This window comes from Solanum verrucosum, unplaced genomic scaffold (genome assembly GCF_900185275.1).
Source record: "Solanum verrucosum unplaced genomic scaffold, falcon-dt-bn FXZP01000268.1, whole genome shotgun sequence".
Taxonomy (NCBI): domain Eukaryota; kingdom Viridiplantae; phylum Streptophyta; class Magnoliopsida; order Solanales; family Solanaceae; genus Solanum; species Solanum verrucosum.
Window position 1 is genome coordinate 2,584,848 of NW_026019957.1, and position 72,089 is coordinate 2,656,936.

At 33.0% G+C, this 72,089-nt stretch overlaps 6 protein-coding genes and 5 pseudogenes across 7 annotated transcripts; 6 read left to right on the top strand and 5 right to left on the bottom strand.

Moving 5' to 3' along the window:
- The first annotated feature begins 1,114 nt into the window (after window positions 1–1,114).
- LOC125814682 (uncharacterized) lies at window positions 1,115–4,310 on the top strand. The gene is made up of 3 exons (XM_049494154.1): window positions 1,115–1,321; window positions 1,408–1,830; window positions 4,248–4,310. The coding sequence occupies exons 1-3, from the start codon at window positions 1,115–1,117 to the stop codon at window positions 4,308–4,310; spliced, it is 693 nt and encodes a 230-aa protein (XP_049350111.1).
- Window positions 4,311–9,753: 5,443 nt separating this feature from the next.
- On the top strand, window positions 9,754–11,465 carry LOC125814330 (methanol O-anthraniloyltransferase-like; annotated as a pseudogene). The gene is made up of 2 exons (XR_007442119.1): window positions 9,754–10,281; window positions 10,523–11,465. The product of XR_007442119.1 is annotated as a methanol O-anthraniloyltransferase-like (transcript).
- A 128-nt stretch (window positions 11,466–11,593) lies between these two features.
- LOC125814644 (beta-amylase 8) lies at window positions 11,594–20,288 on the bottom strand. The gene is made up of 10 exons (XM_049494115.1): window positions 19,857–20,288; window positions 17,360–17,584; window positions 16,388–16,468; window positions 15,977–16,180; window positions 15,444–15,638; window positions 14,886–15,050; window positions 13,830–14,090; window positions 12,840–13,046; window positions 12,459–12,678; window positions 11,594–11,768 (listed from the first exon to the last, which is right to left on the bottom strand). The coding sequence occupies exons 1-10, from the start codon at window positions 20,286–20,288 to the stop codon at window positions 11,743–11,745; spliced, it is 2,016 nt and encodes a 671-aa protein (XP_049350072.1). The 3' UTR covers window positions 11,594–11,742.
- Window positions 20,289–23,319: 3,031 nt separating this feature from the next.
- Window positions 23,320–28,769, top strand: LOC125814664 (pectin acetylesterase 8-like). Its single transcript, XM_049494137.1, has 13 exons — window positions 23,320–23,407; window positions 24,777–24,922; window positions 25,417–25,499; window positions 25,626–25,755; window positions 25,855–25,934; window positions 26,373–26,459; window positions 26,851–26,975; window positions 27,349–27,409; window positions 27,564–27,617; window positions 27,704–27,781; window positions 28,164–28,242; window positions 28,355–28,491; window positions 28,636–28,769. Exons 2-13 carry the CDS (start codon window positions 24,784–24,786, stop codon window positions 28,753–28,755), a joined length of 1,173 nt encoding a protein of 390 aa, XP_049350094.1. The 5' UTR covers window positions 23,320–23,407; window positions 24,777–24,783; the 3' UTR covers window positions 28,756–28,769.
- A 4,825-nt stretch (window positions 28,770–33,594) lies between these two features.
- LOC125814663 (pectin acetylesterase 8-like) lies at window positions 33,595–38,321 on the top strand. Its single transcript, XM_049494136.1, has 13 exons — window positions 33,595–33,716; window positions 34,034–34,155; window positions 35,153–35,235; window positions 35,557–35,686; window positions 35,784–35,863; window positions 35,970–36,056; window positions 36,160–36,284; window positions 36,393–36,453; window positions 36,820–36,873; window positions 36,955–37,032; window positions 37,169–37,274; window positions 37,803–37,948; window positions 38,172–38,321. The coding sequence occupies exons 2-13, from the start codon at window positions 34,035–34,037 to the stop codon at window positions 38,277–38,279; spliced, it is 1,179 nt and encodes a 392-aa protein (XP_049350093.1). The 5' UTR covers window positions 33,595–33,716; window position 34,034; the 3' UTR covers window positions 38,280–38,321.
- LOC125814764 (U6 spliceosomal RNA) lies at window positions 35,250–35,345 on the bottom strand (annotated as a pseudogene).
- An 839-nt stretch (window positions 38,322–39,160) lies between the features above and the next one.
- On the bottom strand, window positions 39,161–40,481 carry LOC125814331 (aspartic proteinase CDR1-like; annotated as a pseudogene).
- Window positions 40,482–42,648: 2,167 nt separating this feature from the next.
- LOC125814332 (aspartic proteinase CDR1-like) lies at window positions 42,649–43,970 on the bottom strand (annotated as a pseudogene).
- A 1,586-nt stretch (window positions 43,971–45,556) lies between these two features.
- On the bottom strand, window positions 45,557–46,921 carry LOC125814655 (aspartic proteinase CDR1-like). Its single transcript, XM_049494127.1, has one exon. It carries the CDS (start codon window positions 46,919–46,921, stop codon window positions 45,557–45,559), a length of 1,365 nt encoding a protein of 454 aa, XP_049350084.1.
- Window positions 46,922–55,286: 8,365 nt separating this feature from the next.
- LOC125814657 (aspartic proteinase CDR1-like) lies at window positions 55,287–56,638 on the top strand. The gene is given in 2 exon segments (XM_049494129.1): window positions 55,287–55,605; window positions 55,608–56,638. Coding segments are annotated over 2 exon segments (1,350 nt in total).
- Window positions 56,639–58,560: 1,922 nt separating this feature from the next.
- LOC125814333 (aspartic proteinase CDR1-like) lies at window positions 58,561–61,105 on the top strand (annotated as a pseudogene).
- Window positions 61,106–72,089: the final 10,984 nt, after the last annotated feature.

A 72,089-nucleotide genomic window follows, 5' to 3' on the forward strand; every position in this document is an offset into this window, starting at 1 on the left:
GAAATATTAATGTACTTGTACATGTGATTGTTGTCTATCATGCTATTCAATGGCTTTTCGTGTATGTTGTAACTTGTAAGCAATATCATTCTAATGTATAGTAAGTCGAACAAGAAAGGTTATGTGGAGGATATCCCTTCTAATGTATTATACTATGGCATACCTTTAGTGTGGCATACTCTCACACATTGAATACCTTCTAGTGTATTTGGGGTTATGTTGTCATTTTGTTTTTTGAAAATGATTGTAGTTAAATGGTAGTTTACTGAATATGTGGATACTTTTCAGATTGTTATTTGCATTCATATTTATTTTGTGTCGGTGCATCTTCTATTTGAATGTGTTGTATGTATGCATAGAATCAAGTTACTATGAAGTTATTTGAATGTGTCGGTGCATATTTATTTTGTATGTATGCATAGAATCAGGTTACTATGAAGTTATTAATGTAAAAAAAAGTGCAGTTTCATATTTTAGGATTTCTTAATTACAGGGTATCAAATTTTATGTGTTGGCTCGCCCAATCGAACCCCCGCGCATGCAAGTTTATGTGAACCATAACATAGTTACAGATTTGAAGAGGAAGCTTACACCGACCCAATTCAATCGATTTAAAGATACATGTTTTGGAGCATATACCAAAATGCACGTGTGTGGGGCGCAACCACAAATCTTTAGGTGTTTGATGGTATGTGAATTGGAGGACAGTTCCCCGGATGAACTGTTTTTTCGTATAAATCATACCACACTCCGTTTTGGTATTCAAGAATTTGCCATCATTACTGGGTTGAACTGCTTTGCTGATAAAGACGATTTCTTGTTTGACACAAGCGAGCCAAACAGATTAATCAATCAGTACTTTGAGGGCAAAAGTATTATCAGAAAAGCAGAGTTGATCAGTAAGTATAAAAACAAGGTATGGGGTGATGGGAATGATGACGATGCTATTAAATTTGCAATTTTGTATTTTATCAGTACGTTCATCTATTCCGGTGAGAAGAAGAGCTCATCAATTCCAAGGATACATTTTGATCTAGTTGAGAGCGGCCGGTACAATGAATACCCCTAGGGAAAAGATGTTTTCTCCAAATTGGTCAAAAGCATAACAAAAAAAATGGATGTCAAGAAAAAGTATTATAGAATTGATGGTATGCCTCTTGCCATGCAAGTTTGGATATATGAATGTTGTTCTGCTGTTGATCTGAATATTGCTGAAAAGAAGACCAATCGTATTCCCAGACTGGTCAATTGGAGGACCAGAAACAGCAGAATACATTATGAATTCCTAATGGAAGGAATGTTCGGTGATAACGGCAATCCGGTAATTTAACATATTTTCATTATTCAATTAGTACAGATATTGTTGTCTATCAATATACTTGTTAATTATAATTGTTTTGTGCGCAGTTAAAATACAAAAACATTCAACCTTCACTAAAGGAGATTGCATTTTATCAGCTTCCATCAAAAAGTGATGCAATCCCTGAGAATACCTTTCAAAAAGTTGGCAACAAAGATGATGATTTCACTTCAAAGCCTCCAAGTCATAAGCCACACAATAAAGAAAAAGGTAAACAGAAGGTAACTTGTTCATTGTCCACATCGATCAAAAAGTTCAATATGCATGAAGGTTTGAGTTGTAAGGAGAAAAGTCCACCAGTATTGCATGGTTACCGTAAGGCAAAGAGTACACCCTTTAGTTCTGTTTCAACCCCCGTGGAGAATAATGTACCAGCACAGGAGTTGTATAATCAGCCGGATGATTCTGCTAACACTACACCACCAATGAGTTCGAAACAACCTCAAGATACCAAGGCAGACGAAATTGGTGTGCTGAGACAAGATCTTGCCTCTTTCAAGGATTTTGTAAGGAAGTTGTTCCATTTTTTTTAGTTTACATTGTATTTCGATATATTCTTACACTTTATTTAATAATCAGGTTACTAATGAGTTCAAGGAGTTGCGCTTGTTTATACTGGAAAATTTTAAACAAGTCATGGATGCAGTCAACAAAAGCAATCCTCAATCTGGAGCACCATGTTAGGTTAAGCACAACAATGATAAATTACGAGAATACATTCACATATACAGGTTAACCAATGTTACAAAACTCAATTATTTTTGTATAACATAAACAGGAAGATGGAAGTAAATCTCCAACACATGTACCTGATTGGTCGAACAACAATTCAATGAAAGACGGCAACCAGATCTCAACATTCTTGAATAAATCTCACTTTGATATAAATGAGGTACTACGTGAATTAAATTGTGTTTCTAATTTAGAAGTGGATGGTGAAAAATGTTCAAGAATAGATACATTATCAAAAAATTTAAAGGTTCAAACATAATATTTATTATTGTAATATTCTGTTACATTTCTCAAACAAAAAATATTTATTATTTTAATATTGTTAGGATCAGACATTTCGATTCGTTCTTGAAGAACACGTCAAAGATAATGTCCAGGAGAATTATCAGCCTACCCAGATACACATACAAGACCCTTTGTCGGTACATGAACAGGCTAACGGCAAACAGCCTGTTGGAATGCCATCATTTGAGGTACTGTTTAAATTTTATTGTATTTACAAGGGTGTTTAAAAAATGTATTCAATTATGTATTCAAAAATAAGTAAATACCTTATATAAATTGAATAATTATGGTTTATTCAATGAACTTATAAATTGTATTTACTTATTTCTAGTTTTTGTAGAAATATTTATATACTAGGATATTTACTGATAATAGAATACATTCCAATACCAACAATACATATGATACTTTGTAAGTATACCTACTGGTAATATAATACATTATAATACTATAAATATGTATGTAACTTTAGGTAGAATTCTGATGGTAGGATAGTATCTCTACTGTAAGTATTAATTAGTGTAATATTAATTGTTGTTCTACTCATATAAATTATTTATGCGCGACATTCTGAATTATATATGTTATTTTTGCCATTTCATTTCAGACAGGAGACATTAATGCCTTACAGAACGATGGAATCCAACAACCACAGTCACAATTTGAGTTGCTTGATGATTTGTTACCTAGCCTTGACACAATCAATCCCAAAAAGTGTGTTGTGGTTCATCCAGAGGTTGTGGTTCATCCAGAGGGTGTTGTTTATGATACTACACCCGTGCCAGTTCAAAGGACAAGACGTCCCGATCGATGAAATTCTTCTTCATACTCGACAAATTTTGGATCATCATCTGGTAATTAATAATGTTTCTCCTCCTGTATGTCTTACCTCCCCCCTCCCTCCCTTCTATTTTTTTTAACATACATGATTTTTCATGCAAAATTGATGAGGAAATAAGTCGAGGTTACAATTTGTGTGTCTGTATACATAAAATTTCAGGTAGCTCTTCCAATGTGGTAAAAATTTATGAAAAGAAACATCCTTTTGTTTCTGACTTCATACGAGGGCCATATAATTATGATCTTTTTGACGATTATGCAATGTGGCTTTGTGAAGGGCTCCTTGTTAGGCATATGAATAAGTAAGTATTTTTATTTCATATGACTGTTATCTGTACACATAATATACTTAAATTTTAATTCTATTTGTTATCTAAAGGATGCATGATGAAGATCGGTATAAGAATAAAAAAGCAGAATTGGCGGTTGATATGGATTTGGGTATTCATCTCTTATCAAACAAGAATTGGTTCTACTCTCTGTCTTATGATTAACAACTTCTGAATGATGAGGTAAAAACATGAATATATATGTAAAAGGAGCCCTTCCTGTTTATAAGATGTGTACATATATTTATTGATAATTTTTTTGACAGCATATTGATGTGGTTCTATATTATTTGCGTAAAAAAAGTAAGTACAACATCAATAGTCGCTACAGATACACTACTGTTGACTGTCTGTTCAAGTCAAAAATTGATGAAATTTATGCCACATATGCTAAAGTTGGAAGCGAAATATGTGTTGCAAATGTTGAAAGCGACATACGTGATTACATAAATGGGTATAGGTTGATGGCTTCCATTCCATGGAATACAATCGATAATGTGTTCATACCAGTGAATGTGGAGCAGAAAAATCACTGGGTGTTGGCTGTTTTGTCAATAGTTGAACGACGCATTTATGTATATGACTCATACAGAGCAGCAGGTCATAACTCTTATGTTAGGGATGAAATTCAAAAGCTTGCTCAGCTTCTGCCAATGTATGTGTCAATGGAGATTGCCAATAAAGATGATACACAAGATCAGGACATTGCATACGATGTGACGTATGTGGAGGATATACCTCAACAGGGATCAGGTGACTTGTAAGTATAAAAAAATAGTCTCTTAATTTACTTTTTAAATAAACAATATCCTATTTAATAAGTGTATCTTTCAGGGATTGTGGGATATATTTGCTAGCATTTGCCGAGTACCTAAGTGAGGGTGAGGGTATTCCAGTTCAATACCTTGATTCTAAGTTACACCGCATCAGATACGGCGCACTATTGTGGCAATATGCAGCGAAGAAGATGGAAGAAGGGGCTGTTAGCGAGAATGAGGCACCACCTAAAATGATGAGGCCACCCACAAGAATCGATAATAGTCAACTTGTTAGGATTGATTAGTATCTTGTACTAGTTATCTTTTTGAACTTCTATTTTATGCTTATGGTTAAAACTAATATTTTAGTTTTTTGTCAAACATTATCAACTCTTCTATTTATATATGATCATGTTGATTTACTGTTTTTGTTTGGGTTATTGCATTCAATGTAATGGTAGGAAGAGATCGATGTATGTTTGTGTAAATGTCCAGTCTGCCTGAACACATACATTTGGATATATATCTTTGTTCAGTTTGTGTGTTTTTTTTTATTAACATATTCAATAGTATAAATGTATACTAGGGTCTTTTCATATCAACATACACACAAGTATTACTATATTCATTTATTTTCAATTCTTACTTGAGGACATTTGGATACTTGCATTCTTAAAAGTGATAAACGTTCAGTAAATGTTTTATGTGTATTCACCAACATATTCTCAAGTATTATTACCAGTAGTTTGTGTGTATCAATAAATGTTAATAGTACCAACTTGATAGTTGGATATTTATCGATTGAGAATTTTGTATCATGTTTAATATTGAGATAATATTTAAGGTAATTTATAATTTAAGCAAGCAAATAAAGAAACAAATATTTCAAAAGGCAAATAAGTCATTTATTCGACAAAACAAAAATTAAGTAAAAGAACATTTCAATTGTGGGATGTATCAGTTCCTATGCATTCCGTTTTGCAGTTCGACATGAACGCCTATTATGACCACGCTGTCCACATGTACTACAAGAATTGGTACTCTTCCTTTTGCTAAACTCGCTAAATGACTTCTCCCGTTGCTTCTTTGGCCTTCCTGGAGGTCACTTGTATTTTGGTGGCAACACAACTTCGGTATCAATGTGTTCAGGTATATTCCATTCACTTTTGTCAGGGAGAGGATACACAGGCACTTCATATGTTCTCAATATTGTTTCTGACTTGTAAAAGTCTGAACAATATTCATCTGGAAGCATGTGTTTTTTGTTCAACACCCTCCACGCATGTGCGCACTGTATTCCGTCAACTTGAAACCTGTTGCAACTACAAGTCTTCTTTTCCAAGCATACAATATAACTCTTCCCTTCATCACTTACTGAATAAATGTAATCAGTTGACGGGACAACCTAGAATCAATACGTAATTTTATTTATACACTCCATATGAAAGCCAATACACTTTAAATACTTAAATAAATGAATACATAATCAACTGAATATGACAAATATTATTTTTCTCATAAATTATTAACCTTTATTCAACATACATACCGTCATATGCCCAGATTTTGATTCATTAAGCACAAGCATTTCCTGAAACTTCTTCCCAAGTAGTGTGAAAGTACATGATGCATTTTTTCGATTTGTGCAATTTCATCTAGCAAACATCAAGCGCATTTGTTCAAGAAAGTCAAATATTGGTAATTCTCTTGCTGCTACCAACATCGAATTGATGCACTCTGCAATATTTGACGTCATCACCCAACCACGAGGAACTGGTGCATACAACCTTGCCCACTTCTCATATCCAACCAACTCCAAGTAGTTCTTCACCCTTACATCAAACTGCTCAACTCTTTTCATTAGATTATCAAAATCAGTTTGAGTATACGTTTTTGCCATAGTGTAGAATACTTCACTTAATTGCTCATTTGCTTTTCGAAAATTCTTGCATACATTAGCCCACAAGTGTCATATGCAGGCGTAATGTTGGATATTGTTGTATACAATAGATACAGACTTTATTATGCTATTATGTCGGTCAGATACCACACACATATTCTCTCTTTCACCATAAGCTTCTTTGAATTGTTCAAAGAACCATGTCCAAGAAGCATCATTTTCTGAATCAATAACTCTGTATGCCAAAGGTAATATATTCCCTATTGTAATTTTAAAAAAGGGTGAATACCAAATAAATAAAATTATAATGTATTTATGTATCTAAAATACCTGCTCCATCCAAAGTGCTGGCTGATACGAATGCTCCAGTATATGTTGATTTAAGGTGGCTGGCATCTAAACAACAATCGGCCTACAATGATCAAATCCCTTTATAAAAGCATGCAACGCTATAAACACATACAAAAATTCGTTCTCAGGCGTTTTCTTCATTCGAATATGTGAACCAGGGTATGTCTTATCCAAGGTATACAAGTATCCAGGTAGCTTCCCATAAGACGCAGCTGGTTGCCCCATTATCGATTCTAATGCCTTCTCTTTTGCTCGCCATGCCAACATGTAGTTAATATCAATACCCAAGTCCAATCTAACGTCATCCCTGATATCATTTAGAGTGTACTTCCTCTTGTGATTTATCAATTTAGGTGCGATTATTCCTCCAATCAATCCACTTGTTACACGACAATCTGAATGCACCCCATCCTTTAAAGGACATGTATGTTCAGAGTTAAAAACTCTAATTCTGAACATCTTCGACTTGTTAATACTTGACGCTTTCATCAGCCATGGGCATTCTTTAGATTGACATACAAGAGTATAGTTGCGAATTCAATTTATATTGTTTTATTAGTTCTGCTTTGCATCTGCAAACATAACTCAATACACTTAAAATGAAACAAATTTAACAACAATTTACCTTATAGAGTTTGACCTCTCCACCAAGAATTTAAACCTTTTTTCAATTGAATACTTTTCCATCACATCCTTCAATGTCGACTTATCCATGTATATCTGATCAATCATTATCTCCTTTTGCGATCTGTTCGTAATTATTAAATCATTTCCAACATCAAATGCATCTACTGGTTGATCGCCAAACGTTGGGACAATTGGTAATGTATCATTCGTACCAATTAATTCTTGATTGTATTCAAGTTGCAACACATCACCTTCAATAGAAGTTTCTCCAGAATCAGAATATACTATATCAATATCAAAAATACTTACACATAAGGGATATACTCCAAATTGAGTGTTGATCTTTTTCAACTGAACATATACGCGCACACCCATGTCGTTACGTATTTCCATAGGCATGTCGTTACCTTCGACAGTGTATTTGATTTTGATACACTTTTTTGTAAGATCGACGTTCAATTGTACCGAAATCAAATCAACTAAATCAGAATACGAAGCATATTCCTTCAACACTATCCCGTCAATGCTATATTCTACATAGCAATTCTCTTCGCTCCATTTTCCAGAATGCCGAATCAAAACTGTGATAGTAGCCATGGTTGATCGCCAAACGTTGGGACAATTGGAATTGTTTTTTTGCTTTTGGCGTGAAATGAAAAGGAAAGAAGGAACATATTTTCAATTTTAAACTGATCAGAATCCTATACCTTATAGGTCAGTTACATTTTTTAAAGTGCCAAATTAGTGGGTTTAAGGGCTGGAAAATAGCCTTGTCAGTTACATTAACTGACCTCATTTAGTGGGAGTTAATTTTGAATGTATTTTTGTATTAAAAAAAAATAAAATATTTATGGAATTTAGCTATTTTTTAAGTCAAACTGTAGCTATTTTTTTAAAATATGATACTTATAGCTATTTCAATCTAATAACCCTAAAACTATAGTCATTTATGTAAATTTTACTTTATAATATATGTTATGTTTGATTGGAATTAAATTTTAAAAATAGAAAGACTTTTGAAATATGTAATTTATTATTATTATTATTATTCAATTTTTCTTAGTTAATTTTTCTCTAACATTGTGCTAAGATGGATATCATACGGGGGCGAATCTACGTAGAAGGATGGAATGTCAAGACATTTGAATGTTTCGGTTGAGTTAAAAAGGGATGTTAAAAAGGATGTATAGCCTTTGTAAGATTGACTATGACACATAAATTGAAATTAAAAAGTAAAAATAATATCGGTTAAATTTGAGTTGAATCGAACCAAATTAAATTTTTAAAATTAGTAGAATCGAATCTTAATAAACCTTAGACTATCTTTTTAATGATGAATCCGAATCCGAATGAATATTAATTTTCTATTATTTATTAATTAACATGTTAGTTTCTATATTTTTTATATATTAATCTGAATTTAATTATCAATTTTAATTATCAGAGAATTAAATTACAAAAAATATTAATACCTTTAAATTTAATTGTGCTTGTGTCGAACGTTCTTTTAAAAAATGGTTGGATATTTACAGCAATGGTAACACCTCGTAGTACTAAATTCTTAAAACTCAAGAATACAATTAGAGATTTAAATCATTCTCGAACGCCCCAACTATTATTTTTTTTTAATTATAATTATTATTATTATTATAATTATTATTATTATTATTATTATTATTATTATTATTATTATTATTACATCAGAAGGGGTAGTATTTATTTAAAGGCACATGTTTCTCATCTTTAATTTGATTTAACAACCCACATAGCTGTTTTTTTCTTTGTTTGATTAAAAATAGAAATATTCTATCAAACTAATATGAATTATTACACTTTGACGTTGAAGGGTCATTGATAATTTTTTTCTTTTTTGGACTTATTAATGTAACGTTCACGAAGAAAGAAATTAACGAAAGAAAAACGTTTTCTTAAAAATGGTTGGACATACATATTCCTTACATATTTTCTAATCACCAACAAAATAGTAATCGATGGATCGCCTTTTACTTATCTACTATTTTCGAAATATATTTTTATTCTTAACATTCATTCGTTATTTCTCAAAATCTAACACTATAACATTAATTAATATGAGAATTGTAGTTAAATGCTCATATTAAATATTATTTTTTAAAGAACATGTAAAATTCAAAGTGGATAAGTAAAAGTAAATAGTTAGAGTATATAAGAGAGAGACGTAAAACCTTATCTCTGGTGAGCTAGACGGGGAATGAACGTGTTAATTCCTTTCTAAACAAGAAGTTAACGAAACAACTAATTTCGAAATTTGTAATGTAAAATACGTCATAAATATTTGAAATTGACTATAAATCATAATGAGAAGTAATTAAAAGTTAAAATTATCTATAAATTCGAGTTGAAATTGAGACAAAAACAATTTTAATAGTGCTCGTGTTAAACATTATTTAAAAAAAAAAAACGAATGGCCGGCTGGATAGTCCAACGTTCCGACACCACACATTTTTTGTGTTTGTGATTGAATAATGATCAATTACACATCTCTTACTTGATGTGATTGACACTATAAATTTCAAATGCTTACCAATAATTCATATTTCAAAATAACAACTTATCGATTGTTGCTAGCACTCTAAATTCTATTAAACCTCTCTTTTAACCAAATAGCACATTACACGTATGGCGCACACGACTATGCCAATTTCAATAACACATCACAAGCCAAAATTAGTTGTTCCATCAATTGTAACACCCCATGAGATAAAACATCTTTCTGAAATAGATGATCAAGGGAGTACTCGTTTCCATGTTTCTCTATTAATGTTTTATAAATATAATTCTTTAATGGAAGGTAAAGATCCAGCAAAAATTATCAAAGATGGATTATCTAAAACACTTGTGTTTTATTATCCATTAGCTGGTAGACTCATTGAAGGGCCTAATAAGAAGCTTATGGTGAATTGTAATGGTGAAGGAGTGTTGTTTATTGAAGCTGATGCTAATGTGGAGCTTGACAAATTAGGTGACTCTATTAAACCACCATGTCCATATTTGGATTTACTACTTCATAATGTTCTTGGTTCTGATGGGATTATTGGTTGCCCTCTTTTGCTAATTCAGGTAAATAACATTCTATATAAATCTTCTCTAGATATTCTCTATATTACATAGCAAATATTACTAAACTAGTCCTTCGGAATAACTCAGTTGGGTATACATCCCCTGTGTGGTTTGAAGTCTATTACACAGTGGGGAATTTACCCACTGCACACCACAGAGTGCTCACCCGAAGGGCAGAGATTGTAGCGGTATCCTAAACTAGGATAAATAAATTACTAAACTAGAATATCTCTATGTATAGGTGACTCGATTTACTTGTGGTGGATTTGCTGTTGGATTTAGACTTAATCACACTATGATGGATGCATATGGTATCAAAATGTTTCTAAATGCATTAAGTGAATTAATTCAAGGAGCTTCTACACCTTCTATATTACCTGTATGGCAAAGGCATCTCCTAAGTGCTAGATCATCACCATGTATTACATGTATTCATCATGAGTTTGATGAGCAAATTGAATCAAAAATTGCATGGGAATCATTTGAAGACAAGTTGATACAACAGTCATTCTTTTTTGGAAATGAGGGAAGTCATTAAAAAACAGGTTTCTTCAAATTGTAAAAGTACAAAATTTGAGTTATTAGTGGCGTTTTTATGGAAATGTCGTACCATTGCTCTTGATTTGCCCCTTGAAGAAATTGTTCATTTGACATTACTTATGAATATACGTGGAAAGTCACTCAAATTTGAACTGCCACCTGGATATTATGGGAATGCATTCATTACTCCAGCTGTAATATCAAAAGCAGGATTACTATGTTCAAATCCACTGACATATGCAGTTGAATTGGTTAAGAAATTTAAAGATCATTTAAATGAAGAGTATGTTAAATCAATGACAGATCTAATGGTGATTAAAGGGCGACCAGAAATAACCAAATCTTGGAATTTTATTATCTCAGATAATAGATATGCTGGATTTGATGAATTTGATTTTGGATGGGGAAACCCCATTTTTGGAGGGGTTCCAAAAGCTACATCTTTCATTAGTTTTGGTGTGTCTGTTAAAAATGACAAGGGAGAAAAAGGTGTTTTGATAGCTATAAGTTTGCCTCCTCTAGCCATGAAAAAACTTCAAGATATCTACAAGATGACTTTCACAAATATTGAATAAGTCAACAAAAATTCAAAGATGCAAGGCTTTTTCTACCTTTGCACCTCATCAATGCTGTTTTGGGAGTGATTAAATCAGAATTATGGAGCTTGTACTATATGTTCCATCCTTTTTCCTATTTCAATTTATGTGACCGTGTTTGAAAAAATAAACTTTTTGTTTGTTTCTCTTCAATTTGCAGACAAACATAGCACAAATGGTGACTTAGAGTGTAATTTTATGTATAAATCAACTGAATTCCATTTACAATTTACATAAATTGACACACATATTTGGATAAGTACAAGGAAAAAGTCTTGAAGTAAATAAAAATCCTCTTCATTTCAAGCAAAGATTCTATGATGACTTAAGATTCCACATTGTTGATTTCTCCTGAAAATAGAAACAAGAATGCAAAACAAGTTAGTGAGAGTTACATGGATCTATTAGAGCTCAGAAAACTCAAACATTGTGTATATCAATGTATTTAGTAAGATTCATCACTATAAACTAATAAAACGTTTGCATTGGAGGAATCTTAGTAGCTTAGTTGGTTGGTTATCTGAACTTTCACCTTGTTAGTGAGTTCGAGTCCCCATCTTATAATCCCCTACCCCAAAAAAAGATAGATAGTAATTACCTAAAGAAAAAAACTAAGAAAACATATTGAAGACTGCACAGAGGCATCTAACCAAGAATTTTAACTGCTTTTCTGATCACTGTGAATGAAACAGTTTGATTAAGAAATGACAGTGAAGATATACTGTATTACCTTATTCCATGATCACAAATAAAACGGATTTGGGTTTCGATCTACATATGTTGCTCGTACTCTTCAAAAATGCCGATGGTTGTATGTCAATTCCTCCAAAAAGTAGTGTGTTTTTTAAGGATCCGACACAGGTGCAACGGCATTTTTGGAGAAACAAGCAACTTAGGTTTTGATACTTCTAAGAATCAAATATTCTTCAACATTACTTCAAACATATTCAGTATATTTGCTTCATATAAGTTAACCAAGCCAAAAAAAATGGGGGTGGGGGGGGGGGGGGGGGGGGGGATTGAATATCTAGAAAACAATACCATGCATGCATTTGATGAAGTAGTCCAGTTCCGAGAAACATATTGCACTCTGAACCAACGGCGATGGTTGTTGAAATGCAAAAAAAGAGAAACGGTGACGATCAGGATCATTTCTAGGCTTTGCAGTCTCAACCAGCCTCATAAATCCTTCTCTATCATAACATGGAAATGCATTATGACCAGCAACATTAATCTCCTTATCCCATGCTGAATTCATGATCTGCAGAAACAGAAAAGTGTTTAAGACGCAAGAAAAGAAAAAATGAACCCGTGCTTCACTGCTCTCTGAGTGATATGCCCCAAAGGGTGTATCTACGAATCAAACTTCTTTTATTTGCCTCTTTAAGAGAGTTCTCGGAGGAGTGTTAAGAGGCCAATAACCTGCCAACTCAAGCCTTCTGGATCTGCCAACGCGTCATCAGTTTCTGGAACCTGAAGCCCTGAGCTTACAAACTTTATTGTTACAGAGTGCTTTTTGAGAACTTCAAACACTGGAGAATAGCCATCCTGGTTCGTTGGGTTGTAATATCCAGCTGTGAGCTCTGCAGCATGGCTGCTCGTTCTGTACCACCAATAAATTGCTGGAATCTGCAGAAAAAAGAGAAGTGTAATTCACCAGGAAAAAGTATGCCCCTATCCAAGTTCTTCATTAAGATACTGTCAATCTTTTAGACGAACATTTTCACCTATTCAACTACCTAGAACACCATCAATGTGCACCAGCTAAATCAATTTGAATAGCAACAAATAACTCAAAGGAAATATGTTACAAGTGCAGTCTTTCATTATTTTATCATGCTCATTTTTCCTGAATGCTTTGTAACACTTCCTCTATTATCTTTTATGTCTTCTTTACTTCCGTAAATTTTTTTGGTGTGTTACTTGAGCCAAGGGTCTTTTAGAAACAGCATATCTACCTCCTAGAGGTAGGGCCGTAGGGGTAAGTCCGCGTACACTCTACCCTCCCCAGACCTGACATGTGGGATTACACTGGATAGGTTGCTGTACTCTCCCCCGACCCGAACCAGAAGGTATTATCAATTCCACTTCATGAAGGCAAATCCAATTTATATTTGACCAAAAACATCTTAAATATTTTGAACTACAATAATTTTGCTACTTTTAGTATTATTTTTTAGTTTTCAAATCTCAAATTTTTTAATTCAAAAAGATAGAATTTAGAGATTGCATTTCAAAAACTGGTCAAATTGATCCAAAATAAAGAAAGGCTCTTGAGTTTGGAAGCCAAGAGCATAAACTACCAATTTTGAATTATTGGAGATGAAAAGAATAAAAGTTAAGAAATAGAAAAAAAAAAAGCGAAACAGGAGTCAGAAAGTATGACGAGCTGATTTAGACCCATATGTTTACCTTCACGACAATTTGTATCCCCTCAAATGCAAGAGTTGCCAGGGTGAGAACGCTATCAGCATGATCTATTAAGACCTGTCTATACCAATGGAGGAAAAATCTCCCATAGTAGCTATCATAATCACCTCGCTCACAGAAGAATCCAGTTTCATGTGGCTTAGAATTGTAATAACCAGCATTATCAGGTCCCTTGGCCCAGAAAGAGTGTCCCCTTGATGTTGCAGCTTTTCGAAGATTCTGCAGAGAATATTTATCATAGCACTGAAACAGGAAAAGTTGAAGCCAATTAGAGGGGGAGACAATCAAATCAAATAAAAAGGGTTTTAAATTCATGTTCAGGACACCACTATAATAGTTATCTAGTTTAAATTTTTAAAAGGAAACAAGCTATTAATCTGTATACAAAAATACCAATGTGATACACAATTGAAAAAAGTTATCATCATATTCATAAGATAATTGCCACAGCATATTCAAGCCTTTTGTATTTCCCATCCCAACATTATAGACATGTCTACTTAGTAGTCACTTCTTTCCTTTCAACTTTCCTGTATCTTATTATAACAGCTTTGTTAGTAATGCCCTGTGACTTAGCTCTAGATATTAGGTGCTGATGAGGAATCACAGAAAATCTCTATGTAATGTTTTTTACTGTTTGTTTCGCCTCCTTAAAAAGGCTACGCGTTAGTTAGGTACAGTTCTGTAGGATATTTCTTTGGCTACAAATATTACAATCTAAGATAGATAGAATTGATAGTCCCTCATCACTTATATGCAACAGGTTGACTCAAGATGGATAACTATATCATAGAAACCATTACATCATATGAAATTTCTCCTTACAAACCAAAAAAAATAACTACATAAAAACTATCTACTTAGGTTAAATGAAGAACTAAACAATGTCAGACTACGCATTTTCAGGTACACCAAGGTTATCAAACAGACTCAGGGAACAAGATAAGATTGTTTTCTAAAACTATATTCGGTGAAGACCAAGTAATATGACCAAATCACGTAACTATTCATATATCATAGCCTTCCTATAACAGATACCTGAAACTCACCAATACCAGGATACCTCCATCCCATCCTTTCAGAAAAAGAAGGGTACTTTAGCTCCCCAGAAGCTCCAAGTCCAATTTCAATAGCAGAAATTAGACCATCAGTGAACAAGTCATCAAATTCAGTGCGGAAGCTTCTCATCAAATCAAAGTAAACCTGCAATTTTGGATTTCAAACTAGTGATCAAAATAACTAATATTTAGTTCCAATTTAGACTATTACAGCTTTATTTCTTTTTAGTTTTCACTTTTGTCTCAGCATCAGCGAAGGCAATCAAACGGAGAAAACACTCTTTTATGTAGGAAATGATATATCAATCAGACTTCTATTTTTACAAGAGCTGTCAGACTTCTATTTACAAGAGCCACATTACCTTTCACTTCTAAAACTAATCTTGTGGAAAGTTCCTCGGAAATACAAATTATTCATTATCCAGTTGACAATACAATTTACATGATTGGATGATATGTATTAGAGAGATATTCCCTTCAAAGAATCAGGGAACGTTAGCTTTTCTCATTTGAAAGGAATAAAAGGAAAAATTAATACCTCGATGGCAGTTCTACCTCTTAATACTCGTTCTTTGTCGATGCCCCAGGATAGGCATTCAGTGTTCCTTCTTCCTTGACGATCTGTGAAGAATATATCCTGATTGTCTTTGCCTATCTCCAGAACCCACTGAGGAAGGGATATGAACATGCCACTGGTATCACTTCCTCCATTTTCATGAAATGCCATTACAACCTTTGTGGATAAAAGAAGAAATTACATATCTATTAATGGGAATCCGCTCATAAATAGCCTAAACAAGCTCAAGAAATGTCTTAATGCAAACATAAAATGGGAACATAATCAATTGCCGCTTTCTTCTGGTTGGGTTACTTTCCCCTCAAGGAGTGAGGGGAATAATATTCCAGAATATAGATGTAATGAGGCATCGTAAGAATGAATTGTTTGTAAGACACTGAAATGACTAAAGCAGGAAAGGCCAGGGTTCTTTCCACCAAAGGTTGACTAGTTTAAGACTTGTAAGAAATTTGACGAATCAATGAGTATAATATAAACAAAGAGTGGTTTAAGACCTGCAGTTTCATATTGAAATCACGGATTATTTTGAACAATTCTCTGTAGCCAGACCACTCATATTTTTGAGGTACCCAACTTTCAACGATGCCCCACCAGCAATTTACCACAACACCATCGATTTTTAAGGACTTAAGCTGTTGCAACTCCTGTTTAACACCATCAGGATCCATCAACTGGCAGAAATTGTTGATTACACCACTCTGCCACAAACAAAGCCATGATCTAAGTATGGATAATTAGAATGAAAATGGAATGTGTATAGATGTGATGCCAACTGTTTCCTTATGTTTTATTTTGAATGGTGAATATGGAAAGACAATTAAAAATGAGAGAGAAATCTGAAAGCTTGGCCTCCTCCTTTTACATGTAATGAGGAACAAAAATATATTAAGGAAAAAGCTGCTTACAGAAAGCATTACAAAAACAGGGACGTATTGAGTCTCTGCAAAACTACTTCCATGCTCCCCACAGTGAAGTTCTTGCATGAGCTGCAACAAATAACTTGTTAGATATCCTCCGACGGGAGAACAAATGTATCCAGTATACCAACCTTCAAATAAAAATAGCTTACAAATATACAAGCAACCATGTTGTATCAAGAACAACTTAGTCTGTTCTCTGCTGCTGAGATAAAATCATACTACTAGGGTCTTTGAAGCATGAAGAGTTGAACTCAAAATAAACTTCCAAAATGAATGTGAGATATTGAAAGAAGAAAGTCAACATTAAGATCTTCCATTGTTGTTGGGAAAAAGTCAAAACCACTCAAATAAATATGTCGGAAGTGGAACAAGGAATTACTACGTCAACTATGTCATCTCATACGCAGCGTAAGTAGCATGAACACAGACACAGAGAAAATATTTTTTGAGAATTTGCGGACATGACACAAACAAGAAAAGGCATTACATCTTCATATATGACTTCATATGTAGCTTCAATCTAGCCAAAAAAAAATCAAAAAGAAAACATGAGCTGCAGATCCAACATTAATTTCACAGGTTCCTGCATTATATTTAAGTCAGTCAACATCAGTTATAAATAGAGAGACAGAGAGAGAAAGAGGGTGAAAAGAAAATGCATCTAAAATCCTCCAAAAGACAAAAAGAACATAAAACCTGATACTAAACAACTCAAATATAGTAGCAAGTCTCCGCCTCCCCTCTGATTTGGAAAATGGACAATTTGTATCTTCATAAGTTCTCATTTATGCTAAAACAATTCAATTAGTTGTATTAACAGTGCTACATTGCAGTCTAATGAAAAGATGGGAAACGTTTAAGATGGTGGAATACATCATGATAAATAATAAACCCCAAAGCCATGTTGAACATTACTTTTAACGTACATCATCCGCAGCTTATAAGAACTTGATTTACCTGGCCTGCCTCTAAACATCCTGTAGAATTCATTGGACTGGTACTTGTGAATTTATCAACCTTCGTATCACTTTCTGTGACCACAATAGAATCAAAAGATGCAGGCGATAAACTCTCATTGATCCTTGGAACTGATGGCTGACCGTCCACAGATGCTCTGGTTGAGCAATTTCTAAAGGAACTGCCAGAAACTGGGCTCTCAACAGACATCACCTGATAAGTCCCCTATGAAATTTATTCAGTGGTAGTGATAATTAAGACATCATTTTGTTGGCAGTTTAATGTTTAAACAGAATATCAAGAAGATCAAATGCCAATGAGACAAGATGTTGTCTTTGCAGCAGCAGATGCAGTGAAAACAAAATAACTCCAAGATAAAATATGAATTGGTATGTATTATTTCAAAGCAATGTATTTTCAGAAAACGTCTTTAAAAAGACCATATAAACATAGATTCACGACTTCAGAATCTTCCAAACACATTGACTGATTGAAGGTAACATGCCTAACAATGAAATGTACAATCTCAAGAAAAAAGTGTAATATCTGTTAGTAATAAATGGTAATAACAAACGTGTTTGGTTGTTGTATTTTCATTTTTATTCTGTACATTCTACAAAAGAAAATAATGATCTCCTCAATTATTACATTAAGTTACAGTTAGAGCACCACATACACCAAACTATCTAGGTACATCATTTATACTTTGTACGTTGTTTTTTCTTTGTTTTATTTTGTTTTATTTTTTTGATAGCATATACTTTGTAAGTTTCTTTTCTAATTATTAAAAGAAACTTCAGTTCTCTTTTCATCATCCAGCAAACTACACCATAGATCATTCCTTTGGTCGAGTATAGTTCAAGATGGCAACTGGTCAAAATCATCCAACATTTTCTCTATTAAATTAGATACATTTAACTGTTTACTTTTTTCCAGTAAATTCAATATCTTCTACGGCGTAAATATTAGTAAGCTAGGAAAGACTTCACATTCAATATACTCGAGGGTAAATTCTGCTTAACCCATTAACCTTTTGGGTTTGGTGAACAGTACTTTAAAAGGTTTGGGGAACAGTACTTCCTTCGGATTAGAAAGCACAAAGAATCTCATTAAACTCAGAGTCAAGGAGAAAAATAAAAGTCATTCACCGGAATGCCAGAAGGACAAAATGTAGTGAGATCTCTCACAACTCACAAGACCAAGAAATATGGAAGAACGACCTAAAACTAAACACCTTGTCCGCAATGTTGACAAGCTAAAGTAAAATTTTCAAAATTGCAAAGAGTAACACCTTCGAAAGAAGGGTCAAGGTATAATAAATTTTGAAATTCTAGGAAAAAATCGCACAAAGCGATAAAAGCCAAAGGCATGAATATCAATCTAAATTAATACTATTGCATAATTTTTTTCTGTTTTACGACAACAACCAAATGGGATATGGGGAGGGTGGTGTGTACGCAACCTTCCTCCCACCTTATCCCGAATATATTCGTTCCTAATCATATCTCTCCTACTCTGCCCACATATCAATCTCAACATTCTCATTTCCGCTACTTTTATCTTCTAGACGTGTGAGTTATTGACAAGTCAACACTCCACCTCATACAACATAGTTGATCTAAGAACCACTTTACAAACCATCTCATACAACATAGTTGATCTAAGAACCACTTTATAAAACATACTTTTAAGTCTTCATGAACATTCTTATCACATACGACATCGGATGCAAGCTTCCATTTCATCCACCTCAGTCCAATACGACATGTAACATCATCGTCAATCTTCTCATTTCCTTGTATTTATTGACCCAAGATACTTGAAACTTGAAGATGACTTGTGTATCAAACCTCACTTACACATCTACCTCATGAGTTAAGTCACTAAACTTGCACTTCAATTATTGTCTTAGTCTTGCTCAAACTGAACCCATTAGACTCCAGGGTATGTCTCCAAACCTCTGACCAATCGTCAACACAAAAGACATCAATCTATGATGTTTTTTTATAAGAGCGGTGTCCAGCTATTTTGCTTGTTCCTCGACTATTCCACCAAATACCTATTATCTCCCCCTGCACAAGTTCTGGTAACTCTCTCCCACCAACGCTTAGGCGGATAGCAAGAAATCACCTAACATCTCGTCTCTGCAAAACTTTGAACCCCCCCCCCCCATCTCCCAGAGTTTTACCCACTTTGTTGAAACCTAAGCTACACCACTTGGGTCAAAGGGGTTCTCTATCCCATTGAACAGGTAAAAGGGGTACAATTTATTGGATTAAGTGTAATTCACTCTATGCTTCAATAACTAATATTTTTTTCTATCTCTCAAATTGGTTTCAGAAAGTGCATTGCATATAACACTCAAATTATCAAAGGTAAACTGTAAAGACTCAAACTTTGGCAAAAGAACATCAAGTAAAAATCCATTCAGTAGTAAATGTGAAAGTTGACACATAAATTAGAACGAAGGGAGTAATTTCAGTAAATATGAATTCACCATATTTGAAGCATTAGTCGGAGCAGGAGCAGGAGCAGGAGATTGTCTAAAGGTGGTACCATCAGGCTCAACAGTCCAACCGGCTTGCCGAGCAAGTGCAGCAAGGACATCATTCATATCAGCACGAACAGGAAGTGGAAAATTCCCGTACTGACGAAGTCCAGCAAGCATTCGGCTCGTAATTGCTCGCCGGTGACGTTCTCGTAGCTTCGTTCGTTCCTTCTCCTTCTCTCTCTCTTTTCTGCTCTTATTTATGGTTCCGGCGCCAGCAGCGGCGGCGCTTGTGGCGGCGAAGCCGCGGGGACGGCGAGGTTGGGGATGGGATTGGGGCTGAAGAGGGTGATTCGGGTTTGGATCATCATTCGGGTTGGGAAATTGGGGATCCGGATCTTGGGTATTCGAAATGTGGTGATGGGGATGGGGATTGCTCATTGTTGCATGTCCTCTTCAATTTCCTCTATACTCTTTTATAGTTCCAAATTTTAGGGCTTCTGCGAAAAGTCGAATCGAATTGAATTAATTTAAATTGAACTAAATTAAGTGAAAAATAATTGGTAAAAATCGATCAATATATATATTCGTAATCTAGGTGTTTGTTTGTTTGTTTGAGTGTTTTTAGTTTTGTTTAATTATCATTAAAATATTTTGGTATATCACAACTTAATTATCTATATATATTTTTCATTCTTTTGTTAAAGAGCAAGTGATTCAGTAGCGTTATGTTGTAATATAGTTAACCTTAACGTATTTTTGAAGATATATTTTATAATTGAGAAAATGACAAAATCTGAATAAATCAAGTGGAAAATTGACTTTATTGGTTTAATTTGATTCCAACATTTAAAAAATCTATTTAGTTGATTAGATTTTCTTAATTGAAAAAACCGACTTACATCGAACCATGAAAACATTTAATTTCAATTTTGAATAGGGGCAAAATTGTGTTAAGTTGACTATCATTCTAAAATTATTTAATTCTTGATAAATATGAATTAGCATTTTTCTTATGAACAACTATCAAAATTATGTCATTTTTGGAATGGTCCTAATGCTTTCGTCTGTTAAATTTTTTTAAAATTGAAATTGCTCAAGAGTTTATATTATTGGGAAACTATTTTAAATCTACTTAAAACAAAATAAATATTTTTAACATTTTCTCCTTTCCATATTCAAAAATTATATATATACATATGCATCTTTGCAAGTGAAATTTAATCTTTTAAAATATATTTGAAAGGCCATAATAATAAATCAATAATGATGTAGCAAGTCTTTCACATTGGATTTTGGGAGTATCAACATGGCGTTCGATAGGCAATGAAGTTACCTATAATATTGCAACATAATATGAATAGGGGAGTTTCAATATGAGTATTAGATATTAGGTGAGAAATAAAGAAAATTAGATAAGTATAGTATTATTGGTAAATTCAGATTGAGTACAAAATATGTGTAATTTAAATATATATACAGGGGTCGTTTAATACGCGGATTAAATTATTCTGAGATTATAATTTCTAGACTAATATAACTTATTCCACATAAAATATGGAATAACTTACTAATCCCATGTTAGCAGGAATAAAGAGAATTATCTCAAAGATTAAGTCTGAAATAAACTTTATACTATGAGATAATGTATACGATAAATCAAATGCAATATTTATAGTGTAAATCAAATCAAAGCCTCTACAAAATACTCTTAAAGCATAAGTGCTTCATTTATCGATTATATATGATATACAAAATGTAACATAGATTCAAAACACATGAACTTGATAATACAATTCATGTGAGCATTATCAATCATATATTCATTATAGAAATTCAACTTTGAATCATAAACATGCATCACAACATAATCTTTTATCATATGATGATATGAATAATTTCCTTTAGGAAAATGAGTTCTTTAAAAATAAGAAAAATGATTTTTTTAACCAAAGTAGAGAAAATAAGTTACATAAATAACATTCAAGTTTATTATATTTTTCCGACTCACCCCCCACCCCCCCACAATTCCGTTTTTCAAGAAAATATATTTGCGCCAAACACACAAGCCCCTTGGACTTAGGAGCTTGGTTAGTGGGACTGTGGGGACCTAGAAAAAAGCTGAGTTGAGTTGAACTGGGCTAACATAGATTTTGTGCATGGACAAGGCTAGATACTAGCCGGGATATATAGCGTACAAATAATGCACGTGCCAAGTCTTTAAAACATACACACACAAAAAAAGAGTTAAATTCAAGCCAAAATCTAGTCGTGCAATTGATCCCTAGTATTAAGCTTTCGAAATAAACTAAGGTGTGAGTTAAAAAAGAATTTGTAAAAAGCTTATATGATTTGTGAGTAACCTTATAAGATAACTAATAAGTTGATTCTTATGTTGTACTTCGAAACTAATAACCTATAAGGTCATTTTTAGCTGTCGTAATTACATGTAATATTTTAGATTCTTTATTTTCTATTTAATTAAAGGAGATTTACTTATAAATATTCTTTAAATGACTTTGATGATATAAAAATTTATTTACATGAATGATCAATAAAACGTAAATCTTTTTTAAAAAAAAGCAAAAAAATAAAATGGGAAAGGAAGGGTCACATAAAATAGACATTGAATATATTTTTGGTAATCAAGTTAAAGATGATTTGTTCATATATCTTTTTCCTACAATTATAGGTGGCAAATGCGTATGTGTGGGGTGTGTGGAAAGGGCCAAAGGGGATTGAGATGAATTTGAACGCATCAAATTATGTTGAGTTAATAAATAGACGAGTTAATTGATTCGTCTAAAAATTATTTGGGTTAAAATATTGGTTATAATCTAATCTATTTAATTTTTATTAAATTTTAATTGTTTTGTGCTTTTATAAGTTTTTCGTATTTTATAAGCTTATTATTTTTTATTTATTATGATTATATATAAATAACATATTCAATAAAATAAAATATCTTTTTAATAAGATTTCTCACAGATTAATTTGAGCTAAATATCAGGTCAAATTTTAATGAAATAAAATGAATTGAGCTATTATATGAGGTCTATTATAGGCTTGTATAAGGTATCCTTCATTAAATAGTAATCTTGACTTATAAGGCCAAAATTGGTAGGTAAAACTTAAAAGCAGGTCAGTTTCTGTATTTATATGTGTTATTATCAGGAAAAATGAAATTAAAAAACAAAATTGCAAAAAGTTTTTAGCAAAGCAAAGTATTTCAGTATTGCAGATGCAATAATTAAATTAGTAAATTTTATCACATGCATGTATCTTGGAAGAATAGGCACCCAAATTCATCCCCACCCCCTCCAAATAATATCTATAAATGATTTATTTTTGGTAATATATAGATGGACATTACCATATGTAAATTCAGGTGCATATGATGTAATATGATATACATGACAATGCAAGCATTTTCTATCTGAATTAGAATAAATATGTTTTCGAACCTTCTCTTTAAAATTTTCCCACAGGTTGCCTTTAAGAATCAAGATGACTTAAGTTAATTATTTTGAAACTTGTGGAGAAATTTCTTCAAATTTGTGGTAAGCTTCTTATTCAACATAATTTTTCGTGAAATAATTAAGTTTTTTGTTAGAGAATTTGAGATCTTAAAAATAAGGGATTTAATCTTTTGAAATTGGACAATAGTTAGTAATGTTCTTCCGAATAACTGTGGCATTCTCCTCGACTAATTTTAAAGGATATCTTCAATTTTAGACCTTTAACAAGTATTTGATTATGTGTTTTATAAGCTGCAAGAGACATTAGGAATTTTCCTCTTTTCTTGGTTTTGAAGAACTTTAATTCATTTATATATGTTTTATTTGAGCTTAAGAAACACTAAAGCTTCAAGATTTGCACATAAATTTTAAATTTTTATTTCAATTTATTTTGTTGAGATATTGTGAGTAGCTTGAAGTTTGGTGAAACATCACCTTAAGTAACTTTAAATTAATTTGTTGTTACATTGATTTTGTTGCTACTGATCTATGACTTGCTTTTTTGGTTGAGAAAGTATGTCTTGAAGACACTTCAACAAATTAGTTATTATTAGAGGGTATAAATTATAATTTTATAGTTGGATTATGAATATGTTAAAAATCACATTGTTGTTGTGTGGAGTATTTTTGTAAGATAATTTTGGTGAAATTTGTATATATTCTTAGTGTTTTTTTTTAAAAGCACTTATTTTGAATAATTCTAAAAGGCTAAAAACCACTTATTATGAACCGAAAGACATAGTAAATAATGAACGGTCAGTAAGTGAATGTGTAAATATAGCTAAATTACATTAGAATTTACGCGTTTTTTAGTATGGACATATGAAAAAAGAAATAGATATCGCTAAAATCTAGCTCATGTTTCTCTATTCACCTACGTATCAATATAAAAATGCCTGCAAGTTGCAGAATTTTTTTTAAAAAAAAACACGATAAAATTTATTTCCATCACATTATTCGTGGAATCAAAGGTTTTATTTTAATCACGAGGTAAGAAATCCACATTTATTCTTTTTCAAAAAAACTTTCTCAAATTTAATGTTGCTTTTTGAAGAGAAAAAACAAATTAATGTTGCTATTTCTTCCTTACTATTCTGTTTAATTGATGCAATTTACCTCAATTAAACAAGAGTTTATGTTATATCTCAAATATCAACAGGTAATCCATCTTAAAATAAGATATTTGTAATTTTGAAATATAAAAATATGTTAATTCAGTGCACTAATCATGTATATTACCTAAACATATTAAACAATAGGCTAATGCATGTTGTTTTTAAATATAGAATATATATATATATATATATATATATATATATATATATATATATATATATATATATATATATATAATATTTTTATAGATTTTATGAAGTCTCTGATGATTTATTTTTTGTTTAATTATTTGTAGTAGAAGCATGGAAATTACAAAAATATTGCAAGGATTGTGCCTACTGATTTGTTGTTTGATTATGCTAAATGACAAAGTTGTAATTGGAGAGGATGAAACCATGGTTGATTTAACTATTCTTGAAAGTGCAGTGTCAAAAGGAGCTGGTAAAAATCTTTTCTTGTATATATATATTTTTATTTTTATTTTGAAATATTATAAGAATTTGACTAATATATGATGTTAACTTTCATATACTAAAATAATTTATAAGAATTTTTATACCATCAAGTGATAATGTGTATATATACCTGAGTTGAATTCCTTAGTTATTTTCCTAATAATAATTTATGCAATTATGAATATTAAATTAATAGACGATTGGATGAATTAAAATGAGTTAAACTAATAAATAAGTCATTATCCAACTCTGCCTGGTAAATTGGGTTGAAATGAGTTTAATGATTGATACGAGGTGGCTAAACAATGATCAATATATAATGGCTTAATTTTTATATGGATTGAATCTAACTTGATTAAGATAGACTAAGTTAATAAATAAATGAGTCATTAACCTGTTAAAACTTAAACGAATTTGACGAATCACATATTTATAAATTAATTTTACCACTCTTATTTCCATTTTATTATATGCTTCTAGTTTGCTTGGATGGGACTCCTCCAGCATACTATTATGAGAAGGGACATGGAGAAGGCGCTAATAATTGGATTATCTACTTTAGGGTAAGCTTCATGCAAAATTATTTTTTCGTTTTAATTTATGTGATATTTTATCGAATTTTGATAATCAAATATTTTTTTTTAAAAATAATTAAAATTTTATTTCAAACTTTTATACTTTGGATTTAGGGTGGAGAATGGTGTTATAATGTGATGGATTGTCTTGCTCGTACAACGACAGAAAGAGGTTCTTCAAAATATGCTCCAAAGCAAAGATCATTTTATGGAATACTTAGCAACAATAAGACAATTAATCCAGGTAAAATATATTTAATTAGTACTTAAAATAATAATAAGACAATAATCATGCTTTCATTTAATTATATTAATTTATGTTTTATTTTTTAATTTTTTTAAGATTTCTACAATTGGAATAGAGTTATGGTTATTTATTGTGATGGATCATCCTTCACAGGAGATGTTGAAATAGTTGATCCGGTACACCATCTTTAAACTCAATTATTTGCATATATTAATTTCTTACAAAGTAAATATTAAAAGAATTGGAGTATTTATTTTTATTTTTTTTCAGTTTAGTTGGTCAAAATATTTTTTAATTAAAAATATGAAAAATAAGTTCGATAAGTAGTACTCCCAACTGATAATTATCTCCTCCTATCCCTCAACCCCTTCATTCCCACCCGACTCTCTTTTTATTCCCTCATCCTCCACTTTTTATAGTATTTAACTAGATTATATATATAAAATATTTTTGAGATAGTATTTTTTATTTACTTATCAAATAGTTGAATATAAGTAGAAAAAACATTTATGTTCCAAAAAATAGTTTCTATGGAACATATTTGCTTTTATATATATTTATATTATAATTAATCAACTAAGCATTTTTCTGATATTATGCTAATGTTTTATCAGATTACTAACCTTCATTTTAGAGGTGCAAGGATTTTCCTTGCGTTGATTGAGAATTTCTTGGAGAAAGGAATGAAGAATGCTAAAAATGTATGTCTCTGAAGTATTAATTTTTTAAGTACACATTTAATTAATTGTTTAATTATATTATATTTAATATAATATTTATTTGGTTGTTCTTACTGTCCCTTGTTTTCTGAATGTTATGTAATGTCTTTTGTTATTTGCTATATCGTTATTATTTTTGGATTTTCCTTTTCAAACTGCTCTGATATGTGTTATTTGAGCAGATGATCTTTCGAGAATAACTTCTCTACCTCTAGGAGGTAGAAGTAACGTCTGTGTAAATTGTATTTTCCCCAGATTCTACATTATGTGAAATTATATATTGTTATTATATTATGTCTCAATATTTTGAGTGGACGACTATTTAAATTAATTTCTTGAGCATTTTTCAAGTGTGTTAAGTCTTGTTTGGCAGGCCATTCTTAGTGGTGGTTCAGCTGGAGGACTGCCTGCTTTAATCCATTGTGATCGTTTTAAATCTCTTCTTCCTAACTCAGCTAGAGTTAAGTGTCTTGCTGATGGTAGCTATTTTCTCCACAGGTAAGATTTAACCTAATTAAGAGTCGACGAGAGGGAGTTGCTCAGATCGTAAGCACTCCTCACGTTAATTTTGTTAGATTAAAATAATTAGGTGTTGTATGCAGAAATCTAATAAAGCAAACCTAGAAAGATGATCAAACAACAAATATATATATATATATATATATAACGAGATGAATATTCACTATATAAAAAACAATATAAAATATCAATAGAAATAATAATCCCTTATAATTCATAACCAACAAAGTTTGCTCATTTTTCCGGTCAATGCTATCTGCTATATATGTATAAAATATAATTTTAATCTCATATATATCGTATAATAATTTGAAGAAGCATGAACCCCTTTAATTGTTAATTTGTGTAACAGGAAACACAAGAAGGAAATGACATTCATGGATACTGTTAATGAAGGACTGATCAAATTACATGTACAATTCCTCTTCTTTTAAAATAATAATAATAATAATAATATATATATATATATATATATATATACATACATACTATTCCATATATATATATAATATATCCTCACAATATTCAATATTTGTTTGTTTAATTTATTTTTTTAACCAAATGTAGCATTCAGCCAATATGTTACCATCATCTTGTACTTCAAAGATGAACCCATCCTTGGTAAGAATCGATAGTTGTTTACTTTTTCGATCGAGCTCATCGAAACGTAATGAAACTAATTAATGTTATGTCTAATGAATTTGCAGTGCCTTTTTCCACAATATTTTCAACAAGGAATCAAGACACCATTTTTCATAGTCAACTCAATGTTTGATACATTTCAGGTCAATTCAATTGTCCATTAAGTTCATTAAAAAAAAATTAGAATTTAATTGATATCAAAGTTTCTTAATTTAAAAAAATTTAAATTTTTAATTATATATCTAACAGGTCTGATTATTTGTGTTTGATTTTCACATGAGCAACATCATGACACCTATTAAACTTCCAAACAAATTTTAATAAAACGTACAAATGGAATTTTTTTTCATAAATAGCCGATCGAATTCACAGTTTACTTGTACTAACTGATATGCATAGGTTATACACATATGATATACATCTGCAATTATTTTAGTTTAAGCAGTTGAATAAGCGACTATTTAGATTAATTTTTATTATGTTTCTTGCCTTGAATTAAAATTCTTTATCTTAAAATGTTTCCAGATAAACAAGACTTTTCCTGGTTATTACGAAGATCTTTTTAGTAATACATGCTCAGCTTCTCTCGTTAAAACTTTACAAGGTTAGTAATAACGTCATAATTAGCTATGCCTAATTGTCAAATTTGGATTTAATTAATTATGAATTAAACATGTGAAATTTTGAAATTTAACCTTTTTTTTGTTTTATTTCAGATTTCAAACAAGATTTTTTAAATGCATTACCCAAACAAAGTAATTCTTCATCAAGAGGAATGTTTATTGACTCTTGCTTGATTCATTCCCAAATAACAAGTGGTGTTGGTTGGAATGGATTCTCCGTATATAATAAGGTCAATTTTTTAATTATTTTGAATGAATTTATTTTATTCTATATCAATCTAAAAAGAAAAAATATTATTTAAACCTACAATATAGCATATGATTTTTTTTTTTCGATTCATCTCTGACCTCATTTAAGAATTGTTTTTTTCCAGACAATTGCAAAGGCATTTAGTGATTGGTACTTCGACCGGAGTCATGAACAACTGATAGACAAGCCAGATTTGCCATTAAATTGTTACAAATTTCCCTCTATTACAAGTTTTTGCCCCTAAAATATCTACAAAAATCTCAAATATGTATTATTATTATTTTCTGAAGAAGCAATTGATTTATGCATTTAGTTTTATGAACTTTTGTGTATTTTTAAATCATGCCCAATGTTGGGAACACTTTGTTTGGATGGTTATTACGTATTGTTTCATAAAGTATCGTGTTGTACATTGTATTGTTTTAATGAATATAGTGTTTGGATAGATTATATTGCTCTCTACTACATAATGCTACACATCGATAATTTGAATGATAAATCTATAAGAAAATTAGTGTACGGGATAAAACTATTATAAAAAGGTAGGATAAAAGATGAAATATAATTATTAAATAATAAATAGAGATAAAATAAGTAGAAAATATTAAGATAACGATGCGATCACACCAAATCGGTCGTTACACATCTTTTCATCATTACTTAACGATGAATTTAAATGATATGATACAATAAAATTTAAGTAATAAACTAACAATCAAAACAAACATTATATCTAAATTATACAATACAGTACACTACAACTGATAACAACCGTCCAAAGGAATGAGAAAAGACACCTTTTAGATTGCTATAATTATAGGACCCCTTTTATTTTACTCCTAACCAGATATTTCTATAGTTATAAGAATATTGCAAGTTTAATATCATTAGTTAGAGTAATAATTTTCACAAATAAGGTTAATATGCAATAGCGCAATAAATATTTCTTCATTATTAATTAAAAATTGTATATTTAATTTTAATTTAATTAAATTTCAATAAAAATATTAACCATGAAATTTAAAACATTAAAAAACTAAGTCAAAGAAAAGCTATGCAGTTGGCATTATGACAGCTTCGTTCAACAATAGCTAACGGACTACTTTATTTCGAATCCCATCCGAAAGAAGTGATAAAATAATCCTAAATGGTCGGAGCCTGCTCTTCTTAAAAAGTGAAAAAAGAAAGAAGTAGCAATTAGTGAAATTCAAACATACAAATCAAAGCGTTTGAAACTATTGTGCAACTATAACATGTTTTTGTGTCAAGAATGTCCAAAATACATTTAATTATTATATTTATCATTTTACTTGTATATGCGGAATAATTTTTTGATGAGGGGGTCTAAACAAAAGCGTAGCTCTGCCCATGATTTGGCCAAACTTTTAAAATCAACATATTTTGAAAGTGTTTTTCAGAAATATATCTTTAATGAAAAGTCGTTTGCATTTGTCTTATAAATTTTAAAAACACTCTTGAGCCTCAATTAGTGTTTGATCAAATTTTCTCAAAATAATCCATCCGTTTCTATTTACATGTTGTCCTTACAAAAAATAGATGTTCCTTAAAAATATTTGTCACTTCACAAAATCAATGCATAAATGACATTATTCTTCTTATTTTGCCCTTGAAAGTTATTAGCTTTAAAAGTATAAATTTGACAGACATAGAAAAATTAAGTAATTTATTCATGTTCATTGGTCAAATTAATAAATCAAAATAAATTAATTCATATCATTTATTAAAAACTTGACTTGAAGAAGACATAAAATAAGAGTACAATGATAAACTTTACCTAATTTCTTAAGGAACGTAAAACTTAAAAATAATAACAACTAAATAGAAACGGAGGAAGTAAGCAATAAGTTAAAAAACATAAATTTTGTCATATCCAACTTTTAGCTTATAACTTATTTTTGTACTTTTTTAAAACCTAAAAATAAGTATTTCAAAATAATTTGTCTTTATTAAATATCATAAAACATTAAAATATAAAAATATTTAATATAAATCAATTCAAACATCCTTTAACCAACTTAATTTAAATATCCATCTTATCCCGCGTATCAAATGAAACAATATCTTATATATGTTTTAAAATAATCACCGGCATTCACGTGCATGCCTAAAGAATTTAAAATCCTTTTAAATCATGGATAGGCTTTCCCAGGCTCTAGCTCTCTCTATGGTTGGAAAAAGTGATGCATGGAAAAAAAAAGAGAAAATAAATGTCCAAAATGAAATTAAAAAATTTAGTGGATGTTTGACTATATTTTATTGTAATTTTTTTAAATAATAATTTTTTATTTTTATGAGTAATTTAGAGTGGAAAAAATAAAATTAACTTTTTGTTATTTTTCAAATTTTGAAATTTAACTTTAAATTGAATTTCGAAATTTCATGGCCAAACGTATTTTTTAAAGTTCAACTCTAGGAAAAAGTGATTTTTTCAAAGAGAGAAATATTGAAAATACCCTTGAATTTGACGCGAATTATTAGTTTCATTTTCAAACTATTGACAACCTGAAAAACACCCTTTACTTGATTTATTGAACTTGCATACATCCTTAATCTAGCAACATGAGTAAAATGCACCCTAAATTCTTGTCAAATTTATGAGTATTGTTTTCAATACTTCTCTCGACTTTTTATAAAGAGTCTCACACTCATACAAGAGTTCGAAATCACTTACTATATCATAAGACATATCATGAGTGTATTTAAATTGAATTAGACAAATAAAAATATATTTTTAATTATCAATAGTCAAAAGATAAAAGCTAATATTTCACATCAAAATCAAAACCGTTTTCAATATTTCTCTCAATCTTTTCTCAATCATCAAACGTCTATTATTCCATTTTCAAGGGTCCGTTTATATATAAGTATTATTATTATTATTATATATTTTTTCAAAAAAAAAAAACTCATGACGAAAAAAAAGAAAAGACATCACTCTATCTCTCAATTTTCAAATTTCACTTCAACTGTTTTGTCCATTCATTGAATGAAACGCGTTAGCCGATAAAGTTTCCATCACTCAGCACATGGTTTTTGTCGCTAATTATTAGCAACCAACTTTTTTTTTTTTAAGATAATAATAATATATTTAGTGTATTTCTACGACAAAATTTAAAAGCTATAATATAAATATATATAATTTTATTTTAATGGACCGTTAATTAAAAAAATATATATCAAAGTAACTTAAAAAGAGAAAATACAAAAAATGTAGAGTAACAATAACAATATATTTAATGTATTTCTACATGCAAAAGTTGAAAAAGGATAGTGCTTACATAGATCTTATCCATTTCTTCAAATAAAAAGAATAATTTCAATATCAAATTTATGAAAAACATTTCTAAACTACAGAAATATCAATAACAATAACAATAACAACATAATACGATAATTAGAACACAGAAAATAACAAGTTAAAATAATTTTTTAAGCCACTTCCAAGCCTTTTTTATGTTTAATAAGAAATCTCTATTTATATATATATATAAATATTTTCTTTTCAATTTATAATTGACCAAAATATCTTAATTCCTCGAAACTTAACAACATTAATTTTTCTTAAACAAAAAGTACGTGATTAAATCACCTTCGAAGAAAATGTGTTTAACGAATGAATGTGTGTCGGCAGCTTCCTTTTTTTCTCTCAATATTTTAATTTCTTTCTTTATTCTGACATATTAACAAAAAAAAAGCCTTTATACTATATGAACTTTATTCTTCATAAAAAAAAGAGAGAAAAAAAACAGCTTTAACGTTGGATTTTTCTCTTCTCTTTCTTCAATTTGGATATAACAAAACAAGAAAACTTTTGAAAAGATTCTTATTCTACAATATAACATTAAAAAAATGAGTAAAAAGCATGTTAATTAAGACGGAATCTTTGTTATTATTATTTTTTTGGGTAAGTGAGTTTTTGTGAATTGATTTTTTTTCTTGGTATTAAATTTATATATAGAGTTTGATACATTGGTAGTGTAAATATTTTTTTTGTCAGCGATGAATTTAAGATTATAAAATTTATGAATTTTTACGATAATTTTAAGTTAATGTGCAATAATAAATAAATTCACAATGAAATATTTATAGATACGTAGTTAATGCCTTAATTTTTATAATCTGATGATTTGAACAAAAGTTGTTGATTTTCTGTGGATTTGCACGATATATATTAGATTCGTCATTATTTACGGTATTGTTCAATTATTTAAAGAGTTTCTAGGGATAAATTTTCTTAAAATCATATAGCGTATTTAAAATAATAAGATAATTCTTGTTAAAAATATATATTTTACATATTTTAAACTTAAAACTACAAGATTTAAAGATCTCTCTTACTACTACTTTACTAAAGGAAGTTTTAAAGAAGCTTTCAAAATATATCTTTTGAGAATCTTTAGCGTACAATATTTTTGGATAAGTTTTCATAAGAATTCTTCAAAGCATTGTACAACTTAGTTAGCCGTTATATATTATCAACAAAGATTGTGGTGGAGTAGTTAAATTTATTCATTTTTAATTAGAAATTTTAATTTGAGTCCCTCTAGATAAAGAGTCGCCTTTGTTAAAGAGTGTTTTATCTCGAATATGATTTTTCTGACACAAATTCAAATTTAATCGATCTCCCATATGAATATCAAATCCAATATGAAACCAAAAAAAACCGTTAAATGTTACAAAATTAGGTCAACATGTAAATTAATTATGACATTAAAATTACATTAATAGTGAAAAGAACTCATGAAGTCATTATATATAGATAAAAATACACTCTCATTTTAATTTATTTATCCAATTTTTAATAAAACATCTTTTTAATAATATTTTAATTTTACTTTTAAAATTACTTATTTAAGACACAAAATTAAATGATATTTTGATAACATATTTTTTTCATTTAAAATCGGAAAATTTAAAAATCTTTATAATTTTTTAAATTATATATCAAATTAAAACCTGACAAACAAATTACAACGGAGGGGAAGTATACAACTTTTTCTTTTTTAGTACTATAAATATATGCTTCTACTCTCTAGTCTCATCCACCAGTTGCTTTTGGGACCCCTGTTCTTTTGGTCCAAAAATAATAATATTCACAGCTGGATTTGTTATACTGCAGATTTCAACAGAAATAATTCATTTTCAGATTATTTTTTTTCTTCCTCAAAAGCTTTGCTATTCCAGGTAATTAATCATATATTGAACTAATATTTCAGTTCTGTATTTTAAGTAATTTTGTTTTGTTGGTTCTGAAATAGGTTTGTTTGATTATTCTTTGCATTTTCTGTATCATTTGTTTTAATGGAAGAAAAAGAAGAAAGTAGTAACATTAATGGTAAAAAAAATGAATTTTTTGCTAAATTTGTAATATAGAAAGTATTAAATCTTTCTAAAAACGATATGTTTTTCTTTTCTTGGTTTCACTTAAATTTTTTAGGATTTTTGTGTTTTTTTTGGTTATTTATGTTATTTTGTTTACATGATTTAATTAATATATGCAGGATGGTAAAAGGGGCAATGCAACTATTGCTACGTGCAATATTTACTTTGCTAATTGTTTTAATTAGTGAAGGACATCCAGTTGATATTACTTATCTACAAAGTGCAGTAGCTAAAGGAGCTGGTAAGATTTTTTTTTTTTTCGATTAGAGTCGGAGCTAAGATTTTGAGTTTACGAGTTTTGGATTCTAGAAAAGGTAGCTTAGTGTGTTTTAGATATATTATTATACACAAATACATGGTTAAGGGTAAAGTGAACTCGAACTTGTAAGTTGAATTGTAGCTCCGCCCTGGATCTAATGTAGAAGTCACGGGTTTGGCTGAACCCTTGACTAGTGGCGTAGCCAGGATTTTCAATAAGTGAGTTTAAAATCTGAAAAAATAAACACACGAAGTAGTCGAAGGGGTTCGACATCTACTTTATATACCTAAAAAGTTATTTTAACCATGTATAAATTATATAATTTTTCACCGAAGGGGATTCGGATGAACCCCTAATAGTAAGGTGGCTCCGCCACTGCCCGTGACTTTTGATTCGAACATTATGTATGTTTATGTGAAAAACAAGTATAGATGGAGTTAACATATATAATTTAGAAGTTGTTGTTTCAACTTGGAGTTTATTAGTTTAAATTCTGAATCCACCACTAATTCTGGAAAAGAGTTTAGGAATGTGGACATATTTTGATTTTGATGACAATGAATCAAAGTAATTATCCTTTTTTTTTTTCGGTTGGGGTTGGGATAACACGTAGAGACGGAATTAAGATTTTGAGTTTATGCATTTTGAATTCTAAAAAAATACAGCTTACTAGGTTTTAAATAATTTATTTATACATATTAAGTGAATTTTTTAACACAAGTCAAAGCGAACTTGAACTCATAAGCAGAACTGTAGCTCCGACTCTAGATATAACGTAGAGTTGCGGGTTTGGCGAAACCCTGACTTTTGGTTCGAACTTTATGTATTTTTTTTTTGAAAACAAGTATAGATGGCATATAGATTGAACTTTAGAATTGATGACGTCTAAATCCTGATTTCACCACGGATTCCGCAAAAGAAAGATTCAAGAATGTGAAAATGTGTTGATTTTTTTTATGTCAATGTTGCGTTTTTGCAGTATGTTTGGATGGAAGTCCACCAGCATACCATTTTGATAAAGGATTTGGAGCTGGAGTTAACAATTGGTTTATCCAACTTGAGGTTCGTCTCTTTATAACAATTTGGATCATTTCTCGATTTGTTCGTATCATCTTTGTTAGGGGCCATGTTGATCTTCTCTGTATTATTCCAATCATCTCTGTGGTTCGTAGTCTTATTTCAGTCCAATCGTTAGCCTTTCCCGCCTTCAAATTCTTGAACTAAGATAGTCGAGATATGCATAAGCTGTCCTGGATACCCCATTATCAAAAATGAGGAAAAAAAAACTAGATTGAACTTTTGCTGGTGATTTACGAACAATTATTTTGGACTGCCTACATGAATTTGCATTTGAATTCATCCGATGACTTCGGGAATTTTCAGGGAGGAGCATGGTGCAATAACGCCACGACTTGTCTTGAACGTACAAAAACACGATTGGGATCATCTAAACTAATGGTAAAGACAGTGTCTTTCTCAGGAATTTTGAGCAACAAGGCTAAGTTTAATCCAGGTAGAGCTTTTCACAGTTGTTCATATACATCGTTTTAACGCCTTTCTATTTTAAAAAAAAAACATTATTCTGATTGATTGTGTTTTGGAAATTGTAGACTTTTATAATTGGAACAGAATTAGAATTAGATATTGTGATGGATCATCCTTTACTGGTGATGTTGAAGCAGCCGATCCGGTAATTCTATGTTAAAACACTATACAATTATTGATTTGGTATAAACGACAGTTGTGCTAGTATCATTATATCATTGATTCTTAATGGACATGTTGAATTATGACAGAAAACAAAAGTATTCTACAGAGGAGCCAGGATTTTTTCAGCTGTTATGGAGGATTTCTTGGCTAAAGGAATGAAGAACGCTCAGAATGTATGATCGATGCATCAATTGGTTACAAATTATTGCACACGATTATATATGCTCGTTGTGACACATTGTTTAGTTGCTGATAGAAAGTTTTTTCTAATCGTAGGCTATTCTTGCTGGATGTTCAGCTGGTAGTTTGGCTGCAATTCTACATTGTGACAGATTTAAAGGTCTCCTTCCACCGGGTGCTAAAGTAAAATGTCTCTCAGATGCTGGTTTCTTTATCAACACGTAAGCATTCGTGTTTGTTATTTTAATCATGGCCAACTCTCAAAATTCGCGAGAAATTTAGGTTTCCGAGTTGCAACTAAGTAAATTTTTTTGATTCTCTTGTTGCAGGCAAACTATTTCTGGTACCTCTCATATCGAGCAGTTTTACAGTGAAGTTGTTAACACACATGTATGCTTCGTTAACCTATACTCCCTCCGACACTCTTTCCTTTTTTAGTTAGTCTCGAAAAGAATGACATTTCTATATTTTGTAACAATTTTAACTTTAAACTTCTCGTTTTACCTTCATTGAAATGATTTGTAGTTACAAATGACTTGTTTTTAGTCCATTAGTTTCAAAAATCTTTCTTCCATCCTAAAACTCCCTTATCACCTAATCTCTTATCACATAATCTGTTGGTTGTAATGTCCTCTTCATACCAAATTGATGTTCGGACCTACAATGAACTGTAAAATTTCGTGTAAAGTCACTAAGGAAGTTCTATTGATTTGATTTTACTTGTACTAAGTGTGTTACATTATCAATTGGATTCAGGGTTCCGCGAAGAATTTGCCTCAATCGTGTACCTCAAGACTGAAACCGGGATTGGTAAGAGAAGTTATTTTCACAAAAAATTATCTTTCCCTTATTTGATGCATCGTCTTATGCAAAAACACCGCTATGTTGCAGTGTTTTTTCCCACAAAACGTTGCGCAACAAATCCAGACGCCACTTTTCCTAGTAAATGCAGCCTATGATTCCTGGCAGGTCAGTTCATGTCTGACTTTCCGCTGCATTAGAATTTAGATTCGTTATTTTATATATAGATACACTATATATGAAGACGTTTTGGCCCTTTAAAATCGTTGATTTTTGCCTTATACTTTGTTCTTAAAATTTTCAGATAAAGAACATTTTGGCTCCTGGTGTTGCTGATCCTCGTGGAACTTGGCGCAACTGCAAGCTTGACATATTGAAATGCTCGTCTGCCCAACTCCAAACTATGCAAGGTTAAGACTCTTAAGCCCTTTGTTGTTCCTTCATTCACTCGGAGTACACCGTTAAGCTATTGATCAATGGGAATTCAGAGTACCTATATGTTGGTTATTAAAGTGTGTGATCATCTCATCTAAAAACTTAAGTTGTTAGTGGAGAACATAATATTTTCAACACCCCCCTCACATGCACACCTGAGTCTTCCTACCACGGGCCACACAAGTGGGAATTCATTTTAATAATGGGTGCAACGAGTTCGGATCCCATAACTTCTTGTGCTGATATCATATTGAAGTGTGTGACCATATCTAGCTCTTAGGCTTTTGGATGAGATGGTTACACGCTTCAATATTGGTAAAGGAAAACAACCTCACCAGATTATAGTAACAACAATATCGAATTAGCCTGTCCTTCGTGGGCTAACACTTTTAAACTAAAAATAACTAGTTATAGTAAGCGTGAAGACGCTAAATTATATGTAATATTTACATTTAGAAGGTGTGTTTTACACTTTGTATCTAATACATGGTGTAATTTCTCAGCTTTTAGGTCGGAATTCTTGAAAGCATTGAATTCTCTCGGTCCTTCCTCAACGCGAGGGTATTACATCAATTCTTGTTACGCACATTGTCAAACCGGAACACAAGAGACATGGCTAAGGGATGACTCACCAGTATTATCTGGCACGGTATGCAATCATAAACTCAAAACTATTTCAAAATTACATTTATTATACACAAGCCTCTCTACCCCTGTAAAGGTAGGGGTAAGGTCTGCATACACTCCATCCTTCTCAGACTTAACTTGTGGGAGTATACTGGTTATGTTGTTATTGTTGTTTATCTTACACAAAATTCTGTCATTTCGTTATAGACAACTATTGACACTTCCAAAAAATTGTGTTCTTACAGACGATTGCCAAAGCAGTTGGAGATTGGTATTATGAAAGAAAACGATTCCAAGAGATTGATTGTCCTTACCCCTGTAACAAAACTTGCAAGAACAGAAATTTTGAATAGAATGCTCGTCCATTAGATACGGATAAAATAGATGATTGACGGGAAAAAAGAAAAATATGGAATTGAAGAAGTGTATCAAATATGTAACACAATAAGGGAAAGCCAACTCTGCACAGAATTGTGTGTTTTGGTTTCCCCATAGAGAAACTATTATGTATCATTTTGTTTGAGATTAATATTATGTATCCTGTTATAATGTGAAAGTCAATAATTCTTGGTGTATACTACTCCCTCTACCTCTATTTATGGCACACTTTTTGCTTATTGAGTGTAAATTTGACTAATCTTCGAAGCTAACTGAATACTCATAGCCTTTGTTTCATATCTGCTTTGAGCAAACAAAGATACAAAAATAGGAAGTATCATCAAATGAAATGAAATTAAATATTAAAGATCTAGGATGGTGTGCAACTCGATTAATTCCACAGAATACCTCTACCTCCCACATGCAACAAGTATCACGTCACTTTGTCTACCAAAGCTAGGATAGGTGGGAGGAAATCTCTTCATCTATTGTTTTTTGTTTCTGCTCGAATTGAACTTTGAGACGTCATGGTTTTTAACCGACTTCATTGATCACTATCCTAACAAAGGTAGGGGTATGGTGGAATAAGACAGAGATACATAATAGAAATATGATCTTGAAAATAATGGATCAAACATGGATAAGCAAAAATAGATGGAGACAATATAGCATATAAAAGGTGGAATAAGTAATTCAGATTATAATCTTGAGATTTTGTAAAGGTCACTTCTTGATTTCATTTTCCTTCACTGAATACACAATAAAAATACAATCTCTATTGGTAAGCATCAAATGCAAGTAAATATAAGAAATCAAGAATTGATCAATAAAACTTGAATAACTGTTAAAAAAAACATTAGTACTTGGTGCAATCTGTAGGCTTAAAGGACATTTTGCTGGCCTTAAGATCAAATCCAATTAGAAAATTGGCTTGTGCCAAATTTCCAAGTATAGAAATTTGATTTCCTCCTGGCATTATTGTCAAACAAACTATACCTTCCTCCATTTGTGTAAAAATGTTTGAAGTTGACAACTCTAAATCTGTATTTGTAAAATGTGCAACAATCTTTGGAACATCAATAGTACCATTCTCATTAGACTCATAACACAAATCAAGTCCCCCATAAGTACCATCCTTCCTAGTAGCATTGACCGAACGCATCAACAACGATTCCAAATTCAAGTAAAAAACATCAGGCACATATGTTAACGTTGTGCCAGAATCAATTATAATGTTGCCTCGATCATAACCAGGTAGAGAAATTGGAGAAGATTCAAATTCAACTGTCTTGTTTCCAATGCTGATACCTTCCAAATTTAGATAGTAGAATATTGGTGATTCCTTTTTATAGATGGGAGTTGAAATGACGTTAGGACCAGACACGATAGCATTGTCACCAAAGTTGATGTGACTAGTTGCATTGGAACTATCTAACAATAATTCCAATGGGATCAAAACAATAAGAGAATTTTCCTTTGATTTCATGATGCATTTGGTTGACAATTGAGGCACTGCCACCACCTAAGTCAATGATACCAGAAGTGGCATTGGTAAATGTGCCACTATTGTCATGTCCACAACCAAACACAATGTTAGGAATTGAGACATGTTTACCAGAACTAGAAGCAAATGTGAAAGTTTCAATTGAAAGATCACCCATAGTGTGAGATAAGTCACCATAACTCACTTCATAATTACATCTATTATTGTTACATAGTGACCCTTGACAAAGTTTATAGTGACAACCAATACTTTTATAAGAAGAGCTATTCTTGGGATTGAAAATAGGTGTCAATTGTTTGAAACAATTAACACAAGGCTTACATTGTGTCCATGTCAAGTCACTACCAGTGTCAACAATGACAAAAGTGTCTATTGGGGGACTACCAATGGATATTTTCATGAGGAATTCACCTTCGTTTGGTGTAAGAGTCGATTTGATTGAATGAACACATTTTACCCCAAAAAAGGAAGCCCGGGAGAATGACCGATGGAAGGCCTTTTGAAGGCGTTCAGATGGAGTGTTTGATGGATCGTGATAAGGTGAAATAAGAGAATCACGATGTATAAGATCTAGAGTGAAGCCATTTATACTTTTACGACCAGAAACTAAAGAAAGATGAAAGAATGATAAAAGAACCAACATAAGAGTGAAAGCTTTAGTATTAATCTCCATGGTTGGAAAATGATGAAGAGGAGACAATGTTTAGTACCATTTTATAGGTAGCAAATTGTATGTCCAAGTCTAATTAATTAAAGAAAATGTAATAGGGGAGAAAGTGAGATTTTGTTACCATTAATTATCAAATACTAGAGTATGAAATGGGACATTTTGTAAAGTTGACTTTCACTTTCCATAAAATACATGGATATATTAGATTTTATTTGATCATGCCATATATACTCCTTATATTTACCTTCCATATTTTCTACTAATAATAATGAGTATAATAAAATGGTAAAATTGAGTAAAATAGCAAATTATTAATTCAAATTAAATGCTATAACCACAATTTGATTTAGTTGCAACCCATAGCAAATTGTTGCCATTCGCCTCTCTCCCTGAAATTCTCGCTCGCCACTCTCGTTTTCTCGTTGACAGTCTCTCCCTCGCCTCTCTCACTTTTATACAAACACAAATGTATAATATGCATTTGTGATTGTATAAAGTGAGAGAAAACTGTATATATACATATCTTTTCGTTCGCCTCTCTCCCCAGAGAATCTCGCTCGCCACTCTCCCAGATCTCGCTCGCCACTCTCACTCGCCTCTCTCACTTTATACAAACACAGATGTATAATTTGTGTTTGTGTTTGTATAAAGTGAGAGAAAATTGTATACACAAATATAAATACATATATTTTCGTCCTATACACTTATAATTATACAAATACAGATCTTTCCCTGCCCAGTTTTCTTTTGTCTTTCTCTCTTTTTCACTTTATACAAACACAAATTATACAATTGATTCTTTTGTATATGTATACCGAAACAAATTATACAATTGATCTTTTGTATATTTATACCGAAATATACATATTAATAGCCATAGCAAACATAAAATTTGTTATGGAGCGCAATTATACAAACTATAGTTATAACATACAAATATAATTTTTATGTTTGCTAAACCTAAAATTTACTCTAATAAAATCCATGAACTTTCTACTATCTGAAAATATTCATGCAATACAATCCATTGACTTTATAACAGTCATCATTTGGGAAAATGAACTAATATGTTTCTCGCAATACACGTTAAAAAAGTTATGCATGTATATTATCACTATCTAATTACAGATCTGACTCAATTAAAAAAAACTCAATTCCTATTTTACTAAAATCCGACCCAAATCCATTTTATGACTGAGTAGAAGATGGATTAAGTTATTTTTATTTGGTCGGGTCTGAAGGGGTAAAAAGGGGGGAAAATACCTTATTAGACATACATTCATACCATATATACTAGTTCTACTTATACTTTTAAATAATTATGTATTTTATAATTAATTAAGAGTTTTCTATAATATATTGAGGAAGATACACCAAGATACATGTATTTTTGCTACCAGATATACTAAATAGGCAGAGAGACAAGCAAGATGGAGAGAAAGATAGTCATGTATCCCAAATACATGTGAATCACACGAAACACATGTATCTGTATGTATTTAGTTGTGATTCGCATGTATCATATACATAGGAAAGTGGCGAGCAAGATGGGAGGGAGGTGAGCAGATTTGTCTATATTTCCTAGATACGTGTGAATCCACTTGGATACAGTGTATCTAGAATAAATTATACCTATTTTTGACCTTATGTATCCCGAAATATATGTATCTGGACATACCTGGATGCATCAAAATTTAGTAAGATTCTTAATATTACAAATATCTAAGTAATTAGATCTAAGCGAGTGGAATTTCGATAAGTTCCACTAAAAAAAGGTAACTTTTTAAGGTCACATGGACTATATGCTGAAGGGTTTGTCTCTCATTTAACTCTAAGACGTCATGATTTTTAACCGACTTCATTGATCACTATCCTAACAAAGGTAGGGGTATGGTGGAATAAGACAGAGACACATAATAGAATTATGATCTTGAAAATAACAGATCAAACATGGACAAGTAAAAATAGATGGAGACAATATTTTCATATAGAAGGTGGAATAAGTAATTCAGATTATAATCTTGAGATTTTGTAAAGGTCACTTCTTGATTTCATTTTCCTTCATTGAATACACAATAAAAATATAATCTCTATTGGTAAGCATCAAATGCAAGTAAATATAAGAAATCAAGAATTGATCACTAAAATTTGAATAGCTGCTAAAAAAACATTAGTACTTAGTGCAATCTGTAGGCTTAAAGGACACTCTGTTAGCCTTAAGATCATATCCAATTAGAAAATTGGCTTGTGCTAAATTTCCTAAAATAGAAATTTGATTTCCTCCTGGCACTATTGTCAAACAAACTATACCTTCCTCCACTTGTGTAAAAATGTTTGAAGTTGACAACTCTAAATCTGCATTTGTAAAATGTGCAACAATCTTTGGAACATCAATAGTACCATTCTCATTAGACTCATAACACAAATCAAGTCTCTTAAAAGGATCATCCTTCCTAGTAGCATTGATCGAACGCATCAACAATGATTCCAAATTCAAGTAAAAACCATCAGGCACATAAGTTAACGTTGTGCCAGAATCAATTACAATGTTGCCTATGGATCATAACCGGGTTGAGAAATCGAAGAAGATTTGAATTCTAACGTCTTGTTTCCAATGCTGATACCTTTCAAATTTAGATAGTAGAATGTAGGTGATTCCTTTTTAAAGATGGGAGTTGAAATGATGCCAGGACCAGACACGATAGCATTGTCACCAAAGTTGATGTGACTAGTTGCATTGGAACTATCTAACAATAATTCCAGTGGGATGAAACAATAAGAGAATTTCCCTTTGATTTCATGATGCATTTGGTTGACAATTGAGACATTGCCACCACCTAAGCCAATGATACCAGAAGTGACATTGGTAAATGAGCCAGCATTGTCATGTCCACAACCAAACACAATGTTAGGAATTGAAACATTTTTACCAGAACTAGAAGCAAATCTGAAAGTTTCACTTGAAAGATCACCCCTAGTGTGAGATAGGTCACCATAAATCACTAAATAATTACATGTATTATTGTTACATCGTGACCTTTGACAAAGTTTATTGTGACAACCAATAGTTTTATAAGAAGAGCTATTCTTGGGATTGAAAATAGGTGTCAATTGTTTGAAACAATTATCACAAGGCTCACATTGTGTCCATGTCAAGTCACTACCAGTGTCAACAATGACAAAAGTGTCTATTGGGGGTGTACCAATGGATATTTTCATGAGGAATTCACCTTCGTTTGGTGTAAGAGTCGATTGGATTGAAGGAACACTTTTTCCCCCAAAAAAGGAAGCCCGGGAGAATGACCGATGGAAGGCCTTTTGAAGGCGTTCAAATGGAGTGTTTGATGGATCGTGATAAGGTGAAAGAGGAGAATCGCGATGTATAAGATCTAGAGTGAAGCCATTTACACTTTTACTTCCAGAAACTAAAGAAAGATGAAAGAACGATAAAAGAACCAACATAAGAGTGAAAGCTTTAGTATTAATTTCCATGGTTGAAAAATGATGAAGAGGAGGCAATGTTAAGTACCATTTTATAGGTAGCAAATTGTATGTCCAAGTCTAATTAATTAATAAAAAACTAATAGGGGAGAAAGTGAGATTTTCTTACCATTAATTGTAGGTAGCAAATTGTATGTCCAAGTCTAATTAATAAAAAAAAAGTAATTGGGGAGAAAGTGAGATTTTCATACCATTAATTATAGGTAGCAAATTGTATGTCCAAGTCTAATTAATTAAAAAAAAATGTAATAGGGGAGAAAGTGAGATTTTGTTACCATTAACTATCAAATACTAGAGTATGAAGTGGGACATTTCGTAAAGTTGACTTTCACTTTACATAAAATACATGGATATATTAGACATTACAAAATAAATGTCGATTTGTGGGGGTTAAAATTACAAATAGTGGGGGTTTTAAACCCCCACAATTTACTGTTGCTGGGTTGCTGAAACTCCCGTACCCTCCGTAATCTTAGTTGGATAAATGATTCTATTTCATTTTGTGGGGGTTTATAACCTCAACAATTAAATTTTAATACTTCATGTTGTGAGGGTTATAACCTCCGCTATTTATTTTTTTATTGAAATTTTAATATTCAATTTCAAAGAGATTGTAGTTTACATCTAATCTTCATGCTAATTTTGTAATTAAATGGAGATAGTAATATCTAACAAATACGTACGAGCTAAGAAATTTCAATATCTTTAAAATGTGTTTCTATTCCTGCACAACAGTTTATATGGTTAATGTGTTTCATTTATTCAATTTGATCATTCCAAAAGTTTTAATTTGCAGCAATTTCTCCTAATTGGAAAACTGAGTCCCTTAGCAATTTATGTGACCCCTTTTTCTAGCAATTTGAGGTAATGAGGAATTGAAGTAGTTTAGAGGGATATTTATTGGCTGAGTGATTTCAATGTCAATATTGTCAGGGTGTACCTTAATGATGAAGTTAATAGAAAGTAAAGAGTTTTAATTGTTATTTTTGACTTCAATGAAAGTTAGTTATTTCTTCCAAATTTGGTCCTGTTGGGAAAGAAAAAAGGAAGTGACTCAACACATAGAAGGATCATTCAAACGAACTCTATCGATCGTCCTGCCATGAACAAAGTAGAATGCACCAAAATCTAGTAAAATTCGTAATATTGCAAATATCTAATTAATTAGATTCTATACTGAAATTTCGATTAGTTTCACTTTAAAAAAAAGAGAGGCAACTTTTTAAGGTCACATGGAAGAGTATGTTGAAGGGTTTGTCCCTCATTTAAATTAGCAAGGTAAAACTAATTAGAGGGTGTTTGAATGGATTTATTTTAGGTGCTTTGACTTTTAATAACTCTTTTTTAATTCTTCATGGTGTTTGAAAAAGATCAAAAATAAGCTAAAAACTACAATATGACTTTTAGCTTTTAGCTTATAATAAGTTATTTTAAAAAGGCCAATTCAAACCCGCCTCCAAGGCACATTTCCTCTGGTGGTATATTAGCTTAAGAAAACACAAAATTAAAAGATCTCAATTACTAAGTATTGAACTAACAACATTTATATTTTCTGATAATAAACCAACAAAACAAGCCTAGTATTTTGTACAATCTGTAGGCTGAAAGGAGATTTTGTTTGCCACAAGATCATATTCAATTAAGAAATTTCCTTGTGCCAAGTTTCCAAATATAGCAATTTCATCTGCAGGTACTATTGTAAGACAAACCAAACCTTGCTCAATTTCTGCAAACGTGCTCGATGGCGATAGCTCTAAATCCGCATTTGTAAAATGTGTAACAATTGTTGGAGCATCGATAGTACCATTTTGAGACTCGTAACATAGATGGAAAGTCCCTGATGGATCGTCCTTCCTATTAGCACGAATTGAATTCACCAATGTTGATTCCAAATTCGAGTAAAAATCGTCAGGCAAAAGTGTTAATGGAGTGCCAGAATCGATTATAATGTTACCAGCTTGACCATCACCACCACTAGCATTATCAGAAGGAGAAGTCTTAGAAGATTTGAATTTCAACATCTTATTTCCAACACTGACACCTTCCAAGTTGAGATAGTAGTATGTGGATGGTTCCTTTTTTATCAAGGGAGTTGAAACGACATTAGGACCAGACACAATGGCACTACTCCCAAAGTTGATGTGACTTGTAATATTTGAATTAATTGATGAGTCAAATGGAATTGGGATCAAACAATAAGAGAATTTCCCATTTATCTCTTTGTCCAGTTGGTTGATCATTGAAACTTTACCACCGCCTAAACCAATAATACCAGACGTATAATTATTAAACGTTCCACCATTGTCATGACCGCAACCAAAGGCAACATTAGGAATCACAACATTTTCACCAGAAGTAGAAGGAAAAGTGAATTTATCAAAAGCAAGGTCACCAATAGTGTGTGATTGATCACCATAACTCATTTGATATTCACAAACATTTCCTTTCACACAAGATGAACCCTCAAGTGATGTACATACTTCAACATTACACCCCACAGTTTTATAAGTAGAGCTTTTCTTCGAATCAAAAAGAGGTGATGATTGTTGGAAACAATTTTCACAAGGCATGCATTGCGTCCATGTTAAGTCACTACCCGTATCAGCTATAGCTACAATTTCAACCGGGGGGGTTCCAATTGATAATTTCATGAGGTATTCACCCGGGATTGGTGAAATATCTGATTGAATTGTGTTGAGAGTAGCAAGGGAACTCTTCTTGAAAAAAGAAGCACGTGAAAATGATCGATGGAAGGCATTTCTAAGGCGATTTGATTGAGTGTTTGACGGGTTATAGAAGGGTGAAAGAGGAGAATCACGGTGGATAAAGTCAAGAGTGAAGCCATTTCCAACATGATAACTAATTGTTTTGCGACAAGAAATCAAAGAAAGATGAAAAAATGTTAAAAAGACAAATGTTGAAAAAAGAGTATTCATCTTCATGACCATATTGTTTATGAGATATGACAAATATTGATGAAGAAAATTAGATTGTGATTAGCATCATTTTATAGGTAAAATTAAGAAAGTGAGAATGCATGTAAGAATGTGGAAAGTCAAGAGAAATTTGTGATTTTGGGTGAATGCATATTAACTTAGGAGAAATGTTAAAAACACCAAGTTCAGAGTAATTAGAAATGAAACATTTTTCTAGAATATAATTAAGAGACCACTTCAAAAATGATTCATTCCCCCCCCCCCCCCTTAATTATTTTTCATATTCACACTGTGGACAATACTAATGCATTTGTTTTTTGGACATTAAATTATTTAGCTTTCGTTTTAGAAATACGTACTTACATCACTATAATTATGCATGTAATATGTTTGCATATACAAAATAATTTTCTCTACTTGAGAAACTCGTGATAGATGATTGCATTAATTTTGGAAAAGCTTTTTCCAACTGAAACTTTCGAAATAGGCCATAAGATCACTGAAAATTGGATTTATATAATTTGTACAAACTCATCATTGACTATTAATTACTAGTATAATTTATAATATTTAGTATGGAATGAAAACTAACTCTTGTATTTCAAATAAATTTTTTATTGCATATAATTAGTTAAGTACTATATATTTTAATTTGAATTTTAGCTATTAAATTTAAATTATTTAGTTAATATAAACATCGGTAAAACGGTAAATTTGGTCATTCTCGCTCTTGGCCATGTTTGAACTTGAAAATGTGGACGTATGCCCCTCGGAACCAAGTCACACAATTAATAAGGTCTTAAAAGACGCCCACAAAATATTTTGGCCAAAAACAAGTTAAGATCACGTATCACTTAAAATCCATGGACAATAGCACACTTAAAATGGTAAATTGGGTAATTCTCTCTTTTGGTCATGTCTGAACTTGAAAATGCAGACGTTTTTCCCTCGGAACAAAGTCAGGCAATTAATAAGGTCTTAACGGACGCCCATAAAAAATGTCGGTCAAATACAAGTCGGGATCACGTATCACCCAAAATTCATGGTCTATGTCACATGTAAAACGGTAAATTTGGTCATTCCTGCTTTGGGCCTCGTTTGAACTTTAAAATGCAAATGTTTGCCCCTCGGGACCAACTTGCGCCACTACAAAGGTCTTAATGGACACCAACAAAAATTTTGGTCAAAAATCCATTGGGATCACGTATCACCCAAAATATATGAACTATAGCACACGTAAAACGGTAAATTTGGTCATTTCTGCTCAAGGTCTATTTGAACTTGAAAATACAGACGTTTTCCCTCGGGATCAACTCACACCATTAATAAGGTTTTAATGGACACCCACAAAATTTTTTGGCCAAAAACCTCTCGGGATCATGTATCTCCCAAAATTCATAGACTATAGCACACATGAAATGGTAAATTTGGTCATTCCCGCTCTAGGCCTTGTTTGAACTTGAAACTCCGGATGTTTGCCCCTCAGGACCAACTCACGCATATAATAAGGTCTTAGCAGATGCCCACAAAAATTTCGGCCAAAAATTCATCGGGATTATGTATCATCCAAAATCCATGGACTATATAGCACACGTAAAACGGTAAATTTGGTCATTCCCACTTTGTGCCTCGTTTGAACTTGAAAATGCAGGCGTTTACCCCTCGGGACCAACTCACTCCATTTAAAACGTCTTAACGGACGTCCACCAAAAATTTCGATCAAAAATTCGTCGGGATAATGTATCACCCAAAATTCATGGACTATAGCACACGTAAAATGGTAAATTTGGTCATTCCCGCTCTATGCCTCATTTGAACTTGAAAATGCGGAAGTTTGCGCCTCAGAACCAACTCAGACTATTAATATGGTCTTAACGGACGCCCACAAAAACATTTCAGCCAAAAACCCATTGGGATCATGTATCACCCAAAATCAATGTACTATAACACACGTAAAACGGTAAATTTGGTCATTCCTGCTCTAGGCCTCATTTGAAATTGAAAATGCAGATGTTTGCCTTCACGACCAAATCACACCATTAATAAGGTCTTAACGAACACCCATAAAAAATTTCGACCAAAAACCCATCGGGATCACATATCACCCAAAATCAATGAAGTATATCACATGTAAAATGGTAAATTTGGTCATTCCTACTCTAGGCCTCGTTTGAACTTTAAAATGTAAACGTTTACCCCTCGGGACCAACTCACGCCATTAATAAGGTGTTAACGGACGCCCACAAAAAATTTCATCCAACAAAATATCGGGCTCACGTATCACCCAAAATTGATGGACTACATCACACGTAAAATAGTAAATTTGGTCATGATTTCCGTTATGGGCCTTGTTTGAACTTGAAATTACAGACATTTTCCCCTCAGGACCAACTCACACCATTAATAAGGTGTTGATGGACGCCCACAAAAACTTTTGATCAAAACCCCTCGGAATCACGTATCGCTAAAAAAACATGGACTGTAGGGCATATAAAACGGTAAATTTGGTCATTCCCGCTCTTGGCCTAATTTGAACTTGAAAATGCAGATGTTTGCGCCTCGGAACCAAGTCAGACTATTAATATGGTCTTATCGGACGCCCATAAAACATTTTAGCCAAAAACCCATTGGGACCACGTACACCCAAAATCAATGTAATATAGCACACGTAAAATGGTAAATTTGGTCATTCCCGCTCTAGGCCTCGTTTGAGATTGAAAATGCAGATGTTTGCTCTCACGACCAAATCACGCAACTAATAAGGTTTTAATGGGCGCACAAAAAAAATTCGGCCAAAAACCAGTCAGGATCACGTATCCCCCAAAATCCATTGACTAGAACACAAGTAAAACGGTAAATTTGGTCATTCTTGCTCTGGGCCTCGTTTGAACTTTAAAATGTAGACGTTTTCCCCTCGGGACCAACTCATGCCATTAATAAGGTCTTAATGGATACCCATACAAAATTTCATCCAAAAATCCAGCGGGATCACGTATCACCCAAAACCATGGAGTATATCACATGTAAAATGGTAAATTTGGTCATTCCTATTCTTGGCCTTATTTCAACTTGAAAATGCGGATGTTTGCGTCTCGGAACCAACTCAGACTATTAATATGGTCTTAACGGACGCCCACAAAACATTTCAGCCAAAAACCCATTGAGATCACGTAACACCCAAAATCAATGTACTATAGCACACGTAAAACGGTAAATTTGGTCATTCCCGCTCTAGGCCTCATTTGAAATTGAAAATGCAGATTTTTGCCCTCACAACCAAATCACACAATTAATAAGGTTTTAATGGACGCACACAAAAAATTTCGGCCAAAAATTCGTCAGGATCACGTATCACTGAAAATCCATGGACTAGAACATAGGTAAAACGGTAAATTTGGTCATTCTTGCTCTGGGCCTTGTTTGAACTTTAAAATGTAGACGTTTGCCCCTCGGGACCAACTCATGCCATTAATAAGGTCTTAACATACACCCACAAGAAATTTCGGTCAAAAATCCATCGGGATCACGTATCACCCAAAATCCATGAAGTATATCACATATAAAATGGTAAATTTAGTCATTCCTACTCTAGGCCTTGTTTGAACTTTAAAATGCAGACATTTTCCCCTCGGGACCAATTTATGCCATTAATAAGTCTTAACGGATGCCCACAAAAAATTTCATTCAAAAAACTGTCGGGCTCACGTATCACCCAAAATCAATGGACTACAACACACGTAAAATGGTAAATTTGGTCATGATTTCCGTTATGGGCCTTGTTTGAACTTGAAATTACAGACGTTTGCCCCTCAGGACCAACTCACACTATTAATAAGGTGTTGACGGACGCCCACATAAACTTTTGATCAAAACCCCTCGGAATCACGTATCACTCAAAATACATGGACTGTAGCACACATAAAATGGTAAATTTGGTCATTCCTGCTCTTGGCCTAATTTGGATTTGAAAATGCGGATGTTTGCGCCTCGAAACCAACTCAGACTATTAATATGGTCTTAACAGGCGCCCACAAAACATTTTAGCCAAAAACCCATTGGGATCACGTATCACCCAAAATTAATGTACTACAACACACGTAAAACGATAAATTTGGTCATTCCCGCTCTAGGCCTCGTTTGAAATTGAAAATGCAGATGTTTGCCCTCACGATCAAATCACGCAACTAGTAAGGTTTTAATGGACGCACACAAAAAAATTTAGCCAAAACTAATCAGGATCACGTATCCCCCAAAATCCATTTACTAGAACACAAGTAAAACGGTAAATTTGGTCATTCTTGCTCTAGGCCTCGTTTGAACTTTAAAATGTAGACGTTTTCCCCTCAGGACCAACTCACGCCATTAATAAGGTCTTAATGGACACCCATAAAAAATTTCCGCCAAAAACTCATCGGGATCACGTATCACCTAAAATCCATGGAGTATATCACATGTAAAATAGTAAATTTGGTCATTCCTATTCTAGGCCTCGTTTGAACTTTAAAATGTAGACGTTTGCCCTTCGGGACCAACTCACGCTATTAATAAGGTCTTAACGGACGCCTACAAAACATTTCATCCAAAAAATTATCGAGCTCACATATCATCCAAAATCCATAGACTATAGCATTCGTAAAATGGTAAATTTGGTCATGATTTCCGTTGTGGACCTTGTTTGAACTTGAAATTGCGGATGTTTGCCTCTTAGGACTAACTCACGCCATTAATAAGGTCTTGACGGACACCTACAAAGTCTTTTGGCCTAAAATCCTCGGGATCACATATCATTCAAAATACATGGACTGTAGCACACATAAAATGGTAAATTTGGTCATTCCCACTCTTGGCCTCATTTGAACTTGAAAATGCGGATGTTTGCCCCTCGGGACCAACTCACGCCATTAATAAGGTCTTAACGAATGCCTACAAAAATTTCGGCCAAAAATCCATTTGGATCACATATCATCCAAAATCCATACTATAGCACACGTAAAATGGTATATTTAGTCATTCTTGCTTTGGACCTCGTTTGAACTTGAAAATGCGGATGTTTTCCCCTCAGGACCGACTCACACCATTAATAAGGTCTTAACGGACGCCCACCAAAAACTTCGGCCAAAAAATCCATTGGGATCACGTATCACCCAAAATTCATGGACACATAAAAGATAAATTTGGTCATTCTCGCTCTGGGCCTCGTTTGAACTTGAAAATGCGGCCGTTTTCCCCTCGGGACCAACTCACACCATTAATAAGGTCTTAACGGAGCCCCACAAAAAAATTCGGCCAAAAACCCTTCAAGATCACGTATCACCCAAAATTCATGGACTATAGCATAGAAAAATGATAAATTTAGTCATTCCCGCTCTGGGTTTCGTTTGAGCTTGAAAATGCGGACGTTTGCCCCTCGGGACCAATTCACGCCATTAATAAGGTCTTAATGGATGCCCAAAAAAAAATTTGGCCCAAAACCCGCTGGGATCACGTATCACCCAAAATCAATGGATTATAGCACATGTAAAACGGTAAATTTGGTCCATCCCGCTCTGGACCTCGTTTGATGGTAGGTAAGTATTTATAAAAAAAATAGTAAATATTGAAGTGGTGTCACTTAATTCAAATAAGATTTAAAAGGTTGATCTTGTAAATATTTATAATATTTGGATTAATCGCATGGTCAAATCTTAAAATATCATCAATTTTGTCGATCTTCAAAATTTTTACACTAATGAAAAGTCCAAATTTGTGCAAGATACTAGCTTCATAGTGTGCATGATGTTATGAGATATATTATAAATTTGTGGGAGAATGGTTGAATTAATTTGTAAAATTTGGAGGTCTTAAATTAAATAAACACATAAATATTCATGAACTACCATTATTATTCTGAAAAGTCATCTTTTTAAATTATATAAATATATATTAGGACTTTTTAAAAATAGCGTAAGAAAATTTTACAGTATAATAGGACCTAATTCAATCTTGAAAAGAAACACTTATATACATCCCTTAAAAATATAAGGGGCAATATTTATTTAAGGACATTGATATCATATCAAAGCCTTTTTTCTTTGATTATATTTTCTTATTTTTCTAACAATTCTGTTAATTATATTTATGTTAATGATCGATTTTTACAACTTGTCAACTGTTAGAATATGAAATTATACACAAAAGATTTGATTTTAGCAGCTGCAATCAGAATATTGCAAATGAAATTTTTACATTTACTAATTTATTCTACACGAAATCAGATCTTAATTGAGGATAATATATTTTCCTTATTAACTAAATAAATTATCAAAATTCAGATTAGCTAATTAATTAATGTGATAATTACGTATATGTACATTGATAATTTTGTTCTGAAATGCTTGAAAGAGAACAGAAGAAATGAGCTTTTATAACCATTAATCAAAATAAAAATAAAAATTTATGTGTTATTTTCAGATCGATTTAAAATAAATTAGTAAAGGATTACAAAACGAATAATTTTCATTCCACCTGATAAAAGTATAAACAATAAGACATCCAATATATTAACGAAAAAATTTATCTAATTACACAAATATTTCTATTATAAATACTAATCTACTACATTGTTTGAAATAATTATATATTATCTCACTAATTGATAATTTCGTATCCTTTAGATTTCAAGTCAGATATATGTATTAAAAATGTTAGATATATTTATGTCTGATACTGTATATATTATAAAATACAAACATAAGGAGAGAAGTGAGTGAGATTGGAGAGAGATAAACGAGAGTGTCAGTGTATCTCATGATACATGCGAATCACACTAGATACATATATATTTTATTACAAATACATTTTGAAATACAAATACATTGGGAGAGAGGCGAGTGAGAAAGGGAGAGACGAGCGACATAGGGGAGATGTGAATGATGAGAGAGTTAGTGTATTCCAGATACATGCGAACCACACTTGGATACAGTGTATCAGAAACAAATTACACCTAACTAGACCGGCATGTATATATCTGAGATACATGTATTTAAGTGTTTGAGTGTGACAGATACATGTATCTAGCGAAGTAAATGTGATACGAAATATAATTTCGAAAGCTAAAGTGAAGACACATAATTAATCTCTAAACTAGTGAGGTTTGTATTTTTTTTTTTCATTTCCCATTCGGTATCCAATATCCACATTGAAGCCCGACTAAAGTGAGGTTTGTGTTCTTCCGACTAATTTATTCAATGTCTCTTTTATGGTCTTCATTAAGATTTATCCTTTTTTAAAAAAATTGTTCAATTCTGGACAATGTTAGACTCAAGCTTAATGTTTACTTGCATTTTTTCAATCTTACCTATAAAATATTATATTATTATCTAACGTTTATAATAACTTAAAAAAAATTAGAATAATTTTTTCTTCAAAAGTGGGCAGAAAAAATGGGAGAGAGAATTACGAGAAATGAATCGAATAAGTGAAAGTCCATATAATTAATCAACTGGGCTACTAAAATTCTTCTAGATCATGATCTAACTTTTTCTTGTAAGATTTTATTTTGTTTTCTTAAAATGAACCAGTGGTATTTTTAAAAAAATCATTTACTAAATAAATATACGCAAAATTATTTCCATATTTATTTCTTAGATGTGATCAGAACGTCCAAAATATTTTACCTTTAATAAAACTGATTTTTTGTGATATTGAATATTTATGTTCACATTATAGTTAAGGCTCAAAATCAATTAAACCTTGATATCCGCTAAGGTAATTTTTTCAAAAGAGTGGCATATGATATGATTTTATTTAAAGAAATCTAAATAATGCTTCTACTTGTCCATTTTAAAAAATCGAGAGATAAGTTATCATATAGTTCTTATAATTATTTTTCAAAATATTAAACTCATTATATTTAATGAGTGATATAATAAAATTATAATTCTATTTATTTGTTTTTTTAAAAGTATATCAAGTTAATACTTGACAAATAAAAATAGACTACGTCATTTTCATTTATTGGAATTAATGCATAGTATAGATATACGTATTAATTAATGGAAGCTGATATGATAAAAGGAAAAGATTATATTAAATGTATCTTTTTTTTACGTATAGTCTCTTAATAACATTCATGTTTATGGTAAGTGAAACTCTTCATTTAACTTAATTTCAAAATAAAAATAAAAATGTTTCATTTCCTTACTCTGCATTTGGTATATATATTTTATAAAATATTTCTTCCAAATTAATTAATATTCGTTCCCCCAAAATCCCATATTTTCCTCAATTTTACATATTCTTATATGCTTCACACTAAGTTAATTTTACCTATAAAATGATACTAATCACAATCTAATTTACTTCATCAACTCTCATAAAAAATATAGTCATTATGAAGATGAATACTAAAGCTAGCACTCTTTTATCTGCATTTGTATTTTTAACATTCTTTCATCTGTCTTTGGTTTCTTGTCGCAAAACAATAAGTGATCGTGGTGAAAATGGCTTCACTCTTGATCTTATCCATCGCGATTCTCCTCATTCACCTTTTTATAACCCGTCAAACACTCAATCAAATCGCCTTAGAAATGCCTTTCATCGATCATTTTCACGTGCTTCTTTTTTCAAGAAGAGTTCTCTTGCTACACCCAACACAATTCAATCAGATATTTCACTCATCCCTGGTGAATACCTTATGAAATTATCAATTGGAACCCCCCGGTTGAAATTGTAGCTATAGCTGATACGGGTAGTGACTTAACATGGACGCAATGTAAGCCTTGTGAAAATTGTTTTGAACAATCATCACCTCTTTTTGATTCGAAGAAAAGCTCTACTTATAAAACCGCGGGGTGTGACGTTGAAGAATGTACATCAATAGGGAGTTCATCTTGTGTGAAAGGAAATGTTTGTGAATATCAAATGAGTTATGGTGATCAATCACACACTATTGGTGACCTTGCTTTTGATAAATTCACTTTTCCTTCTACTTCTGGTAAAGATGTTGCAATTCCCAATGTTGCATTTGGTTGCGGTCATGATAATGGTGGAACGTTTAATAATTATACGTCTGGTATTATTGGTTTAGGTGGTGGTGAAGTTTCAATTATCAACCAATTGGATAAAGAGATAAATGGGAAATTCTCTTATTGTTTAATCTCAATCCCATTAGATTCACCAATTTCCAATGTCACAAGTCACATCAACTTTGGGAGTAGTGCCACCGTGTCCGGCCCTGACGTCGTTTCAACTCCCTTGATTAAAAAAGATCCATCCACTTTCTACTATCTTAACTTGGAAGGAGTTAGTGTTGGGAATAAGACGTTGAAATATAAATCTTCTAAAATTGGCTCGGGAGGTGAGGAAGGTAACATTATAATTGATTCAGGCACAACGTTGACTTTTCTACCTAACGACTTTTACTCCTCTTTGGAATCAACATTGGTGGATTCGATTAGTGCTACTAGGAAGGAAGATCCATCAGGGACTTTTCGTCTATGTTATGAGTCTGAGAATGGTACTATCGATGCTCCAACGATTGTTACACATTTTGCAAATGCGGATTTAGAGTTATCGCCATCGAGCACGTTTGCAGAAATTGAGCAAGGTTTGGTTTGTCTTACAATAGTACCTGCAGATGAAATTGCTATATTTGGAAACTTGGCACAAGGAAATTTCTTAATTGGATATGATCTTGTGGCCAACAAACTCTCCTTTAAGCCAGCAGATTGTACTAAGTACTAAGTAATTTGTGTTTGCTATTTAGTGTTAGTTTTTTTCTTGTTTAATGTTTGGTCTTTTGATCAATGTTATTATAATTAGTATTAATACAAATTAATGTTGTTGATCAATTCTCTTGATGCCTTTTATATATTTCAATCTTATGCTAACGAATGAATTATCTTTTATTAATTATCAAAGTAAGGTAAACGTAATATTGTAAATTACTCTTTTGAAATCAAATTTGAATTGTTGTTTGTAAAATTATCACTATTTTTATGATTATCAAGTTGTATTGCCAAAAAAGTTAAAAAAATAATTATAGAAGAAAAAGAAAAGAGTATATATGGAATGAATCTAATAAAATATAGTATTTTCTCAATTACATAATTTGATGGGAAGTGAAATTCAACTTCACAAAATTGGTAATGGTAACAAAATCTCACCTTATCCTCTATTCCATTATTTTTACTTAATTAATTTCTACATTAGTCTCTTGACATACATATTTTAAATTAATTTCTGTGTTAGTCTCTTGACATACACATTTGTTTAATTAATTTCTATATTAGTCTCTTGACATATACTGTTTAACTTAATTAATTTCTATATTAGTGTCTTGATATGCATTTTTTTAATCTATAAAATGGTACTAAACATTGTCTCATCTCACATCAATATTTCTCATTATTCTCCAAAAACCTTGTCAACTCCTCTAGCCATGGAGATTAATACTAAATCTTTCACTCTTATCCCAATGTTAGTTCTTTTATCATTCTTTCATTTTTCTTTGATTTCTTGTGGTAAAAATGTAAATAGTTTCACTTTGGATCTTATCCATCGTGATTCTCCTCTTTCACCCTTTTTAGTGACATGCGTTGCACATATAAGCGCATATATATGTCCCCTTAATTTAAATAATATATATATATATATATATATATATATATATATATATAAAAGTAGCAATTAACAATAAAAGTAAATATAATATTTTCTTAAATGAGGAAAATGATAATTATGACTTTTCATCATATTAAAACGTATGAATGTTAATTTATAATGGAATTGTCAAATGTTATGTGCTAACATATATGGGGTGTGGTTGAATGGTTAAAGTGAAATCATATTTTTTGCACCAAGGAAACCTTTTAATATACAAATTAGAAACCTTTTTTGGATTGAAATGCAATTATAATAGAATTCAAATAAAGTAAGGAATTCGGGACAAATCCTAATAAAGAAAAGGCAAAAGGGTCTGATCGACCCTTATACTTGTATGCGTTTGTATTATGGACCCTTCTACTTAACTTGTTATCAACTGGACCCTTAAACTCAATAATATTCAATACACTAAATCCCTCTGACCATTGACCATGCTTATGTGGCATTAAGATGGCTGAGTTGGCTAGAGAGCGTGAATACACGCGTGTTAAGGCAAGTGTACACCATATTTAAAATTAAAAAATATTAAAATTATAAAATAATTAATATAAAAATAAAATAAGAATTAAAAAACCCTTCTTCTTCACCCCACCCACCTACTTTTTCAGGGATCCCCATCCCTGCTCAACCTTTTTTTTCATTTTCTTTAGACGATCCATACGCCGGAGGTGCCAAGGAGTCCCATGGCATGCTAGTTCGACAAAGGCGGCAAAGAGTCTCCTTCTGGTTCGAGGGAAGCGGCGATGATAGGCGGTCCTTGGTGTTTTGCGAGGGATCACTGGTGGTACAGAGAAAGAAAGACAGTGAAGGGGAGAACCAGGCGGGTGAGCGGCGAGGAGCTGGTCACGCCGGGTGAAGAGGTTTGGCCACTGGAGTTGTGGTGTGGCAGCTTAGATTTATGGAGGTTGGAGAAGAATGAAAGGAAAATGTAGAAGGTGATCGAAGGGAGATAGAGACGTGTGAGGGAGAAAGTATTTGTGGTCTCGCCGGCAAGAGGAGTGATGGCTGTGGCAACTTTCTCCGGCGAATTTTTGGCCATTTCATGGCTGGATCGGGTAGAAGACGAGTGGAGACCCAAAATTTACTTTAAAGAATAAATTAATAATTTTTAAAAATAGTTAATACATATAATTATGATGTGGTATTAATTTAAGTGACATGGATTTGACATGTCATCTATTCAAGGGAGAGTGAGCTATAAACATGGTAAGAGGGGTTTATCAATTATTTTTTGATTGAGTTTAGGGGTTTAGTTGGTAAATGGTTAAGTAGAAGGATCCATAATACAAACATATACAAGTACAAGGGTCCACCAGACCCTTGTGCCTAAAGAAAAAAAAAGGAAGAGATTGCTAAAATTTGTCAGGAGGCAAAAAAAGAAAAAGAAAAGTGTCGTTAAGAAAAGGACAAACAAAATTTTCTTTGAACAAAGCTTAAATTATTATTTTCTTAGAAAGAGGAGTAATAAAGAAATAATTAGTTAAATTATAATTATTTTTCATTGATGGTAAATAAGTTAAAAGATTATTATTAAAAATTAAAATAAGATAAAAACATACTAAATAGGGTAAATTACTGAAGAAGTTAGATTTTATTACTATAAAATGGTATATTTTATTACTATAAAATGGTACCAAACATTGTCTCATTTTACATCATTCTCCAAAATCTTGTCAACTCTCCAATTCCTGGTCATCTTTCACTTTTTTTTTTTTTGGTTTCTCACTCGGTGTCCGGAGCCCACATTGGAGCTCCGACTAAATTCGGATCACGCACTGTAGGGCCCATTCGGGGGTAGTTCTCCCAACATGATTTTCTCTATACCCAGAACTCGAACCCGAGACCTCTGATTAAGGGTGAAGAACTCCCACCAATGCACCACAACCAAGTTGGTTTCACTCTTATGCCTATGTTAGTCCTTTTACTTTCTTTGATTGTTTGTCGTAAAAGTGTTGATGGATTCACTCTGGATCTTATCCATCACGATTCTCCTCTTTCACCTTTTTACAATCCATCAAACACTCCATTTGAACGCCTTCAAAATGCCTTCCACCACTCACTCTCCCGCGTTTCCTTCTTCAAGAAAAAAATTTGTCAATGCAATCCAATCAAGTATTATTACAACCTCTGTTGATGGATACTGTTAAAGAATGACAAAAGTCCACATCGGTGGTTAATGAGATGGGTGGACTCCATATAAGGCTTGGGCAATCCTCCTCCCTTTGAGCAAGCTTTTGGGGTGTGAGTTAGGCCTAAGATCTAATTTAACATGGTATCAGAGCAGAGCCTGTCTCACCCGATGTTGGGGCCCCCAAAAATAAAAAATTGCCCACGCACCAGATGCTAAGCACTGGGCGTGAGGTGGGGTGTTAAAGAATGACAAAAGTCCACATCGGTGGTTAATGAGATGGGTGGACTCCTTATAAGGCTTGTGCAATCCTTCTCCCTTTGAGCTAGCTTTTGGGGTGTGAGTTACGCCTAAGACCTAATTTAACAGATACCTCATGAAAATCTCAATTGGAACCCCCCCTATAGACATTCTTGTCATTGTTGATACTGCTAGTGACTTGACATGGACACAATGTGAGCCTTGTATTGATTGCTTCAAACAATTGACACTATTTCAATCCCAAGAATAGCTGTTCTTACAAGACTATTGGTTGTAACAATAAAATTTGTCAAGTAGATAATGGTTTTCTCACATGTAAGAATAATACATGTAATTATGAAGCAATTTATGAAGACTAATCTCATAGTATAGGTGATCTTTCTATTGAAACTTTCACATTTGCTTCTACTTGTGGTGAAAATATCTCAATTCCTAACATTGCCTTTGGTTGTGGACATGCCAATAGAGATAGTTTCACTAATAATGCCATTTTTGGCATCATTGGCTTAGGTGGTGGCAATGTCTCAATTGTCAACCAAATGAATAAAGAAATCAAAGGGAAATTCTCATATTGTTTCATCCCATTGGAATTATTGTTAGATAGTTCCAATCACATCAACTTTGGTGACAATGCTGTCGTGTTAGGTCCTGATGTCGTTTCAACTCCCTTGATATTACGTGAAGAGGATCCAATCTCCTATTATCTAACTTTGGAAAGTATTAGCATTGGAAATAAGACTTTGCCATTCAGATCTTCTAAAATTAGTCCCAACGATCAAGGTAACATTATAATTGATTTTGGGACAACATATACGTTTGTTCCTTTTGACTTTTACGCAAATTTGGAGAAAACATTGGTGTCTTTGATTAATGCTACGAGGAAGAACGTTTCGTCTGGGTTCTTAAAGTTATGTTATGAGTCTCAGAATGGCACTATCAATGTTCCCAAGATTGTTGCACATTTTACAAATGCAGATATAGTGTTGCCAACAACAAACACATTTACACAATTGGATGAATGTTTGGTTTGTTTCACAATGTTGCATGATGATGAAATTGCTATATTTGGGAAATTAGCACAAATGAATTTCTTAATTGTATTTGATCTTGTGGGTAACAAAGTTTCATTTTTGCCTACTGATTGCACTAAGCACTGAAAGGTTTGGTTTAAAATGGGTTGACAAGTTATCTAGACATGTAATGAATTAGCTTGTAATTCTTTTAAACCCCCATTGTTTGTTGGTGTTCAATAGGGGTGTATAAAATCGAACAAAAAATCAAACCAAATCGCAAATTGAGTCAAACCAAGAAAAAAAACATGACTAGTGGTTGGTTTGACTTGGTATGTTATTGAAAAAAAAAACCCGACTATATTTGGGTTGGTTTGGTTTTAACTAAAAAAACCAACCCGAGACCAAACCAACCCGACATTATATATATAATTTTAAAATTTTATTTTATACATAAAAATATTTACTTTGATATAATTTTTAAATAGTTCTTATACTTTTTCATAGTTTTTATCTTTTAATATATTATTTCAAGTTTGAAACTTAGAATTCTGAATGGTTCAATAAAGATTATATTCCACAAATGTTAGTAATTATAATAAAGCTTAAATCAAAAATCAAATTAATACTAATGCAAAAAGAAAATCAATTCAACACTAAGAATGACAATAAACGTGTGTCCCGCCCCGTTTTTCTCAAAAACGGGTTTTGGTGCACGACCTAACAAATCTTTTGGGCTTTGGGTTGGATTGAAGAGTCGCCACCTAACGAATTAAGGCACGTTAGGGCACCTATCTAACCTAATTAAGTCTAGCTAAGGTCAACGAACCATAGATCGTGTAAAGGTTCAAATTACCTCGAGGGGAAGGTGTTAGGCATCCCTCAAGGTCCATAAATGTGGGTCTCGGCCGTATCTCATGCAATTTATGTGGGAGTTACAAGTAGCATTTAAGGTCACTTCATTCATTATTTAAGTTAATTTAAACATAATTACTATGTGATAAATAACATTAAACAATTAAAGTCAATTTAAATATTTTAATTAATTAGGCGTGCAAAACTATGTGATAACATAATGTTAAACAAATATTAAACAGTTAATAAAGAGATGAGCGAGGAGACAGAACTTTTGCAAATAGATATAAAAGATATTTTTTATTATTTTATTTAAACTACCCCCAACAAGTTATAAAAATAAAACACATAGAAGGTAAAGGGAAAGGGAGACTCTGAAGGACTTTACTGATTAGTACTCGACTTTTTTTATTTCGGGCGGCTTTTCGTAAGGACAGACAAAACCAAGGTTTGTCACTAAGGCCGAGTCGATGTCATCATCTCTGTAGGGCCTAAACTACCCCTACCCCACCACCGCATGCATTTCATCTGTAAGAGGTGCCTAGCGTCCCCGCTTAAGGTCCAAGAGACATTGGGCTACTATTCGGGTGGATTTAGACTAAAATAAGTTCCTAGTAGGCTCTCCTGGACACCAAATCAAACAAGTTGGACGATCATTTAGCACGTAAAGTCTCAAGTTGACCTCTAGATTTTATTTAAACATGCTTGCAAACACAAATAGAGTGAAAAGGTCGCATACAAAGTGTGTGGGCATACGACACCATACAATAAATATATTAACAAGTAAATAAAAAACTATTAACGAGCAGAATATTATAAGGGGCAAAAGATTTACTTAATTTAATTATAATCTGAAACATGACAATTTCATACATGCACTTATTTATTAGCTGGTTTTAAGTGGCAAAACACTATTCAAAAATGCAGAAATTATTTATTTTATTAATAAAGCGTGCCAGCATTATTTATTAATTGATTAAAAGTGGCAAGACAATTATTTATAAATGCAAAAACTAAAATATTTCGGGAAGAATTTAATCAGGGCATATTTTAAAACTAAAACATTCAAGAGTTGGTTCATTTATATCATGAAACAGTGACAGAAAGTGAACATAATACATAAAATAATTTCATATACAGATTTGGTCAAGCGCGAATTTTATTTAAGATAGTCAAGATTTTAATATGCTGGAAATTAATAGCCTATGGACAGGATATCTATGTGAGAAACATGCAAAATTTATTTAAAATTAATTAATTAGCGAACAGTCACTATGATTAATTAATTGAAACGATACTACAACTATTAACGTCTGATTAATTAAGCCAGATGGTGACAAGCAAAAGTTAGCAAATTATCCATTAACAAAAATCTGAACCTATTATCTAATCATTTTTACCAACATGATTTTCAGACTTATACGTAAAAATTATATCCTTAGGTCATGAAAATATTGTCTGCGGGCTATGAAAAATGATGCCTTTTGAGTATGACACCTTTGGAACATGATAAGCAGAAAGTAAATCCTTAGGCCATGATATGACGTTCGCAGGCCATGAAAGATGCCTTTAGACCATGACGCCTTCGAAACATAAGTAATGAGTAAAGAAAGCGTATTTGTAATTCAGGCATCTGTTGATACTTGTAGCTTGATTGGAGTTTATTCGGGCATATGCAATTCTCGAGCACCATGTAATCTCGAGCACATGCAATTCGAGCACAATGCAATCTTCAGGGACAATGCAAATCTGGCACAATGCAATCTTCAGGCACATGCAATATCGGACATAATGCAATGTTCGGGCTCATGCATTATCGGGCACAATGCAATTCTCGGGCACAGGCAATATTGGGCACAATGCAATTCTCGGACACATACAATATCGGACACAATGCAATCTTCGGGTACATGCATTATCGGGCACAATGCAATCTTCGGGCACATGCAATATCAAGCACGATGCAATCTTCGGCCTCATGCAATATCAGACACAATGCGATTCTCTGGCACATGCAATATCGGACACAATGCAATCTTCGGGCACATGCAGTATCAGACATATGCAGTATCGGGCACAATGCAATCTTCGGGCTCATACAATATCGGGCACATGCAATTTTTGAGCAAAATGTAGTATCGGGCACATGCAATCTTCAGGCATAATGCAATCTCGGGCAAATGCAATCTCGGGCACAATGCAATATCAAGAACAAATGTAATCTCGAGCACAATGTAATCTCCGAGCATAATATAGTTTTCGGGCTCATGAGATAATTGTTTGAGGGCATAAACCTTCGCCTTTTAGAATGATTGAGTGTCATTTGTTGATGAATTCAGAATATTGTAGCTTTGACCCCTCGTCCTATCGTAAGAAGTGGGTGCAGTTGAATGTTAATTTGTCGATATTGATGTGGAGTAGTTTGATCCTTTTGTCTGATTGGGAGGACAATGTACTATTGATGATTGTCGAGCTCAAAATAACTATCCGTTTTAGCAGAGAACCAAAGTTATTACCATAGCTACAATGGGCATCATAATCGGTTAAGGAATGGAATTTTATAAACAAACAGTGATTTAGGAAATCCAAGTTATTACAAATCAACAAGCATTAAGGAAGTTCAAATGTCTTAACAAAATCTCAAGAGTAAAGCACGAACTTGGAGAACAAATCAGCCCACACATCTACTAAGAATTCAAAATCTAAAACGAAAAGGTGCAGCCACCTCACATTTTACAATTTTCATAGTGATATGCTTAAAATTTGATCTCAAAAGTAAAGGAATTTGTACCTGGGATGGATCTGTTAAGATCCGTCTTAAACAAAACCAAAATATGCCGAAATGGTTGCCGTTTTTACTGAAGACGTGGGTGACTGGTGGCGTGGAGCAGCGATGGTTGCTGCCCAATTGCTCTCACGGTTACTGGTTGTTGTTTGCACTGGCCGAAGTGGCTGGCTTTCGCCTTCGCTTGAGTCTCGCTGTTTCTGGCTGTTGTTGTTGTTGTCGTTTTCGCTGGACTGTTCAGACGCGAATAAAAAGGAGACGGGGGGAAGGGAAGGAGAAGAGGAAAGTGAGGGGAGGAGGGCGACAGAGAGAGAGAGGAAGCCATTGGTTGTTGGTTGTCCTCGTCGGCACTGCTGCTGTTGGAGCTGGTGTCGTCTGGCGTTCGCCAACTGCTGGCCGGAGCGAGCTTCGCCGGAGCTGCTGTTCGCTTGATTGCCGTCACTCGCCGGAGCAAGTAAGAGAGAAGAAAGAGGGGACGGCGGGTCTGCTTGGAGAGGAGAGGAAGAGATGAATAATCTTTTAGGGTTTGGAGTCTTTAGATATTAAAATAGGAAGGTTAAAGAGAATCGATCTGGACCGTAGGATTAGTTTTAATGAGCGGCTAGGATTTAACTTAAAAGATGGACGGATGAGATGGGAGTTGTAATGGCCAAAATTGCAAATAAGATTGGACTAGAATTGAAATGCAAAGGTGGTTATTATTGAAATAAAATTGAAATTGAATAAGCTAGAATTGAAATGAATTAGAATAGAATAGGCTAACAATTAAATGATTTTGAGGAAATTTGAAGAAATGCTATCCAATTAAAATACTATAAAATATTATAATTAAAATTACTTAAATTTTAAAACATTTGAATTATTTTGAGTTTTACTAATAATTTAAAAATATTTTAATAGTATTTACAATAATTTTTATAAAGCATGCATACTAAATATATAATTTTTAGACAAAATAGATTAAAATTTTACACTCGACGTATTTTTAAAAAATACGTAGTTAATCGAATAGCATTTCTGAAATTGCTAAAGGTTGTTCAAAATTGGGTGTCAACAACTTCCCCTTGGTTGTTTGAAAATGAAGAGTGAATTGTCGGGCAACCAACGTTAACTTAGTAACCGATTTTGTCCGATCGACAAGAGATGTTAGTGGTGATCAATTGAAATAATAAAAAGTTGAAATTGGGTACGACCGAGACTTTGGTATTAAGCCGCCTACATATCTCTGGTTATACAAGACTTTGGTATTAAGCCGCCTCACACCCCGAGCCTACACCCTGGGCGGGACCGGTACCCGGAGACCATTTCTGGCCCCAAGCGAACCCTTGGCCTGGCTTTCTTAACTCAGCGGAAACCTAACCCAACAGAATAACTCAATGCAATGTAATATTACAAAACAACTTAACTTATAAAATATGGCCATAAAGGCAACTCGAATATCAAAATAGAATATTTACATATATATACATATATGAGAGACTCAAAACTAACTGACTGACTGTCTGTCTGTCTATTAAGCCTCTAAATTACTGAGATGGATGTTGGGACAGACCCCGCAACATCCTAATAAAACAAAAACTAAGAACACAAAATAATTAAATCCTCCGGAATGCAAGGAGGCTTACCACTGACTCTGGAGTGCTCAGCTGGATCAACGACGTGCAGGATGCTGATCCAGGGTACCTGTATCTGCATCATAAGACGATGCAGGCCAACTGACATCAGTACATGGAATGTACGAGTATGCGAGCTGGACAACTAAGCAACATAGGCTAGAAGGAAATTTGGAAGAAATTGAAAAGTTTACCTTGCTCAACTCAACTCAACGTGACTGACTTCTTTTAATATATGGCAATTTAAAACAAGTGCGATGTAAAGAAAGACTGTTTAAAACATGCTATAAACTCTGTGTGTATACAAAGATACAATAAGCCTGAAATGTATATAAAAATACAATGAACTGATGTATATAAAAATACAATAATCTCTGTGTATGAAAATACAATAACTGCTGTGGGAGTTTCTCTAACCGACAACCATCACATAAGAGCTATAGTGATGATACAGCGATCGACCTCACGCTGCCAGAGCATCTTATACCCGGCCAAAGGTATAAGACCTGAACTGCCTAATGGATCCACTAGTCTAATCTGAAAAGGATTCATCTAAAAAGTATGATCCTTTTCTACCCATGGTGGCTAACATGGTTCCATGGGGGCTGTGGGTTCTTTGAATGCTCCCCCAATTCGGTGCTCGATACTACTCCAAAAAATGTACTGGCTCTTATGTTTTTAAAACATATTTATTCCTGCTAATATGAGATAATTACTCAAAAACTAGCCCGAAGGCTCTTTGGAAATCTCAGTTTCCAATCATTTTTAAATGTAAAAACATTTCTTTAAAACTTCTTTAGGAATACATAGTTCCTTAATAACTTTGAGAAATAAACCCAACTTTAAACTCTTTACTTTACTTGTACTCTTGACTTGATGTGAAACTCTTAACTTCACAAGAAACTCTTAACTTAACAAGAAACTCTTAACTTTTGACTTGACTTGAAACTCAATACTTTTGACTTGACTTGAAACTCGAGTCTTAAAAATGAAGCTAAAACATTCAATAAAGACTCTTGAACAACTTTAAAAACTTGCTTTGACTTACTTCACTTCTAAGCTTAACTCTTAACATCACTTGACTTCTAACTTTACTTGACTTGGAACTAACTCTCCTTGAATTGGAACTAACTCTCCTTGAATTGGATTATGAACTCAAGGGTAATGATTTGTGTTTGGAAGGACCCCATGGTGATTAGGAATAATTTAGGACAACTAAACTTAAGAAAAATTTCGAAATTAAATTATGAAAACAGAACAGATTTTGTTGACAGAGGGAACACAGCCGCAACACAGACTTGTTTCCTGAAAGCAGCCTGACTTTTCTCCTTCATGTTGCCAACTCTAAACCCTCTTAACTTCAAAGGTTCTTTTCCCAAACACTTGGGGTCATAAACCCCTCAACATACAGTGGATTCCACTCAAAACACAACCAAATCCTGTCCCAAATCAGCAAGAACTTCAATAACACAACCAACAACTTCAACAACCAAAATAAATCTTTTCTTGGAATTAAAAACGAGTTAGTGTGTCGGGGTATGAACCAACCAACACTAAGGATCATAAAATCCCTCAACATTCAAGAGATTCAACTCAAAAACACAACCAAATCATGTCCCAACTCAACAAGGGACTTCAACAACACAATTAACAATATCAACAACACAACCAACAACCTCAAACAACACAACCAATCTTTTCTCAATAATAAAACGAGATTGGTGTGTGGAGGAAAGAATCAACCCATCACTATGAACTCACATACCTATTAGGGATCACCCCCGACGATTTCCACGACGATCTTTGACGGAAACTCCTTGATCTCCTCTTTTTCTTCTCTTCTTTCTCTCTTCTTCTCTTCATCACTCAAGAACCCTAACTCTTACTCTTTTAAAATGGAACAAAAATGATCCACAATCAGTCTAACACAACAATATAACCTCAAAAGAAATGATTTGTGAAAAGACCAAAATGCCCTTAAATTTTTGGACGGACTCCCTGCCAACTGCCCAACTTTCAAAGGGCATAACTCACTCATACGAACTCGGAATCGAGCAAACTAGGTGGCGTTGGAAAGATCGTTCCAAGGGCTTTCCAAAAATAACTGGAACTACTCCTGGATCATCTTGAGCTAGGAGTTATGACTGCTCAAAGTTGGCCAAAAACTCACTGATTTCCACACTTAGCCAAATTTCCAGATTTTGAATTTAGCCAAATTTCCAGATTCTGAACTTAGCCAAATTTCCAAATTCTGAATTTTTCCAAAAATGACTACTTCCAATTTCAAGCTTCTTCATATTTATTTTAAATTGTCGGATGTTACAATATCTCCCCCTTGGGAACATTCGTCCTCGAATGAGGTTACTCTTACAAGGCTAAGGGTGTAACATCAATTCAAACACCCAACAAGCAATCATGCAACAACAACAACATGCCCATATAATTTAAAGAGCACTAAGAAGGAAATTAATACCTTGATCTGCGGATTCAAAGAGATATGGATATCTCTTCTTCATGTCTTCTTCGGCTTCCCAAGTAGCTTCCTCAACAAATTGGTTCCTCCATAGGACCTTGACTGAGGCTACATCTTTCGTTCTCAACCTACGAACTTGACGATCCAAAATTTGAACAGGAACCTCCTCATAAGATAAGTTATTCTTGATCTTAATACTTTCAGTCGGTAGGATCAATGAAGGATCGCCTATGCACTTCTTCAACATGGAGATGTGAAATACCGGATGAACCGCTGCTAGTTGCTGTGGTAACTTCAACTCATAAGCAACATTGCCAATCCTCTTGGCTATGCGGTAAGGTCCAATATATCGGGGACTAAGTTTCTCCTTTTTACCAAACCTCATAACGCCTTTAATGGGTAAAACCTTCAAATATACCCAATCGTCTATTTCAAATTCTAACTCCCTTCTCCTAACATCGGTGTAGGATTTCTGACGACTCTGTGCCGTTTTCAACCTCTCTTGAATCACTTTCACCTTCTCCATAGCTTGGTGAACTAAATCTGGTCCTATCAACTGTGCTTCACCAACTTCAAACCATCCAATAGGAGATCTACATCTTCTCCCATAAAGAGCTTCATATGGAGCCATCTGGATGCTAGAGTGATAACTGTTGTTGTAGGCAAATTTAATGAGAGGTAGGTGATCATCCCAACTCCCTTTGAAATCGATTACACAAGCCCTCAACATATCCTCTAAGGTCTGAATAGTGCGCTCTGCTTGCCCATCAGTCTGAGGGTGAAAGGCAGTACTTAAGTTCACCTTTGAACCCAAGCCCTTCTGAAAAAATTTCCAGAACTGTGCAGTAAACTGTGCACCTCTATCTGAAATAATGGAGATTGGGACTCCATGAAGTCTCACTATCTCTTCAACATACAACTTGGCATAATCTTCTGATGTATTGGTAGTCTTTACCGGTAGAAAATGAGCTGACTTTGTCATTCGATCGACAATTACCCAAATAGAATCATGTTGCCTGCGAGACCTTGGCAACCCTGTGATGAAATCCATATTGATCATTTCCCACTTCCACTCTGGAAGTTCTATCCTCTGAGCCAAACCACCAGGCTTTTGGTGTTCAACTTTCACTTGTTAGCAATTTGGACACTTAGCAACAAACTCTGCAATGCCCTTCTTCATGCCATTCCACCAATAAACTTCACGCAAATCACGATACATCTTGGTGGAACCTGAATGAATAGAATATCTGGTGCTGTGAGCTTCCTCCATAATTCTCTCTTGGAGTCCATCTACCATAGGTACGCACAATCTACCTTGAAATCTCAATGCACCATCTCCCCCTTGTTCAAAAGTTAATACTCTATGCTTCTGAACATTTGCCTTCAACTCAAGCAAAATGGGATCTTGATCTTGCTTTTCTTTCACTTCTGACATTAATGATGACTCGACCCTGCTCGTCACCGCTATTCCTCATTTTGCGGAATCTGTAAATTGACTCCCAGGCATGCCAGTCTGTGCATATCTTTTGCTAACTCTCTCCTTCCTTCTTCAATATAGGCGGTGCTACCCATAAATAACCTGCTCAATGAATCAGCAACAACATTAGCCTTACCTGGGTGGTAAAGAATACTTAGGTCATAATCCTTGAGTAACTCTAACCACCTCCTTTGTCTGAGATTAGGCTCTCTCTGAGTAAGCACATATTGAAGGCTCTTGTGATCAGTGAATATGTCGACATGCACACCATACAAGTAATGACGCCATATCTTCAAAGCAAATACTACAACAGTTAGCTTTAAGCTATGGGTTGGGTAGTTCTTCTCATGAACCTTCAACTGTCTGGAGGCATAAACTATAACTTTGCCATTCTGCATTAAGACACAACCCAAACCAACTCTAGATGTATCACAATACACCACAAAACCTTGAGTACCTTCTGGTAGCGTCAAAACTGGAGCTGTAGTCAATCTCTTTTTCAATTCTTGAAAGTTTTTCTCACAAGCTTCAGACCATTGAAATTTCACTGTTTCTGAGTCAACTTGGTCAAAGGAGATGCAATAGTCAAGAACCCTGCAACAAACCTTCTATAATAGCCAGCTAATCCTAAGAAACTCCTAATTTCAGTTGGAGATGTGGGTTAGGCCAAATTTGCACTGCCTCAATTTTCCGAGTATCAACTTTAATTCCATCACCGGACACAATGTGGCCTAGGAACGCCACAGACTTAAGCCAAAACTCACACTTAGAGAACTTGGCATACAACTCCTTGTCTTTCAAAGTCTGAAGAACGGTTCTGAGATGACTAGCATAATCTTCTACATTCCTTGAATATATTAGTATATCCTCAATAATGACAATAACAAACATATCTAAATAAGGTTTGAAGACTCTATTCATCAAATCCATGAAAGCTGCCGGGGCATTGGTCAAACCAAAGGACATGACCAAAAACTCATACTGACCATACCTGGTTCTGAAAGTTGTCTTTGGGATATCACATTCCCTTAACCTTAACTGATGATAGCCTGATCGGAGGTCAATCTTTGAAAAACAAGTGGCACCCTGAAGCTGATCGAAAAGATCATCAATCCTCGGAAGAAGGTACTTGTTCTTGATGGTAACCTTATTCAACTGGCGGTAGTCTATACACATTCTAAGGGAACCATCTTTCTTTCTTACAAACAAGATCGGAGCGCCCCAAGGCGAGACACTTGGTCGAATGAAACCCTTATCTAGGAGATCTTTCAACTGCTCTTTCAACTCTTTCAACTTTACTGGTGCCATTCTATATGGCGGAATAGAGATAGGATGAGTATCTGGAATGAGATCTATGCCGAAATCTATTTCTCTCTCAGGAGGAATTCCGGGTAGATCATCAGGAAAAACTTCTGGAAACTCTCTTACTATAGGAACTGACTGGAAATGAGGTATCTCAACACTAGAGTCACGAACTCGGACTAAGTGATAGATACAACCCTTCGAAACTAACTTTCTTGCCTTAAGGCACGAAATAAAACTACCCTTAGGCACTGCTGAACTGCTACTCCACTCTATGACTGGCTCATTCGGAAACTGAAACTTGACTGCTCGAGTTCTACAATCTATCGATGCATAACAAGCATGAAGCCAATCCATACCTAGAATGACATCAAAATCTACCATGTCTAACTCAACCAAATCAACCATGGTGCTCTTGTGATTGATAGAAACAGGACAATCACGATAAACTCTTTCCGCTAGAATAGACTCCCCAATAGGTGTAGAAACACAAAAGCGTACACAAAGTCCTTTAGAAGAACCTCAAACTTATTTGCAACATAAGGAGTTACAAAAGATAAACTTGCTCTTGGATCTAGCAAAGCATACACATAAAAACGAAGACTTTGATCATACCAGTGACAACA

Coding starts and splice junctions, on each gene's coding strand:
- LOC125814664 (XM_049494137.1), top strand. CDS start 24,784: ATGGAAATTACAAAAATATTGCAAGGATTGTGCCTACTGATTTGTTGT. Junction 27,410..27,563: donor AAGGACTGATCAAATTACAT/GTACAATTCCTC, acceptor AACCAAATGTAG/CATTCAGCCAATATGTTACC. Junction 28,243..28,354: donor TCTCGTTAAAACTTTACAAG/GTTAGTAATAAC, acceptor GTTTTATTTCAG/ATTTCAAACAAGATTTTTTA.
- LOC125814644 (XM_049494115.1), bottom strand. CDS start 20,288: ATGAGCAATCCCCATCCCCATCACCACATTTCGAATACCCAAGATCCG. Junction 15,639..15,976: donor ATTTCAATATGAAACTGCAG/GTCTTAAACCAC, acceptor TTATCCACAAAG/GTTGTAATGGCATTTCATGA. Junction 12,679..12,839: donor CAGAAGGCTTGAGTTGGCAG/GTTATTGGCCTC, acceptor CTGTTTCTGCAG/ATCATGAATTCAGCATGGGA.
- LOC125814655 (XM_049494127.1), bottom strand. CDS start 46,921: ATGAAGATGAATACTCTTTTTTCAACATTTGTCTTTTTAACATTTTTT.
- LOC125814682 (XM_049494154.1), top strand. CDS start 1,115: ATGGATGTCAAGAAAAAGTATTATAGAATTGATGGTATGCCTCTTGCC. Junction 1,322..1,407: donor TCGGTGATAACGGCAATCCG/GTAATTTAACAT, acceptor TTTTGTGCGCAG/TTAAAATACAAAAACATTCA. Junction 1,831..4,247: donor CCAAGGCAGACGAAATTGGT/GTGCTGAGACAA, acceptor ACACAAGATCAG/GACATTGCATACGATGTGAC.
- LOC125814663 (XM_049494136.1), top strand. CDS start 34,035: ATGGTAAAAGGGGCAATGCAACTATTGCTACGTGCAATATTTACTTTG. Junction 36,057..36,159: donor GAATGAAGAACGCTCAGAAT/GTATGATCGATG, acceptor TTCTAATCGTAG/GCTATTCTTGCTGGATGTTC. Junction 36,285..36,392: donor GCTGGTTTCTTTATCAACAC/GTAAGCATTCGT, acceptor CTCTTGTTGCAG/GCAAACTATTTCTGGTACCT.